This window comes from Camelus ferus, chromosome 36 (genome assembly GCF_009834535.1).
Source record: "Camelus ferus isolate YT-003-E chromosome 36, BCGSAC_Cfer_1.0, whole genome shotgun sequence".
NCBI lineage: Eukaryota > Metazoa > Chordata > Mammalia > Artiodactyla > Camelidae > Camelus > Camelus ferus.
In genome coordinates, this window is record NC_045731.1 from 13246491 (window position 1) to 13307438 (window position 60948).

Below are 60948 nucleotides of genomic sequence, written 5' to 3' on the forward strand. Positions count from 1 at the left end.
CTCATGAATATTATTTTATTTAACCTTCGCAATTACCCTGTCATGGAACTGAGCCTCAAAGCTCTAAATTATGTAAATTGTCCAAAGTAGAACACACGCGCGGTGGAGAAGGAAGAATCTGAGCCCAGAGTTTTACACTTCTGAGGTCTTTCCATGACATCAAGTTAGCGCTCCCTATTGAAAAACAAATGAAACCCCCATCCAGACAGCCTGCAAATAGGACAAACATTTACATCATCATCGACATTGTGAAATGTAGAAATCTATCTTTTTAATCTTTTTAATGTCTGTATGGATGCTTGCATTTCTAAAAACTTGAATATCCAGGTGAAAGAAAGGGACCAAGATGGCAGTGTCTGCGGATTCCGGCACGGGGGGAGCAGAGGGAGTGTTTCTAATTCCTCTAGGTCGTCACCACGCCATTCCCTGAGTGCAGTTAGGGCTCAAGGTCTCTGATTTGCGGCTCAGCCGGCTAACATGCAACTTCTTTTCTTCTCCCTATTTTAACAATTCCACAGTGACACCTGCTGGGAGGAGAGCACTGCTCAGCCCCGTCCACGCAGGTGACCTCCCGAGAGGCCAGCCGGGCGTCCCCCCCGACCTCGTCCTGGCAGCTGCTCCTGCGGCAGGGAGCGGGGAGCTCTCCAGGACAACTCTCATCCAGATTCCGGTGCCCCCGGACATCCCAGAGCAGCAAGACCCCAGGGACTGGCAAGTGAAGAGGGGGACACGCTGCCATTTCCGTGCCGCTGTGCGACTGCCCAGCTCGCTCTCCTGCTCTGCCAGGAGCCACCGGTTCCCTCCAACACAGCCCTCCCACGACACCTCCCGCTCGTGTCTCCAGGGGTCTCTGTGATACTGTACTTAATAAAAAGTAAAACTGGAAAAAATGTCCCCAGCATAACTGAGAAGATGACTTTTGCGGAAAGAGCCAAAATGTTTTAGAAACAAATGGCGGACAACAGAATTGTTGCACTTTTCACTGGGCAGGACAGTAATTTATGTAACGTATTTTTAACTGGGAGAAGTGATGGAGGAGACCACTTAAATATAATGCGGACTGAAGGTTGTCAGTTATGCAGTTCATGCAGCGGCAGACCTGGAAAACGTCATGAGAAGTGAGGGATGACCAGCAGAGAGCGCGCACAGTCAGAGCCCTCGTTTGGGTTCTGACTCCCCCTGGCGCCGCAAGTTTCCTCCTTTCTGGGAATATTTTGCTTTCTGTGAAAGAAATCGGAATTTTACATTGTCCGTCAAATGTTATTTTTTTTAATCACCTTTCTTCGCTTTTGTTTTTCTCCCTCAGGCCTCTGTTTTGGCCTTTCCACGATGTTGAGAAGCCCCCTTCTCTCTGTGCCTGAATGGCACTCTCCCGACCCAGAAATACACTCACATCCATCGTGGTTCCTGCCCCATTTCAGGTAGACAGGCCCCCTGGAGCACAGTGGAGCATTCGCCAAATCCGGCTCCCCTCCACAGAAGAGTTTTGCTAGAATAAACAGTCTTTAATTTCTCCCTGGAATGTGAGCTGGGTACACTGAGGCCACGACAATCAGGAAAATGCAGCGCCTCAAGTTGCCACCACACTTCATACCTAGACACACACCTCCCCCAGCAGTTGTCCGAGGATAGAGCTCTCTATCCCATGCCGTCCTTTTCCTTGGCCCCATCCCCACCCCTACCCCCAATACCCTTAGAGATGCACCTTTTGGAAAGTTCCGAGGTTCTGACCGAAGGATTTCTTTATAGATGAAGCGAGCCCTCTGGTGGCGATTTTGCAAGTTACAGCCTCTATTTAAGAGTTTGAGGATGTGGATTCAGTTCCTTCTTCCTCCTGAAGATGCACCGAGGGCTAGTTCCCACAGGGAATTGATGTAATTCCACTCCCTGTTACTTCGTTTCCCCCAACAATTCCACATTCCCTTCCCCAGTTTGCAGCATCTCTAAGAATCTTTTCTTTGTCCATTGTCATCTGTGCAACTCATCCTCACGGGGCAGCTGGGACACTCTGTCCCCGGGATCTTCTCTGTGGCAGAGCTGCTGGCCTCCTGACATCACGAGTCACGTGCTGAGAATAATAACACCACACCGGTGAGCTGTCAGCCGGATTAGCAAACACTTGTCTCCGAGCAGCCTGGCCAGGACCTACAGCAGCAGCGCATTTGAGTTTCAAGGTGTTTCAACATCTACCCCCAGAAGTCACACCGACTGCCATGTCGGTCATATCCAGCACCTACACTTCTGCTTTTATGGTGCTCCAAACAAACCGAAAGGACACACTCTGACCATTTAGGACAGGATGCCAGGTATGATGGGAAGTCGCTAAAAGTGAAGAAATCAGAAAACCCTGCTAGGCCGGCTGTTGCAAATTGTTCTGTCTCCTTCTATTCCAAGCATTTAAGTCAACAGAGCAAATCCACGCAGCCTCCTAAACAGCTCTGACGTTCTCTTTGGCATCGTAGTCTGTCAGAAAATGGCATGTATTTAGCACCACTGTTTACGCCATATGAAACAAACATAATTACAAAGGCAAAAGGAAAACTGGTGACCAAAGTGCTCATGGTCCAACGAAGAAGAGAGCAAAACAGGAGAAAACCAGCTGAGAAGCTGCTGATCAGAAACATTAGACACAAGCACAATCGCTGCTCGGTGCTCGGAGATGCATGGAGTTCCCAGCAAGGAGGACTGTGGTCCCCTCAGGCGGAATCCAGGACTGGGTTCGCGCACCTCGAAGGGGACAAGCCATCCTTGACATCTCTCTCCCCATCACTTCTCACGTCTTCGATGCATCTAAACCCACCCCTCAGTGCCCTTCCTGTGCCCTTGGCCTGGCTGAGCTCCCAAGGGCTCTCTGCCTGAACAGCTGTGAGACTCCGTGGGCTCAAGTTCTCTGAGTCAGTTCACTCCAGGCCCTGGCATCATCCATTCTCCACGAAGCCTCATTTCTATAACACACCCCAGACTGCATCCCTGCTGCAAACGTCATCGGTGACCCCCTTGGCCTTTGCAACAGTTTCCAAAGTGTGCTCAGGATTTTGATGCTTTGGGATGCTACCGCTGACAAGTGAGAAGGGGCCTCCATTCAGGAAACCACAAGAGACCTGGTGAATTACCAGTGGGGGTGCTGGGAGAGAAAAGGACAGAACCTGGACTCCTTTGGAAAGCCTTCCCCGACCACCTGCACCTGAATGAAGCCCTCCGTCCCCTGCACATCCTAACACGTCATACACACGTACCGCGTAGCCTTGTGCTTTGCAGCCGGTGAACAGAGGCGCCCTTGAGAGGAGGACCGTGTCCAGGGTGTGTGTGGCGCACTCTACCACGTGCAGGTGTGGGATGAAGAGGAAAGCAACACCTTTCTGAATCCACAAAGTTAGGCTCTCAGTTCAAACTCCAGCTTTCTGTCAAAAGTGACAACCGAGAGTCATGGTTTTCTGTTTTGAAATGTAAGCCTCGTGAATCTCACTCAAACGAGGGTAACAGGCACACGGCACCATTTATGGAGGTGGAATTGGCTAATTAGCTTTATCAGATAAGAGGGAATAAGACTTCATAAACTGGTACATGCTCATCTGAAAATACTATTACTTCTTGTCAAGACCGCCTGCACCGCGAAGGTGCTTGTAGCCTGTGAGTAGAAAGCACGGGAGAGCGGCTGGAGCCAGGTCCTGCCCGGTTGAGTGCGGCTCGCTCCGCGGCCCCACACAGCTCATCGCTGCCCCCCTGCTCCCTCCAGGCTCCATTTCTGCCCTGTGAACCCCGTTTCACAAGCGGGTCTGGTGGCGCCGCCAAGGCAGCACCACACGGCTCCAGAGCCTGACACAACCTGCCGCCAGCACCGCTGCACAAACAGACCCCCAAAGCCTGCGCTGGGCTCTTTCGCTCTAAGTCTGCCGTTTAGCGAGTTCTCATGTTTTCAAGAACAGACCCTCCGGCCTACCAACAGCAGCAAACCTTTCTGCAGGAAAGCGGTAGGAGTTAGTCAAGGCTTGACAGTTTGTGCCTTCCTGTGCTCCAATTCAAGTTAAAAACAAATGATTTTTCTTATCTGAATGAGCAACTTTATAATTCTTGACATTTTTGGAATTACAGCCCCCTAAATTGGAAAAAAAAAAAAAAAAGGAAATCCACCAATGTCACCTTCTTATGTCTACCATTTGTTTTTAAAATTGAATTGGGTTGGAACTAATGTCCTAAGAATTCTCTATCATGTATGAAAAAATTAGAAACACTGCGGGGTGTCACAGAGCTGGGAATGGAAACTACCTAAGAAAGCAGTCAGCGTCGGAGGGAGGCCCCGCAGGAACGCACGGCTCTCCCCGCGCCTGGGGTCTGCGCACGGGGCACGGAGCATATTTCAAGCAGATCGCAAGACGTTGTGAAGTTTATGTGTTGCCCTTAAGAGAGGTCTTCCATCTCTGATCTGAGCATTAAATTAAATGAAATACATTCAAAATAAGCACTGGGTTTGAAAGGCTTGAAACAGCCGAGATGCATCAGGATGTCTCAGTATGAAGCACGTGTTGTACTGGAGGCAGGTCAGGACAGGACTGATGGCAGAGAAGCTGGGAGTGGCCCAGAGGGCAGGGCAGACAAGGACCGAGCCTCATCGGGTCTCACTCTAAACAGCAGGGACTTCCAGGGAGCCCGTTAGAGACCTGGGGTCGCCATCCTCGTGAGGGGCGGCCAGGGGGGCTGAGGAGGAGCAGACCACTGGCACTGTCTCTAGATGGGGTACCCCCAGGGCACACCCCAAACACGTGGCTTTGTGCTCGCTGGTTATGGATCCTGGGCAAGTCATGCGGCCTCTCTAAGCGTCCTTTTACATCTCTGTAAGGTGGAAAGACAAAATCATAGCCCTTACTTCACAGGAGTTTTGTAAGAACTAAATGAGATCCTTATTTCCAGGGCTTGGTCCAGTGTCTGGGACACAGCAAGGCCTCAAAGCTTAAACACCGGTGCACACCTGTTAGTGTGGCCAGAAGCCCAGAGCACTGACAGTAACAAATTCCGGAGAGGATCAGGGCCACGGGAATTCTCCTTCGTGGCTGGTGGGTATGCAAAGTGCAACGGCCACTGTGGAGGACCCTTCGGCTGTTTCTACAAAACTAAACCGTGCGATCCAGCCATCACACTCCTTGGCACTGACCCAAAGGAGTTGAAAACTGACGTCCACAAAAACCTGCACATTTATAGCAGTTTTATTCGTAATTGCCAAAACCTGGAGGTAACCAAGGTGTCCTTCGGTAGGTAAATAGATAAAAAAAAAAAAAAGAAGAAGAAAACAAAAAACACTGTGGTACATTCACACAATACAATATTCAGTGCTAAAATGAAATGAGCTATCAAGCCACGGAAAGACAGAGAGGAAGCTGAAATGGGTATTACTAAGGGGAAGAAGCCCATCTGAAACGGCTGCACGCTGTCTAACTCCGAGGATACGACCTCCTGGAAGAGGCAAAGCTATGGAGACAGCAGGAAGGGCAGTGGCTGCCAGGAGCTCAGGGGAGAGGGGGAGGGGGAGGATGCTTAGGGAGTGACACTGCCTGTCTGATACGATACTGGGGGACACACGTCATTACCCGTGAGCCCAAACCCAAAGAATGTACAACGCTAGGAGTGAACCCTGGTGTGGATTACTGGGGTGATAACGACATGTCACTGTAGGTCCATCAGTTGCAGCAAGAGTGCCATGCCAGTGGGGGACGCTGACAAGGCTGTTTGGGGGGTGGGGGGAGTACACGGGAAAGTTCCGTACCTCCTGCTTAATATTGCTGGGGGCCTAAACCGTCCTGAAAAAAATAAAGTCTATTAAAAATGTTGGCCGTGGTTATTGTTATCTAAACTCCCTTCTGGCTTTAGACTCTGACATTGCATGTGGCCAAACTACATTTGTTGAACGAAGTTCATGTTTAGCAAGAATGTGTGTTATTCTGGCCCCTGGCGGTGAACGTGCAGAGAGGCCACGACTCCCACTCCTGCCTTCAGCACTCCCACAGCGCCCCCCCATGGTGCTGGTTCTTGAGCTATTGCGAGCGCCGAGCCTCCCCCACCCGACCCCACCCCCCACAAGGACTTTGTGTGCAGCAGATTACTATCATTACCTTTAATTTCCAAAGGAGGAAACACACACAATGGTCCTCATCCAGGCGGTGTTGTTTGAGCATAAATAACACCTCAGGTGAAACAGATGAGGCACAATTTGCATCTTGGCATTAAATTAGAAGTAAACCCCAGGAATATTTTATTCCTGAAATCACAGCCACCATGTGGAAACACCAGAGTGACTGACTAACGTTCTTCGGCTTTCATAACAACTTGGCAGTAAATTCAGAGACTGAGCCACCTGCTTGCAGGCTGGACCGGTCTGGACCCGCGGCCGCCCCAGCCCCTCCGCTGGGGTGTACTGAGCTTCGGGGCAGTTCAGGGGACTAGGTACCAGGGACCCTGGGTCCCCTCACTGACACCGCAACACCACCGCCCGATAACCTTGGCAAGTCCTTGAACTTTTCTCAGCATCAGCGCTTCAGTTTTTGGTTTCTTGGTTTGTTTTTGTTTTTCGATTTGTGGAGTGAAGATAACACTCTGATTTCTCTATCTCACAGGGTTAAGGAGAAAAAAAAGATAAAGATGACACATGCAGATGAAAAGGACAGCTCCGCGGGTGGCAGCTGGATCAGGCTTCTTTCTCCAGGTAGGTTTTTGTGTGATGCTCCTCGGTGGATAATCCCTCAGCCTGATGAGAGTTAAGACCAAGGCAAGGGGGCATCAGGACTGACTCACTGATGGCTGCAAACGGCCACAGTGCTAGCAGAGATGTATTTAGACCGATATACACCATGCTGGTCACAAATCACAGAGCACTGAAATTAAAAATACAAAGTCCAACCAATGACTCAAAACATCTGAATACTCAATGCACATATGTGCAGCTTAAACGGCATGTCTTCTAAACTAATACTTAACACAAGGTTAGCTAATTCCCTTTGCTAACTCAGGCCCCATTCACAGAAATGGAATATATTATACGTCACTGGCTTTAGCAGACCCCACCCCGATAAAGATGACATCACCGGAGTGGGATGTATTCCTATCCTGCACCTCATGAGGTGCATATCATCTCTGTGATATTCTTTTCCCAAATCCATGGCTCCAATTCGTGGAAACCAATCAGACAAAACCAAAATGAGAGACCCCTGACAAGGTGGTTGACTAGTACTCCAGTGCTCTTCAAAAGTGTCAAGGTCATGAACGGCAAGGGAGGACTGAGGGAAGGTCACAGACTGGAGGAGGGTATGAAGACACTGCGACTAAACGCACTGCAGGATCCTGCGTCTGATCCGGGAACAGAGAAGGACATGGGAGGAAAGACCAGTGAGATCCAACAAGGTGTGTGGTCCTTGTTGGTGGTGTTGGGCCACAGGTAATTTTCCGAAAGTTGTAGTTTCCCCATACTATCGTTGCAACTGCCCTGTAAGTTCAAATTTATTTAAAAAACAAAAAGTTCTTAAAACAGCATGGTGTTTGATGTTCCAGTCCCTGTGCACAACAATTACAAGGAGACACCAGAGCTGGGACTGCACATGTTGGGGGGAGGGAACCGTATCTACCCTGCTTAGATTGATGCAAATGGTCAAAATGAACACGGTTGTTATTTCTCCAAAAAGTATCTCCGTAATTCGTTTACGCCAGCCTGTGAACAAATGACCTAGAATTAGTTTGGTCAGCTCCCACCAGCCACCCTCTTATTCCCCGACCTGCCACTCCTCCTCCGACCCCGCACCTGCCTGAGAAAGGCAAGCTCCTCCGTGAAATCATCGCCTGTTCCGGTTTTGGTGTTAACAGTCGCAAAGGCACCGGCCCTTTCTCCTTACATTGTCCTCGTGAAAGATGACGTTGGGGGCTCAGAATACTCAAGACCACTGTCATAATTAAGCTCTGGGATGTATTTCAAAGATTCAAGGAAGACCCAGAGAGTCATCCAAGACGGTCTCCCTGCCAGGGCACAATGTCTGTGTGCAATTTGGCAGGGCTCTCATCAGTCTGTGAAAATTCTAAACCATTCAAAAAATTACCACATTGTATAAATTATGATAGAAAGCTTACCTTATTCCTGGGCGATTCTTGGTGGGGGGGGGATATAAGTCATGAATAGTTTCCTAAGAACAATTAATGTCACGTTTAGAATACGTTTTCCCAGGTGAAAATGTGGTGTTTTCCCTTCAGCATGATAGCCTGTGCTTAACTGCTACACAAGAGCTGCCTCCCTGCATCTGATAAAGTAACATTTAGCACTGACCCCGGCTGTCCCTCAAAGGAGATTATATGTGTGGTTTCCCATAGTTCCAACTTCTTCTGGCTTATATTTAAGTGCTGGACTTGAACGCAGTTGTGTACGAGTCTGCCCGTGGCTCAGACATCCCAGCCCCGACGTCAACGCTCCCCAACAGCAAATGCTAGAACGAAACCCTGTGAAGGCTCTCAAAGAATGATACTCAAGTGACTGCACCGCATCAAGTCGGGGGGTGGGGGGGGCCTTCGCAACCAGAACTGGGAGATGACTCTGATGTGCACGTGGTCATACAAATCCAGCAGATGAGGGCAACCACCACTGTGATCGGAAGGAAAGCAGGAAGTACTTTCAGTGGGTAGGTGCTGCAGAGGGATCAAGGAGAACCACTGACACGGAGGGGTGAATTCAGAGACACATCCTTGGAATACGTTTCGATTACGTACAGAGCGGACCTGGCAAAATAAAGGATGCAGGCGGATGAAGTCCAGTGAAAACCGTGACTGCTGTGTCCTCACAACCAGATGTCCATCTGCCACTAGTCCACACTGGGCAAAGGGAAATGGGCATGGAAATGTGAATTATGTCAGTATTTTCCATTTTTCTTGAGTTTTCCCTGCTTGGCACACGCTTCCCACCTTTACACATAGAATACGTAAGAAAATGTAGGTCTGAGTACGATGGGGGAAGGGCGCACTACAGCAGAAACTGTGCCCAGCCTTTCTTTACAGGCGCCCTGGGAGCTGGGCTCGCCTCGTCTGCGGTAAGGCATGGTGGGAATTCACATAAGCAGCACATCCCAAGAGCAGAAGCTCTGAGTTTGGAAAATCTTTTAAGACGACTGCGTGGAAAGTGCATGCAGACAGGCCCCTATTTATAAGCAGTTAGTTGGTTGAAACTAAGACTGCACTTTCCCAAAGCTCCAGTGTTGTAGACAAGAGCTCACTCCCCAAGGCAGCTCACAAAAGCCTTCTTATCAGAGCTGGTATCACGGCCTTGACCGCATCTACACACAGAAGGCTTAGCAGCTAGGTGCTTACAGACCCACTGGGTCACACACCCTCCCCCAGGGCTTCCGGCCGGCAACCCAGCACTTCTGAATTCGGAATCTTGAGTCTTTAGGATAAGAACAGTCATTTGTGTGAAATGGTTGTCCAAAACTGACTGTTCGTTACGTCTGAGCATCATGGTATTAAAAATACTAGGTAAAGTTTCAGACATACAAAGTTAGCAGCAGTAGTAGACATCTACATGACGACGACAGTGAATCGGGGACAGATCAGAAACCGAATATTCTTCGGGAGACACAAACCTCCAGATGGAACTGGCTGAACAATCAATTCGCAATGATACCGTTCTCTTGACTCCCTCGGTGGTCCCTGAGCAAGATGAACAGCTTCCTGCTGCTCTCCAACTGTTACTCTTACGGGGAGAAGGGCACTGCCCTAACGAGGGGACGGCCTCCTAACTTCCTTCCCGGTTTTGGTTTGGCTCTTTGAGTTGCCAAGACCGTGGACGCCCTGAGTCTAGTGTAAATAGGGAAGGGGAGCGTTTGAACAAAACACATGGTGCAGAAAGGGAAAGCCTCACGACAAAGCCAAGAACAGGACACAAAGAAGGCCTGGGCTGCCTGCGTCCTCGAGCTGGAGGCCTGGAGGCCCCAGTGGCCACGGCCGCAAAAGCCTCTGGGGCTCATGACAGCCACCTGGTATTAACGGGACCCTCTACACTCTCCATGTGGGCGGCTTCCTGACCTGCTGGCAAAAATCTCCACGTGCTTTCTAATGTCTCCATCCCCCTAAGCCTTCTGACTGTTCCCATGACAACAGTGGCTTCTGTTGGTACTTCCTCCTCACACCTCTACATGCATCCCCAGTATAAGCTACAGGGAGAGCTGCAGCTGGGGGCACGAGAGAAAGAGGAAGCGGAGACAGGGACGACTCCAACTGCCCAACTTTTGTCCTGGGCTATGGTCATAAGTCATGCCTGGTTGGATAGACTATGGATTGGCGGTCCTGGGGCCGGCTGCCCCATCTTAACAACATCAGCAGTACTGGTTCTGCAGCATCAGCTGGGGACCTGGTCCCTAGAAGGTATAGCAGGAGGCAGTTCTGTGACATTAGAACCTTTTCTTACGAAGTATGCTTCAGCAAAGTGCTCCAAATAAACCAGAAACTCTTCATCCAGCAGTGCTCGGTGTAGGTGGAGGAACCAGCTCTACCTGGTGAGAAACACCCGCTACCCCAGGACCACAGCCCTGCACTACAAGTCTCTTGCTAATTAGCACACATTAAAAGAAAAAGACAGAATCCACAATATTTGCTAACTGCTGCTCCATTCCAACCCTTTAAAGAAAGACTTTTATTTCCCTAAGTGACCATAAAAAGAAGCCACTGAATATCTGTCTAATATAAATGTTCACAGGCTGTTTCTGTTTCTTCTGAGCCATCAGTAAATGTGACCTTGCTCTGGGCTCACGGTAGCTTGCTCCCTCTTCTTCACTCACTCGCTCAGTCATTCATTCATTCACTCAAGTGTTTACTGAGCACCTACTGTGGACACTCGACCGAGGTGGTATCAGCAACACCCCCGAGCTTGGCCATCACTGGGGAGAGCTGAGTACTGTGACCAACAGGTCATCTTGCACCAGAACCAGAAGAGATGTCAAAATCATTACCAGTTTCCCTGATGGCTTTTCTGCAGAGATAACATGTGACAACCTGGGGTATGAGCTGCCTACCCTGTCTGTCAAGTTCTTTCAATAACTCCTTCCATTTCGCAAAAAAAAAAAAAAAAGAAGGTAATGTCTTTCCTGAGCTCACGACCCACATCAGTCGTGAGGAGAAGCAGCGTCCTCAGCCCTCTTCCCATAAACACGAGCATTTCTGTTAGTCTGTTCCACCAGGGATCGCCTTCTATTCCAGGAGACCTGAGACACGTTGCACACCCTCTGGTCACTCACAGGGTAGGGATCAGATTTCTCCTCCCCGGTGAACAGCTGCACAGAGCCGTACCTCCCCACCGAGTCACATTCCCAAAACATTTGTATTTCCCTAATCCTAAAACCACAGGTCACTGTTACCCAGCGAATGTGGCAGCCATATCTTTTGGGGAGTTGCTTGTTTGTCTTTCTTGAACATTCTGTGAAATATAAATACTGTATGGTAATGAGGGTGAGGCTTAAACCTCTCCTCTGAGGCTCAACACTCAACTGCACTTCCAAACCTCGTCCGGGACTTCTCAGGCAGCAGCAAAGTGGTTTCCTTCAGGAAACCGTCTTCCAGTATCAGTGATGCACAAAGAACTTCAATTCGAAAAGAGCAGAAGAGAGGAAAGCCAAGTGGAGAGCAGCTCATACCGGAGGGCCTGGAAGCTGGGGTTGGGGGGGGGGGGTAGAAATCATTCACAGGTCATTGCAGCCCATTTAGCACTTATCCTTTGCGTTTAGAAGCTCTTAAGCAGATGAAGAAAGGAGGAAAGCTGACGTATCTGATAACACAGTCTATCAGACTGACAACCCAGCTGAAGTTTCTCTCCGGTGAGGGTAACACTCTGTTCCAAAAAGAAATAATGCAAAAGAAAGAAAAGAGAGGATCCTGGAGCTGATGCCTTCACATTTCGTCTCCGAGAAGAGGGCCTGAAGCTGGTTTCTGCTGGGATGGTTGTGCGCCAGCTGGACACGGCGCCTCGCCCTGCCGGGCAGCTGTGTGAGCTGTGCCTTAAGCAGCCGCCCCGACGGCACCGGTGGCTGGCAGCGGGCTGCCGCCGCAGTGAGCACTCTGGTTCAAAGTGGAGCCACGCCAACAGGGGGGCCAGGAGGCCCATGTGTGGGAGAGCCGTTTCTCATTAACCTTCTATGTCTTCCTTTTTATACATATTTAAACGGATTCCCCATTTTAAAAGGGCACTAATTCAATTTGGACTTTTCTCTTTTTTTTCGTTGGCCAAGCATACATGGGAACCCACTTCCGTAACCTCTGAGATACCATCTCCTCTTTGGAGGCTGTTTCCTCCAATGGGGACATACCATGACTGCTGTCCCCGCCCTTTTCCCAAGCTGTGTCTGGCTCTCAAGCTGTCCTGGGCAATCTCACGCAAGCGGAGGCGATGCGATGTAAGATGCTCCTAAGGTGAGTGTAGACATCAGGAAAAAAGAAACGGTTTTCAAAAAATTATATCCATGATCTTTGAAAAGGTAAGATGTCTTAGGTCAGAAATTACAGAGACATGGTAATTCAAAACTAGACTAATAAAATAATAATAGAATAATACACAGCATTTATTAAGCAGTTACTCTGTGGCTGGCATTGTTCTAAACACGAACATTTTTATTGTCCTTGCTTCGTGGATAAGGAGACTGAGGCAGAGGGAAGTTATGTAATTGCTTAAATCACACTGCTAGTAGTGGAACTCAGATTCCAAGCCTGGCGGACTCTCTCTCTCTCTCTCTCTCCTGAGCCTGCTCTCCCAGCTGGAAGGCCTCCACCCCTGCTACCCTAATGGGCGTTGAGGGGGAAATCCATTAAAGGCCAGTCGCAGACTGTAGACTGCAGACTGGACACTGCTGCGGGGCTTTGCCCAGTTAGAGAGTTTGGAAAAGAGCGAAGGCTCAGTGACTGGCCCGAGGCTACCCAGATAGGTTTTCGACCACAGAGCAGGAAGTCCCCTCCAACACAGAGCAACAGCTGCCCGCACTAAAGGCAAGGGAGCCACTTCTGCAAGGCGGTATTCGCTTCCTAAATAGCACGTTTTCAATTTTGCACTCAGGGCGGCATAAGCCATTCATGTGGCTTCAGGCTCCTACACCTCACACAGGATTTTAGGTCACTGATGTCACTGAACGCATCCCAGGGGCCTTGACAACTGCACCATCCCATGTAAGCTTGAAGCCCAAAGACTGCAGCAGAGGAGGTCAGTGGAGGATTTAAAGGTAGCCACTCCCCCCGCCTCTCAGTGCCGGTGCCCACAGTTCCGGGTGGGAAGGACACCGCCAGACAATGTATGGACGGCCAGCGGCCCACGGGAAGCGCCCGGCCCCGGACACAGCCCGCTGTTCATCTCGTCTGGACTTGGATGCAGCGGGAGTCTGGAGAGCACACGTTATTTCTCCAATATGATTTGCAATCATCCACAATTATTTAATTCACAATAACCTGGGGTGGATGGTCCCTGTTACTCTTCCATTTTAAAATATATCCACGTGGAGAACAGCAACGTGGCTCATAAAACAGCGGGCTCCCCAGCCAGACTCCAGCACAGACCAGGCTGATGTGGGTCTGAGCTGTGCCGACTTGGCTGTTATTGAAAAAGCGTAGATAATCTTTGAACTATCTAATGACACAAAAATGCTAAAGCTGTGGTACTAAGTAAAAGTCTAAGTTTACAAAGCATTGCTCTGTAGGACCCTTTTAGTTACCTGTTAGAATTGTTTATGCCGCTTGACTTTAGTGGTAAAATTGTAAGTGAAATTTGTTTCTTTCTGCTCATTTTTATTTTCTGGATTGTCTAATGAATATGTATTACTTTTATAAAGAAAAACAGTTTGGAGAATTAAATGACTTTTTAATGTCTTTTTTTTTCTGTCCTCTTGTGTCTGTGAATAGGAAGTAACAGACCTTGGACACTGTGTTTTCCTGAACGCTTGGTGGGTAGTGAAATTGCAGGCTCTGGAGTTCACTGCTTTATGACTGAAACAACTGTATAAGCAACCACATTAATTAGAAACATCGGGCTGTTATGTGGACAGGCAAAGTGTTAGAAATCGTCAACCGTATTGATAATGTTATCGATCAGTCAAAAGCTACTCTCTTCCAGCCTAAGACGTAGCCCCTACTCCCAGCTGTCCTGGGACGGTTCGCTGATGGTGCTTCTAGAAGTCAGTCAGACCAAATATATAAAGAATAGTAAAACAAAACAAAAAAGCAACTCTTCTGTATTCCCTTTCAAAAATAAAGTCTACTTTTATTACCGATGAACTAAGAAATACAAGAATTTCTTTGAATCCTGAGCCAATTTTTAAAACCCTCTTATTTTATTACCACCCCCCTCATACAGTGCATTTTTCCTTTTACCTTAGGGTACTTTCCCAGATCAAAAATACAGAATCCAGACGCAGGGCTCTCCTGCAGTGTCTGGTATGTCTTTTGGTTGTCCTTCATCAGGAACTCAGTATTCCCATCACCCAGTGAATGGCTTTCTGACAGTCACCCAGGATTCTTCTGGATAGAAATAAAACTGATTCCATCAGATATAAGCCAGAAGTCTCCTTCTCAAACAGCCAGCGGCACTTCACGCATTCACTAGCAAGCTGGACTCCTCCAGACAGGCAGCGAGGCCCTGACGGACTGAGACCCTGCGTCTCCTCTCACCTCCGCTGGCTCCCTGGGGTCGTGTGGATGTGCCTGGCTGAGAAGCAGTGGCGAGCATTACACCTGATCTCTAGAAGGGAGTTTGCCAAACTCCCTGTAACCCCAGCACCTCATGTTGGAACTAGTACACGGTAAACGTTGAGCTGGATATTTGTTTTTGTCTCTGTCAAATTTACTTTAATAAGCGCTTTCTACATTCTGGGTGTTTTCAGATATGGGGCCTCCTTGGAGATCCACAGGTAGCTCAGCCCCACCGCACGTTCTGGCACACTCCGGGACTCCACTCCAGCCAGCGCCCCTTCCCACAGCGTCAACTTCTCCTCTGGACATCATGATTTTCAAAACACACAAACTTGCTCTCACTCTCCCAAGTCCTCAGGATGCTTTCTGGTCCTCACATCCTCCTCCACCCAGACCCATGACTCTGCTCTCTTTCAGTGACAGTCCTCTTTTAGAAGCTGCCCAGCAGCTTCCTCCACCTTCTCACCTCTCATTAACTGCTCATACCGGTTGAGTCCGGATTCTGCTCCTGCCATCATGCCAAGACCTCTGTTGTCATTGTCACAATCAACCTCCAAGCTTCCACAGCTAAAGGTCACCTTTCTTTTCTTGTCTCAGCTATCTTCTCAGCAGTCCCTCCGCAAAACATTTTCCCTCTGGGCTTCCTTGGTACCCCATCTCCCGCCAATCCCTCTTGGTCTCTTTCTGGCCTCTCTTCAGGCTCAGGCTTCTGCTCATCCTCTGACTGGTGGGCTCCCAGGGATAGAGAGTCACTCTGTCTAGTCACCTCCTTAGTGGTCTCATCTTTCCCACGGCTTTAAATGTGGTGACTCTCAAATGTGAGTTCTCCAGCCCAGATCGTCTCTCTGAGCTCCTGACCACCATATCCAACTGTCCACCACTGTTTCAACCTGTATCTTTCACAGGCATCCCCAAAATTACATCACCAAAATGAGTGACAAATTCCCTTCTCCCCAAAGCCTGTTCCCTCTGGTCTCCCTGATCCCAGGCTTCTCCATCTCTTCGTTCTGAAAGTGATTCTCAGTTTCCCCCTCTCATCCCATATCCAATCCACCAGCAAGTCTTTCCATTTTGCCCTTCAAAATACACTATAACAGCTCAAGGGTTCTGATTGATTGGGCCTTTCTTCTTAACTTCATTACAAACCCCTAACCTTCAATGTCCAACCACACAAGCCACCTTGCTGTTTCTAGAACATGCCAAGTTCTCTTCCACTTTCAGACCTTTTCTCCCACTAGTCCCCTCCCTGAAATCTTTTTATTGCCTCTTTTCACCCAGAGGGCCCCTTCAAATCTTTTATGTATCAGTTTTCTCTCTTAGATTTAGAATTTCCTCCTTAGAAAGAACTTCCCTAGAGACCCAACAATCATGGTTTTAGCTATCATTATGTCTTGCATATTATTCTTTAGAGGATTTCTCACAATTTATAAATTCATAGTTGCTTTTTGCTCATTTGTCTGTTGTATTTCTGTCTTGATTCCGAGTTTGAAAAATGAAAATATCATGTCTGTTTTGTTTAGTAACACACACCCAATGCCTCGCACCATTTGTGATGTACAGCATGCACACAGTTACTATTCGTTGAGTAAACTAGCAAATATTTTAAATGAAGAATTCACCAAAGTGAGATGGAATAACTTGCCAAATCAAAAGTTTAAAATCCAAAAATTGAGATGAAGGTTTCTGGACACAGATTTACCACCTATTCCACCACACTAGAAGATCCTCCCTGTAGGGGAACCAAATAAAGAATTCATGGGTTCCCTTTTCTCCACAGCCTCTCCAGCATTTGTCATTTATAGACTTTTGAATGATGGCCATTCTGACTGGTGTGAGGTGACAACTCATTGTAGTTTTGATTTGCACTTCTCTGATAATTAGTGATATTGAGCATTTTTTCATGTGCCTATTGATCATTTCTATTTCTTCCTTGGAGAATTGCTTGTTTAGGTCAATGCAGTTTGGTGCAGCCACTGTGGAAAACAGTGTGGAGAGTCCTCAAAAGACTAGTAATAGACTTACCATACAACCCAGGAATCCTGCTCCTGGGCATTTATCCAGAAGGAACCTTACTTCAAAATGACACCTGCACCCCAATGTTCATAGCAGCACTATTTACAATAGCCAAGACATGGAAACAGCCTAAATGTCCATCAACAGATGACTGGATAAAGAAGATGTGGTATATTTATACAATGGAATACTATTCAGCCATAAAAATCGACAACATAACACCATTTGCAGCAACATGGATGTCCCTGGAGAATGTCATTCTAAGTGAAGTAAGCCAGAAATAGAAAGAAAAATACCATACCACTCATATGTGGAATCTAGAAAAAAACAAAACATAAATACAAAACAGAAACAGACTCATAGACATAGAATACAAACTTGTGGTTGCCAAGGGGGCAGAGGGTGGGAAAGGACAGACTGGAATTTCAAAATGTAGAATAGACAAACAAGATTATACTATATAGCACAGGGAAATATATACAAGATCTTGTGGTAGCCCCCAGCGGAAAAAAAATGTGACAATGAATATATATATGTTCACGTATAACTGAAAAATTGTGCTCTACACTGGAATTTGACACAACATTGTGAAATGACTATAACTCAATAAAAAAAAGTTAAAAAATAAATTAATTAATTTAAAAGAAAAGAATTCATGGGGACTCCATTTGGCTTAATCATCTGCGGGGAGACTGAATGAATGTGTAAACCAAGGCATGCTGCTTTAGAAAGGAATTATTTTATTCAACAAAGCTTATTAAATATTCACCAACAACTATTGATTGCTAGGTATTAATTGCTAGATGTCCAAGACAGGGTGATTGTCTTTGGGCCTCCATAGGATAAGACGTGACCAGTCCACTGCAGGTGTACCACCACATATTCTCTGAATCCAAGGGAGAAAGGCCATGGCACCACTCACTGAGTCTCCCCTGCACCCCTCACTCTCTATGGGGTCAGGCAAGCAACAGAATGAGGATGGACTGTGCCCCCCTGTTGAGGAAAACTTAAGAGCTTGGGCACGGCTGAGACAGACAGATATTTAGATATGTTCATATGCACATATGATATAAATACAGGCATTTTCTTACATAAATACATATCTACATTATAGATGTAAAAATATTTTCATAAGTACACATATACTACGTGTACATGTACATGTGTATTCAGATGTATATCTATTGATAAATATATATCACTTTATGCAAATACATATGCATACATACCATTAGGTACATAAACATATGTAGCTATGTGGGTATATGTGTACACACACAGATTAATCAAACTTTCTGTTTGACATCTCTCTGGGTATTTACACATACCCATAAAAATCCTGAGAAGAAAATGCTCCTTGTGTCTTTTGGGAGGTGAAGATGATACTCCGCTCGTTCTTTCAGCGTGCTTGTATACGCCAGACCAAAGTGCGCGGCAACAGCATTACTCCTCACAGATCACTCTTCTTTAGGCTGTATTGTTTAAATATCTGTTTGTTTAGATAGTTTGCAATGCCAATGCTCTCTGCAGGCTTCACTGAGTTTTTTTTAACAGTGACCATCTCTTCTTAGAATTAACAGAAAAAGAAATGCTAAGAAAAGAAAAAAAGGAGTTACGATATAAAGAAAGAACCGTGAACTTCTAGATACCCAAAAGAATGGAACAGTAAACGTCTTTATTTTTTCCAGTGAGCCCTGTCCCCTCTAAGCTATCCACACAATACTCAGGAGTAATGAAGGATGCCAATACTTCTGCCATACTTATTTCATAAAGCCAATTTAGATGACTGTTGTCATTTGTGAGAACCAGAAAAATCATCACTTGAAGAATTAAAAATCACTCTAATTTACTGACTTACAGATACCTTATGGATACTTACAGATACCTTATAATTGGCCCCCCATATCTGCCAGCTCCACACCCACAGATTCAACCAAGGATTTAAAATATTCAAAAAAATATATTTCAGAAAGTTCCAAAAAGCAAAACTTGAATTTGCCATGCTGACAACTGTTTACACAGCATCTACATTGTATTAGGTATTAAAAGTAATCTTGAGATGATTTAACATAGTAAACAATCTTATGGTTATGGGGGGAAGGGGGTGGGAAGGGATAAATTTGGGAGTTTGAGGTTTGTAAATGTTAACCACTATATATAAAAATAGATAAAAAACAAATTTCTTCTGTACAGCACAGTGAAGTATATTCAATATCTTGTAATAACCTTTAATGAAAAAGAATATGAAAATAAATGCATGTATACATAAAAAATTTTAAAAGAACATTGAAAAATTAAAAAAAATAAAGTACACAGGAGGATATATGTAGGTTATATGCAAATACTACACTATTTTATATGAGGGACTGAACACCCTCGGATTTTGGTACCTGTAAGAATCCTGCAACAAATCCCCTGCAGACACGGATGGACTGAGAGACAACTCACCCTCTTTCTCTCTCTACACACACGCTCTCTCTTCTACACACACACACACACACACACACACACACGCACACAACAGAATTATTAGATATATCATATGATTCTTTACATCCAAAGGTGGATCATTTTACAAAGTTCAACTGTCCAATAGCCCCTTTAATTTTCAAAGTCATAGCTGCACACAAGGGGAAAAAAATGACCCTTCGAAAGCCAGAAGAGGCCTTCGTATCTTCACTGTCATTTCAGACTTGGTCTCTCCAACACTTCCCACCCCCACGGACTGGCCCAGGCTGAGCTGAATGGTCCCAAAGGGAGAGCCCTGCTTCAGTTAGCCGGTTCAGAAACTCCAAGCTCTAAATGGGTTTTTTCTTTCCTCTTTCCCTGCTAATCAGAGTAAATGCTCCTTGGTTTAGTTTATGTTTATGACAATATGTATGATGTGAACTATTTCCCCAGCCTCCTTGGGTTTTAACTCATCTAATACATTCTAGTCTGAGGTTTTTGTTGGAATTTCTCTGCCTACACTTGATCATCACTAAGAAATGTTTCCCAAGTTTAACTCCCCAGACAATCAACACAAATTTAGTGTCTACTTCATTTCTTTTGTATGAGCCCCCAGTCCTGGTAGAGCCCACCCATGAAACACAACTATGCCACTATCCCTGAGAAACTAAATTCCTAAAAAATTTGCTTCTCAAATATTTTGATTTCCATTATTCAGTTTATCTCTTTCTACCCAAACTTATGAACACCACACACACACATATGACAGACAGATAGATAATTACCAATACTGACACCTCTTCTATCATATATACACACATACACTGAGTGGACTTAATCTTTAAATTGAATATATTTCATAGATTAGTCATAAAAGTGGCCAGTGACCAGTAAGAGCACAGCTAACAGTGTTATTTCAAGTCCTACACTCAACCCCAAGTGGAGCACCTTCATTCAGCACCTCTGCAGGGTTTTTCCAGGCAGTTTCAATGTGTGTGCTCCCTGCCGCGCACCTGAACTAACCCTACTGGGCGAACACGAAGTGGAGAGATCACAGCCTCCGCTGAAGTCCAAGGGCACAGCTCACGGTCCTCTCACCCCACTCTTCCTAGAGCGTCACCAAAAAGGTATCTTATTTGTTGAACTGAAACCTTACGATGAAAAATCGACCCTCTTAAAGATTTTAACACTTTGTTTGGAAGCTTTTGAAAAAAATTCACCAGCACACCAAATAGAGAAATAAAAGGAAACATACTATCTCAAATCAGATAGAAGGCTGTTAACAGAATGTATGTCTGCTGTTTTTAAGTGTATTTTACCCAGTGACATAGTAAACACAACTTACCTTTCTTTCTCCCGTAGATCGCTGGTAAGATAGATCAGAAAATGCGTTTGCATGAATGTGACCAATGCCTTACAACTATGAAATACTTCCAAAGTGCGGATCTGTGTAAAGTTGTCACATACATCAAATATTCAGCCAATTGCCTTATGATAAATATACGGTAGGCGCATAAGTATTAGAAAGTAAGATTAACCATCTGAAAACTACAAATATTCAAATCTTTACTAAAAGCAGGTTGCATGTGAAATTTAAATGACATATAATACACTAGAAAAAGGCTCCATTCCGAAGTTCTACAAAAAGGAATGGTATTTACAGATGGTATGAACTAATCACATACATCTAGCGTCATCTGGAAAACTTACTAGCATGCCATGGCTTAGTCAATATGCGTAACAACCCATAATTATTTTTCTAATAATCAAGGCAAAAGCAAAGAAACAAATGAAGCAATATAACAATGAGATAGAAAAAGACAAAGGAAAGGACCATCAAAACGTTTGACAGAATCGAAACAGCTTGAGAAACCAGTCAAACCCCTGAAGCTCTTTGTTTTTAAACAGGCAAGTCCTGTCACTAACCCCATAAACGCCCTTGTGATCTGTAGACACCTCAGATCTTCACCCTTGCTCCAAAGCGCCCCCCACTGAAACAAGGTTTAATGGAAACTGCGAGATGTGCAGAGAAGAGACAGGCAATCTCCCCATCAGGGGATGAAAACCACAGCGCCTCTGGCCCCCAGCGTCTTCTAGGGGGTCACCCTGCAATGTGCCTCCGAGACAGGCCTCCGGTGTTCACAACAGCTGTGGAGCTGCGTGCTGCACCTGGAACACAGTCCGCACACCACGCAGGTCCTCCGTCCCTCCACTAACGTGCAACTCCTCCATCAGGAGGCTTCCAAAATGCAAAATACAACCTCAGCTTCTCAGATGGATTTGATTTCAATCAAAATCAGTGCCAAACAAACATCTTTGATATGCAAACTGTCTACTCTAGTAAATAATGAAGAGTCATTCCCACCCCACACACCCACCTACAAACCCATAAGATCTTGAGAAAAGTTAGTATTTCATAGTCTTTAATAAAGCAAGGCTATTATTATCCTCATCTGGAAGTATTCTGAAAGTTTATAACCAGTGCATATTAAAAGCACATCTCATCAATAAATTTTCACATGCTGAACATATTAGCAATCTAATTTTTAAGTGGAAATTTTAAAATATCACATAGAATTATGTACATAGCAAAGGCACTTGGTTTTGATATATCTTCGACCATATTACATCTTCAATTAACCCACTTTAAGTTCATAAAAATTCAATCTGCATTATATGTGATTTGGTGTACAGATTTGCTATTTTTAAATATTGTTTAAGAATTACACAAGCATGCACAATTAAGTGAATACACTCAGGTAACCGAACTTAACTTTGGTAAGAAAGTGGAGTAACACGTTAGTGTCGAAGTGGCCCATTTTCCCTGATGGATTTACACGGCTCCTGCACAAGAGCGAGCGCTGTCTGGTTTTAAACAACGAATGACCTGCTCACAGGAGTCAGCACACGCGCACGTGGATAGCCACACGTGTGGAGAAGAAATGGAGTCAACTCTCTGACAACATTTGTTTTCTGTTCTTAGTTGTTCTCCAAAGAATTTTTTTTGTCTAATAGCAGCAGAAGTGAATGCCAAGAAGGAGGCTTAAATCAAACCATGATCTGCCCCAGGTGATGTGGTTACGCTGCTATCAGACCTTTGTTACCCACATGGACTCTACCATGTGCAGCAAAAGGGGGGCCCATGTTACCTGCTCCCTAAAGAACTAGGTTCTTGAAAGCACTTAAATAAGATGGAAGCACACTGGCGTCCGGATAGATTCTGGGACCCTCTTATTAGAGAAAAATCACAAGTAAAAAGTTAACTCAAACAGCAACCAAAAACTTAGGTCAACTCATTCCGTGCTGGGATCATGGAAACAAAATTTTTAAAAATGCTGTGTTTTTAAATCTCTCAGGAAAATATTGGTGGCAACAGTTTGATTAGTGATGTATCTGAATATGCCGTCCAACAACTAGAAACAGCAATCCAGCTAGCAGAGAAAAGAATATCCCCGCGGGGGCCAGAAAAAATGACCAGCCATACAGCACAGAAGGGGTGAAATCTGAGCAGTCCTTCATTTTCATGTTTTTGTAGCTTTCCATGTCGGCCACTGCCTGGACCCAGATGACATACAGCATCACCACCAGGGAGAACAGGATGCCTGCGGAGGACAGAACACAAGAACTTTAGCCTTTCTGAAGACGTGTGGCCAAGAATGCTAGATCAGACCAACCGCATGGTTGAGGATACGGCTCTCAAAGCACAGTCCTAGCTAAATCACCTGCTGTGTGTGAGTCCTTTTATCACGTCACTATTCTGTAATTTCCAGAGCACTGAGATGAGGACGATAGCTGCAGAAGGACAGTGGTGGCAGCTGACAGGCATTTATCGGGCACTCACTGTGTGCCAGGCATGGTACTAGGTGCTTGTGAACATTACAAAGATCCCTACCTCGCAGAATTTATTTTCTAACATTTACCCATCTTTATGCCTAGTGTGTGACAAGCACTGTAAGAATTATTTCTTTCAATGTGTACAATACACTCATGAAGTTGGGACTACTGACCCCCAGTATTAAAGACGTACAACCACAGCGGATATTCAGCTCCAGTCTTTCTATTGTCATATTATTTTAACACAACTAACTAGTTCTGCAGTTAAATATGGCAATGAAAATAGCAGCCAAGTCAGTACCAGACAGAGATGAAAGCACTGAACTGATGTAAAAGAATATACGTGATTCTTTAAAATAGATTCTGTGGAATAGAAAACCTCAGGTTTGAGATCAAGAGCCTTATTAAACAAAAGAAAGGAAGGAAAAAGACAGGGAGGGAGGCCAGAGGGGAAATGCTTAATGACTAATTAGAAGACAACACCGAAATTTATCCACAAGTTCAGTGTAACTGCAACCCCCTATTCAAAAATACCATTGGAATTGTAACAGTAGACCAAGAATCAGGGTGTTGGACCCTTAACAAGCAATAAGACAGAAGAGCTTTATGAATGCAGAAATGTGAGAACACTACCAAGCACACTCTTTTCCACGCGACTGTCACTGTAATAACAGAAGGAGGTACGGCTGCGCGGAGCCAGGGACCCCGAGGAGTCCGCTAAGCTGATTCCCCGGTGAGTGAGTGACAGGTCCCCACTCACAAATTTGTCCCGAAGCAAAAAATACTTGAGGTCATTTGCTATTTGTCCAATTCAAACTCGCCAAAGATCTATTTCACTCTTTAAATCAACAACCTGAACCATCAGGTAAAAAATCTCCACATCCTAACTGCCAGCCTCTCTGGAAGGTCACATGGCCCTGTGAGCAGGAGCGGAGGCTGAGGGACGTGGGCAGGAGAGAGCTGCTTTCACAAGCCTGGCCATCAGTCACCCTTCTGGAGTGAACTGTGCTCCGACGGCATTTAGGATGTCCCCTCGCTCGGGTCATCAGTTTCGTAAAGAATCCTGAGAAGTAAACACGGGAGAAGGGCTCATACACGTGTCGAGGTGGGTCACCATCGGAGCTGAAACTCGCTCCTCCTCCTGATACAAGCCACAGAGCTGCGGAGAGCCAGCAGCAACGCTTCACTCACACGAGGCACCCTTCACTCTGTGGTCTGTAATGTAAATGCAAATGCCGGGGCACAGAAGGGAGCAATTTCACTGCAAAATAACAGCCACATCCCAGAGACACAGTAAAGACGTAGCCGGCGAGCAAAGCCCTCAGCCGTACCTCAGACTCTGACAACAATATGCCGAGGCCATGTGTTGTCTAGCAACTCTGTGCATTTCTGTACATTTTTCCAGAAAATACACAGACAGCGTGCTCTGCTAATGGAAAGGTTTGGCTTAGTTATTTGCATACCATTTGCCTTATGCAAACATATTGCAAACCTTTCTTATTATTTGTGGATATGTTTTTTCATCTCCCTTGCATTATGTAAATCTTGTGCTTTCAGGTATTTTTGTTTAAAAAATATTTCTTTTGTGAAAAACCAGTAGTCATATACACATTTTTTCAAAAATTACAAAATTCATTACTGAATTTAGAGTATTTTTAAAAAATGTTGCAGGTCGTCATGTAGGTGATCCTTAGCAAGAAAGAATTCACTTCTATTTAAATATTGCTGCTATCTGAAGAGCAGTTACAGCCTGAAAGCAAGGAAGAACAGTTGTTTCTATCACCACCATCTTCAGCTTGCTCACTAACTGGAGATGTGGTCCATTTAATTCCTATCAGATCAGCTCATGATCATACTCCTAGGGTAAAACAGCGTTTTTCTAGTTTCTCTACCCAGTAAATCGCCAGTGTTTTACACATACATGTGTATGTCTGTGTGTGTGTATGTGTGTGTGCAGACAGACAGACAGAAGGAAAGTGAACTAACAAACATGGGGAAAGTATTTACATCAAAGGCCAATGGTTTAGCTGCCATGGCAGCAAGAATTTATGATGGGGGCCTACATGAAGTAAGTGGCCAAAATAAGAGTCAGGAGACTCTTACTTACAGCTAGACGGATCAAGTAAGTACACATATTGAGATTAACTGGAGTCAGGTCCTCCACCACCTGAAAAGGGAATTACAGATTTGAGGAGGGGGAAAGCTGGAATGAACTCTATGATGTTTGCTTAGAACTGAATGCATCTGTGTGAAGCTATGGCTTTAGGTAGATAAATGAGTGAATATAGAAGTAAAAGCATGCATGTTTTAAAAGACACTTCGGTGTGTGTATACAACTAGACATATTTCTGGCTCTCTGCCTGAGACACTCTGAGAGCAACAAAACCATCATAGCCAGCAGCAAGCACACCAAGCATCCAGACCTTGGCTTCTAAACAGCAGGAACTGTCTCTGTGAGACAGCTGAATCCAGGCCGGGACAGAAACCACAAGATGAGCCTGGAACATCACGTTACACAAAAAAGTGCAGACGCACTCAAAGAATAATGTGGGCATTTCACAAGCCAGCTTGATGGGGCTCCCCCTCGTTAATTCTGACAACATTTGACTGTCTGACAAATAATGACAGAGGTCCATTATATCTCACTAAATAAACAGGAATCCATGAGACCACAGAGAATAACAAGCCAGTGAACAAGTAAGTGGGAGAAGGGAACGCATTTCATTAGAGAATGCTAGCTTACAGTGCGGACGGAATAGCTGCACAAGGAATCACCGCTTGGCAATCACTTGAGTAACCATTAATTCAGGCAAGAAACAAAAATGGATGCTAAAACTAGTGGATGAAATTTAGATGAGAAATAAATATTTACACAGGCTCAAAGTCTCTTCCCACGAAACACTTCTTAGTTGTAAAGAAAAAACTAGTAACTTCATACTAAAGAAACCTGACAAACTGATCTCACTTACCGCTTCATGAGATGCAGTGCAAAGAACACAGCATCTCTGCTACGACACCGCAGCAAAAAGTGAACAAAGCCCAAATCCAATCATGAGGAAGCATCAGACAAACCAATTCAGGAACATTCTAGAAAATCACAGGCCCGTAATCTTCAACAGGGCTAAGCTCATGAAAGTCAAAGAAGGATTTTTTCTGGTTTGATGGATACTCCAATGACACATCTAAATGCAAAGCATTATTCTGGGACTGGATTTTTTTGCTATTAAAGACATTATTGGGAAAATTAGCAAAACTTGAATGGAACCTCTGGGTGAAGGGACTTGCAATTTCTATGTAAGTTTGCAAACATTTCAAAACAGGAAACAAAATGAATGACTCAAAAGAAGTGTGGTGGAAGTCTGTGCTACGTGTGTTGAAAAGTGCACATGTTGGAGGGTGAGGGTGGGAGGAGATCTGTGTGTTCATAGGCCCAGAAAGACACATCTTCTGGTGGGCTATTGTGACCAGTAGTGAACAGCAGGATTACTGATTTGGTCCGCCTACCAAGTGAAGAGCCTCCTTTGGGGCAATAACAATACTACAGAAAAATCTTAATTACTACCCCTTGATACCTTAGGATCCTCATTCATAAATACATAAGCAGTAACTGTCTTGAGTAATGAGTTGTATTTCAAACCCACCTGCCACAGGGATTTTAGTGGGAATAGAAAATATTACTAATATTCAGGTAATAATTTGTTTAAAACAAAGTTATATTTAAATTAGTTGTACATTTTGAAAGCATAATCAATTTCCAGTTGAATTTTATCATTCGTATTTTTGAAGTCCAACAAAAATTCATAAAATAGCTCACTGGAAGCATAATCAAAATATGACCACAAAGTCCAAGATTTGTGATCATGGTAAAGCCACAGATAAGTCATTAAGTCACATTGAGAACATGCTGGGTCTCCTTTACTGGCAGAGGGGGAGGAGCCATTCGAGCTTGGTGTTTTGCATATTTTCTCTTACAAATGTCATGGTTTTGAGGTGGCAAGCCCCATAAAAGGACCGGCAGAACCCCCAAGCAGGGCAACTACTCTCCTGCCGGCACCATCTCGTTCCCTGGCCCAGAGGCTCTATCTCACTTTTTGCCTCTGAAATGGCTTACTTACCCCTAAAATTCTATTGGTTCCCTGAGCTCACTTCTGAATGGTTATTTCCTTCACTCCTGATTGGTTATTACTCTTACTTCTGATTGGTCCACTTCCCTAACTTCTGATTGGTCCATTTGTAGTACTTCATTTGCATGGAGGTCACTCCTGATTGGTCTATTTCTACAAAGCTTGTTCCTGGTTGGTCAACTTCTGTTATACTTTATTTGCATATGATGTTGCAAAGTGTAAAACTGGCAGCCTATAAAGGCCTGTGTAAACCTACAGATGGGGTCCAGAACTTGGAGTGTTAACTCTTCTGGGCCTGCTGGCATAATAAACCTGAGTTCTCCAACTCTCCAAGTGCTGCTTGGTCTCTTGCCCGGATCCTGGTTGCTGTCACAACTGAGCTGTAACACATTTTTCTGCAACATTTTCAAGTTGGAAAGCATTTTTTGAAACAAAGGTCACATAAAAATTAGTTACAAATGGCCCCTCATGATACAGATGACACTGGGGTTCATTAGGATTATTTGATTTGAGCTCAATATTTATACAAGACTTCGGATAATATCTGCAAATTAAGTTATGTGTAGGGTTGTTGCTTTGATACATATATTTTAAAAGCATGGAACACTGATGTATCAAATGGAAACACTTAAAAAAATCCATAATACATGCAAACCAGTTTTGACATGTATTAACGCTTAATATGCTAGGAATCTTAAAAATTACAAGGTTTGAGGCCTTTCTCAACTCCCAAGAAGCCCTACGCGTCATGCCAAAGGAGGAGGCATGGGCATTCGTGCAGGCTGAATCTAACCTCACAGGACCATCCGGAGTCAAAGTGTATACATATTTTTTTCTAAACATTAAATAATGGGGAAAGGAAAATATGCCAATTCTACATTTTCTAAAGAGTAATACTTGTCACTATTTTGTCATATACTTTCAAATTAGTATATATTACTTGTATATATTACATATTTCGTTCATTAAAAATTAATTTTTCTGAGAAAATAAACTAGAAGTTCTTAAAAATAATTTAACTTGTATTTTTGTAATAGTTCATTCTTCTTTAAATTCACATGCATTGCTTTCTCTTATAATTAAGCTATGCTCACTTTTACATATCACAGTTCAGAAGTTGTAGAACTACTAACGCATAATAGCCCATCATAAACCCTCTTGGATGATCTCCATCCTTCATTTTCTCGGACCCACTTCCCACTGACTTTCCTCCAGTTCTCTGAGACAGCCTGAATAACTTACACAGTGATAGTCTCATGAATATGTACTGTCATCACGTTTACCTGATTTCCAGACTTTCATTGCTGCCCTCACCTCATCACACTCACTCCCAAATACATGAACTGCCTCTTCCCTTTCATTTCCTGGCCTCATGTTTTTAATCTAGTCAGCCAATCTATAAATGTCTGTCATCTACTGGATCTTTCAAATATTTATTATTTCTTAGATTGGCATTATAATTTTAGGCATTAAACATCCTGTATATTCAATACTCTGCACTCCCATGAGAAACAATTATTAATAGAGGATGACCATGGGGGTTGCCCACCTCTACAAGTAATTAGGGGTTTAATCTGAAAAGCAGAGTTTCATATAACACCAAGAAAGCGTCTACTCACAGCAACTGAGTTTCAGGAAGTACTCAGTGGTTGAAAGGCACCAGCCTGGAATCTGTCTGCCCTGTTTCTAGGTTTACTGTCTAGAAAGCTCTGCACTTTCTTAGCTGAGGAACCTTGAGTGAGTCTCTTACGTCTCTGTCTCCGTTCCTTCATTTATAAAACAGAGACAGCACAAGTGCCCATCACAGACAGCAGAACTAACGGAGGTAAAGTGCTTAGCATGCTGCCTGGAACAGGGCAAGCACATAACAACCACTGGCTACTTAAATTATTAAGCTTTGGTAGCAGCTCTTGCTTGTGGATGGCAAATATTATTCTCTGAAGTCTTCTAAACTGTCAGAGCTTCTCAGGTAACTGGGCTGTTTCAGGACTGGCCCAGAGGCAAGAGAATACACTTGTCACAGGGACTCGCAGCTCTGAGATTCCGGGAGAGAAGTGAGGGCCAATGCCTCACATGTGTCTGCCCGTGTCCCGCTGGGATTCTCCACCAGGTGGCACCCGTCCCGTCACAGTCCATCTGGGACGTTGTGGAAAGGACATCAGGCGACTTCAGACCGGGGCTTACGGTCCGGTCAAGCAAGCCTCCTGCCCTCCCCAACAGCCCTCAGTTATGGGAAGTAAAAGTTCTTTCTATGTTGATCTGATCACTGAGGTGAATCTATACCCAACGTGCCTGTCTCTCCTACACAAGCAAGTATAAAGGGGAAAAACGGCCTCAGAAAATGCATAACATAATTTAGTAAAGAGACCGATGTGCCTTACCCTACTCACTAATAGCTGTTTTTCAGCGAAACGGCTGTTTAGGGGAAGAGAGGGGAATAAAAAAAAATATTTGCAAAGAAATTAAACCCCTTCCAGCACTGAGCAAACAGTAGATGTTAATGATACACCTACTCTGGAAAAGAAGCAAGCAGATGGAAACACACTCTGCCCTTCCGCGTGGCAAAATGAATGCCAGACCAGAGATCCTACTCACAGGCCAGAAAGAGTCGTGTCACCCAACACAGCTGAAGACTCCCCTGCGGGGTCGAGATGCATCATCCCCACAATAATATGTCGTGTGAGTGGAGGCATTCGTTTGCCAGGCCCATTGCTCTAGTTCTAAGAAAAACGGCTCAGATACAATTTTCAAGGGGGTGGCGGGAGCATTTATTCAAGTTTTAAGTTTGAGTTTTTTCAGAAAAGTCCCACCAAAGCGATGACTGAGTAGGCCTCTCACCTCCAAGATCTGTCTGGGTGGGAGCAGAGCCCAGACGATCCACATGGTATCCAGCCAGGACGCGCGGGGAGCCCAGGCTGGGCTGGAGGCTGGGACATGACGGCCCCCGCAGAGAATCGCCCTGTCTCCTCCCTCCTCCTCCACTGCCCTCCCTCCCGTGCCCTCATCTGCCCCAGATGCCAGAGACGCACCACACTGGGTGTGACGTGCCCCACCGGGAATTCTCCTCTGGGGACCTGTCTCCTCACTGTGGTGCCATCTCCGGCAGGCCTCACTGCACTGCACTTGGCTTCACTGCACATCTCAGATATCATGATTTTCAGTGAATCAAAAGTTTGTGGCTGCCCTGCTTCGAGCAAGTCTGCTGGCACCATTTTTCCAACAGCATTTGCTCACTTTGTGTCTCTGTGTCACACACTTTGTTAATTCTCACAATATTTCAACCTTTTCCATTATTATTGTATTTGTTATGGTGATCTGCAATCAATCATCTTTAATGTTACTATTATAAAAAGATTACACCTTGCTGAAGGCTCCAAAGATGATTAGCACTTTTTAGCAATAAAGTATTTTTAAATTAAGGTAAGGACAGTTTTTGGACACAACACTATTGTACGTTAATAGGTTCCCGTGTAGCAAGTGGGTCTGGAAGGGAACCTGCAATCTCTCTGAGGTGTGCCTGTGTTTACCAGATCGGTGCTCCATTCAAAACCAAGTTAGGACAAACCTGATCCTAACAGCCTGTTACACGCATTTCAACTGATAAGCAATACGGGGAAAATAATATACAAATAAACAAAATACTTTCAAAGAAGTATCTCAGAAAGAAAAGTCATAAGACTTTAAAATACTTTTGTAAATAAAAGCTCTTCTCAGCTCCTTCTTGCTTAATATTAACCAAGGCTGACTTACTCTAGCACTTAAAAAAATGTCAGATCCAGGACATTAAAATTCCACATTGTAATAGTAGCAGCATCCAACACAGTAATTTTCCTAGATAAATTCCCAAATATGACAACTGAAGGTGCCAATCAAGTGTGCAAAGTAGGCAGTTTCAAAAATATAAGCGTGACCAGTTCTTCCGTTCCTGCTTAGAAGGCAGGTCTGTGTACCTAAGCCTTTGCATTGAGCAAAAACGAAATGCAAGCAGCCGTTCTGCATTTCATGAAAATAAGAGACACTAGTTCTGCTGCAGAAGTACATCTGGCGGATACATCAGTAGCGCATAGTTTCAGTTAATCCTTTTTTCTTTCAACCGCCCACCTCCAACAAACCAGAGCTCTGAATATAAAGTTGAAGTCCCAGCCCTGGGTGAAATATCCGGTTCCATGCTGGGCGGTTATGCTTTTGACCCGAAAGCCCACTTCTCGCACGCTAAGGCAGACACAGACACTCTGGGAAGGCCGCCCACCCAGGCACGCACTCGCTGGACCTCCAGGCCCGTTGTCCTCACACCGAAGCCCCCTTTGCCTCTCCCGGGTCAGTGGCTGTTTACAGCGTATGGGCGTGGGGACAGCAGGTGCAAGCGGGGAGATGTGTGGGCCTGCAAGTCTAGCACGCCTGCCTCCAGGCCATCAGCAGTCCCGCCCAATCCCGTCCTGCTCTCCGTCTTCTGGTTCCTCCACGTGCTCTTCTGCTCCGACTGCTGCCGTGCTTGGCTTTACCTGGAGGAAGACGCAAGGAGCCAGGCACAACCCGCAACGCCTCCTGTGTGTTTGGTCTCAGACAAAGGAAACAATGTCTGAAATATGTCCCTCGGCTTCTCTGAGCTATTTTTCCAGGATTAAGACTAAAAACTCTCTTGTATTAGGCATCCATCACAGTTATCTTATCTCGTGTGGAAATGAGTGTGGCTTATGATGAGCTGCCACAAAATCTACTGGTCTTCTGAAAGGAGGAAGGAAAACCAACCACAAATCCAACTTCCTTCTCAGTCAGTACAACCCTCTAGATACAAGAATGTTACATTCCTTCATCTTCACTTACTTCCCTTCCTTCCGTTTTTAAGAGGGGTCCCTGCCCCTGTATTCTTAGAAAGCACTGTCCCTAGTCCAGAAGGACCAGCGCTGAGCCACAGAATGATGTGCTCAGGCCGTCTGCCCCACTTGGTAGAGGGTTTACACAGTTCACCCCAGTTCACTCCGCTCTGTCCCTAGTGACCAACAGCAGCTTGTGAAATAGCTGTCTGGGCAAAGAACACCCTGTGGTCACAGACTGGGGCAGGAGTCAGGCCCCAGCACTGCCTCCATCACGTTCCAAAGGACGACTCACATTGCAAAGGTGTCCTTCCCTTTGGCCAGCACATCCTGTGCCTGGAGTGTGGGCTGCTCGGTTCCTCTGTTGTGCAAGATGTCTGTGTGGTCTCACAACGTGAGACTCTAACAAGGCATTAAGCCAAGAAGCTGTCCAGGCCCCTCTACCCAGGTGAGACTCTGTCCAGCTCTACATTCAGCAGAAAAATGTAATCTCAGTTTGTCATTCTGAAAAGGTGATTTCAACTATGGAAGGACAATCTTTCTACCCCGGGATGCTGGTAAACTACTAACTCCCAGCTTTTGTGGCTTATCAGCCAATGTCAGTGTCTCAGCGCATCCAGACCCCATCACTAGTCTCGTGCTCCCGAGTCCCATTCAGGCTTGGCGCCTGTCCTGACGTCGCTTCGCCTGGGCATTAGGAATATTCAGCTGTACAATTATTTCCTCCACGTAATTCAAACATTCTGCAACGTCACGCCTTCCCGCGTCTCTCCCGTCACACCTGACACCGCAGGGTTCGGAGAAGACACGACTGTCCTTTGTCTCTGAGTTCTCCTAGAGTCCACACTAACAAGTTCACTGAAACCTTAGCAACTGTTCAGGCAGCGGAGGGGTGTGGCGTGAGACTCGCTGAAACAGACTCGGGCGTCATACGTCCTGACGATGGCCATACACTTGGCCCAGAACTGAACTTCCCTGGGGAACACACGGCCGGCCGGCCTGGGGAGGCGTCTGCCCAAGTGCAGGGAGTGGCAGCATATGGCCTCCAAGCCTGGCTCTGAGCTGTCGACACAACGAGAGGAAAGCCGTGCCCCACCCCTTGCTCACACGGACAGCTGTGGCACCAGCGTGCCGGGGCCCTGCGTGGAGTGCCCCGAAATAGTCTCCCTGCTGATGCCAAGAGAGCCTTTTTGCATGTACACGCCCAGCGACGGCCACTTGGAATTTGGTTCTGCCCTGTCTTAAGGCCATCTGCCCAAATAAAGAAAGAGCATCCAATCTTGTTTGTGGCATTGATGCGGTTACCACAGCGACTGTGGGCCCGGGCCACACCTGCTCCCACGCACAGAGCGCCAGCACAGGGAGAGAGCGGGGCAGGGAACGGCGGGGCCAGCCCCCGGAAGAAAGAGATCTGGCGGGTACTAGGCCCTGGAATGAGAGCTCCTCACCTTGAAAATGTAACATCTAACCAAAGAAAGCATTATGAAGTCAATCCAGTTGAACCCAGTAATGACTACACACATAGTTCCATATTAAATGCAGCACAGAACAGTCTTGGCTGCCCAGAAACCTGGTGTTCGGCACCTATTTCCCTAGTGTTCGTATAGAACAGTATGTACATTTCCGTCTCCAACTTTGAAAGAATTAGTTGCCTGTCAACGTTATCTGGGGGATTTAATAATAGAAAATTGAAAGATTTAAAAAGGTCTTCTGTCAGTATTGCCCAGGTTTAAGGATGATTTATTTGCCCCATAACTGCTTTAGAAGATTGTGGAAATTGCTACTAGACAGTAAATTTTAGTTATTCCTGAGGGCATTACTTTTCCTGCCCAAACTGATAAAAAAAAGTAAACAGTAACTTTTTTTTTTTTTTTTACCTCATCCAACAGAATATGTCTCTATGTTCCTGGGAGATAAACGGTCCTGCAATAAAGAATTGGGCCATGAAGGAAATGAAGAGCCAGATTTGAGAAGCAGTATCCTCATAAGCACCTGGCTTAGTGGCTCTCAGGATGGGCTCCCAGAACTCCGTGGACACTTCTAACCCAGCTGGCTTTCTCATAAGGACCTGAACCAAGAGGGCCTCAGCCCCACCCTCTGCAGAAGAAGACTGAGCAAAAAAGGAAAATCTGTTGGTCACAGGCATATGGGTACGAATCAGATGCTTCCTCTTCCTACAAAGCCCTCAGCCAAACACAATTCTTTAGATAAACTACCTTTTCTCAAACAAATTATAAACTGGAAAAATGACCAACCAATTTTTTTTTTCAAAAACAACACACACACACACACACACACACACACACACACAAACACAGTTACCTAATAAGACCAAGCCAGGATCACAGCATGTCTGAGTGGTGCCCACAGTGGTGGCGCTAAACTGCTGCCAGCACAGGGTCCCTTTACTGACAGATTTTAGAAGATTAAAAACCAAAGAAGAAGAAGAAGAAACAAATATTCACACATTTGAGCAGAGAACTGTTATTTCTGGGAAGACCATGGGAAAATGCACACCTTAACTAGACCATTGAATGAAGCAAGGGAAGGATGTAGTTTAGGGGAGAAAAAAAAATATTTGGTAAAGAGGATGCTCAGCTCTAAGGCATATAAGAGACTTGACTCGGTCGTATGGAATCACGAAGTGAAGAAGAGAGATGATCGGTTATGAGATCTATGTGAAAGAAGCCAGGCTTAAAAGGCCGCATGTTGTGTGATTCCATACGTATCAAATGTCCAGAAGAGCAAACCCACAGAGACAGAAACTAGATCTGTGTTTCTCAGGGACGGAGTGAGGGGAGGAGAGGAGAGAATGAGGTTTCTTTGTGATGTGATAAAAATATTCTGGAGTCAGATAGTGGTGATCTTTGCTCAACTCTGGAAATGTACCTAAAACACACTGCATTATACATTTTTAAATGGTAAATTTTGTGGTATGTGAATTATATCTTAATTATTTTAAATTATTTTTAAAATTATGAGCTCAAGTGGGTAAATCCAGGCCTTTGATAAAGGCCCTGAAAACTCAGTGAAGAAGAGTTGAAACAAAGGACAAAAGAAAGAAAGAATGGGTCAAACAGGGCCCTTGTTCTTGGTAGTTGTTCTCAAGTGTTGGTTTTGCTTTTTGTTGTTGTTGTTTTGTAGGGGGAGGGTCTGGAAGTTCTTTGAGCAGAGGATCTAAATCTGATTATTCTTTTTATTCTCTATGCAAAGTTAAGCACCATATTGCACACAAATGGTGCCTAAGAGAACTGCGTGTTAGCTGACTGCTGACTGAATGACGCTGGGCAGCAGCGTGCGCTGTGTCTGCAGGGATTATAAAGACAGGAGAGCCGTCCGCTCGTCCCTGCCCTGCACGGTCACCACACTCTCACGTGAGACCTACCTACCTGGTGTCACAATACAAAATACTCAGGGACAGTTTGGTCTTAGTCATGCTGAAGTTTGTCTAAATTCCCAGAATTACTATGTTTACAAAACACCTTGTGCTTGTGTTTTCAGGTTAGTGCTCTGGCTTTTACTTCCTAATTAAGTGAAAAAGTCTCAAAATTCACAAGACTCATCTATTCAATTATTTTCCTATTTGTACTACAACCATTTTAGCAGGAATTCGAAAGACTACCCAGAAAGCTGACTAAAATAAATGCAGGTTTTACAAAGAAGAGGTGTTTAGATAATGCACATGAACCTCAATTAAGAAAATGGAATGACAGTGTTATAGAAAAAGATGCTTTTTCCCAATAATAACTAAATCATGAGGGTCTGTAATATCGTAAGGGGGCTACCTTTTTAAGAGTATGCAAAAAGCTTCACCTATGTCCAGATATTCCAGAGGGACATGTTATAACCCCCATTTTACAGGTGGAAAATTAATAGGATAAGAGAGATTAAAAGACTCTCAGAGCAGAGCTTTCCAGTCCAGTGCCTTCGTTCATCTAACAGGGATACAAGGAGCAAGTGGGAGACAGAAGGTCCCTGGAAACGTGTGGCATAGTTAGCATGGAGGAAACACTGTATGTGAATATTAACGTCTTGCTGCACTAGAAGCCTCACCGCTGCAACTAGACGCGGAAAATCAGAAGACAAGGAGGAAATCTATGGCTGGAAATCACATGCTTCACACCAGACGTACCTGCAGCAATATAGGAGCCTCCCCCGGCTTTATAGAGGAAGTGGCTGGCGAAGGGGGCTGCACAGATGATCAGAAAGCTTGCAGTCACCACGGCAACTACCCCCAGAAGCATCAGGACCGCCCAGAAGCCACGGTAAACTGCAGACCCGGGAGAAAAGGAGAAAAGAAAGACACGCTTAGACTGTGAACACAGCAGACGGTCGCAGTTTCTCTCTCGTCGCTCCCCTGATCTCAGCCCCAGCACTGCTGAGCAGGGGCCCAGGCTGCGGTCCTGAGTTGTCTCTAAAAGGAAGCCTCAGCAGACAACCTTGGACTCAGTGGTGCTTCTGTCTACATGTGCTCTGTGCTGACACCACGCACAGGCTTAATGTGCTCTGGGTGCTCATTTTTCTAACCAGATTACCCATTTTAGAAGTGGGAACACCTAAAGTTCTAGAAAGACTCCTCTTGAGCAAGTTCCCAGAAGGGTCACACACACAGGTGTTCACACCAAACGGACAAGGACATAAAAAGGCATTCATAGTCACAAACACTGCCTCTTACTTCCTGCCAAGATGTTGACACCACAGTGATCCCTTAGAAGCTGTTAATAATCACCCCACTCTCCTAACAAAAAATCACATTTCTATTTAGATTGTGACTCTATTAGATAACAGTCTTAAGGTAATAAAGATGTCAAGCAAAGCCAAAAAAAAAAAGTTTTATCAGACTGCGATTTTAAAATCAGATATATTTAAGGCATACCACTTTCTATTAGTACTTGTTCTTAGGAAGTTTTAAAATAAGAAGTTATAGTGGTCTCTTAGTCAAGGGCCAGCAAGTCTGAATTAATGGATGCAGCTGATAAATAAATTGTGGATTTGGTGATTTATAGTAATCAAATAGGAATTCTAATGATCTTTTTTGAGTGGAATAATTACTGATCTATTAAATTCATCATTTCCCAAAGGCTAACACACTAAAATAAATTTCTTCATGCATAAATGAGGGAAGGCTCGGTGAAACATACTCATCAAATTGCAGTTTTTCATGAAAGTACAGAAACTATAAAAAGCAAAGAATGAATTTTCTCAGTAAGCCCACATGGTAAATAAAAAATACATACATCAATCAACCGGAATCTTTAAGAGAAAAGAGGACGAGAAGATGGAAAATTGAGGCGAGCAATCCCTGCAGTTAAATGGGAAAGGCTTACACTGTCGTGTGAATAACCCAGTTTGAAGGCAGGAGCAGAAAGCAGGCTTCCCCTCCCATGGCAAGGCCGCTCGCGGGCAGAGGCCGCCGGCCTGCCGGCTCGGAGGGTCCCTGCGGCTGCGCTGAGGCTCCGCTCCGGCACAGGGGCAGAGAGTGAAAGGCTCTGGGCCAAGTGCCTGCTCTCCTGCCTCACAGCGGTCACCGTTTTACATCTCCCTCCACTTCACCGACTTCAGCGCCTGTCCCGGCGGCTCTGCAGCGAATGCGGGGGGATGAGCACTAGCAAGGGCTGGTCTGGGAAAGGAGCCTGTTCCCCTGCCTTCTGACCACCCTCTGGTCATGACCGACGCTGGACAAAATGGCAAACAACCGCCTTGAGGAGCCTGAAAGCGAACAATAGCCAGTGGACTAAGGAGGAAAGTCAAATCCTAACGAAAGGTCAACTCAGCTACAAGGGGTTTTTCTGGGTTTTTTTCTTTTTTTTTTTCTCATCCAGGATTTGGCCTGTAGACAAGACAAATTGGGAGCTGTGTAAATGGGTCAAACAGCACACCATCCCTAGTCAAGGCCATCATTCTGGCTAAAGAAGCAAGACAGGGACCCTGCAAGCCGGAGTGTGTGGAGACCCCCACGTTTCCATCTTCCTGGTCCTGCTTCATGGCCAGCTGTAAACCTAGGTCTGCACTGCCACCCCTGAGGAGGCGTGGGCATTTAACATCCCAAAGATGACCCAACCCTTCGGACAGAAGAATCAGAAGAGACCCAGCCATGCAAAGAGCATGGGGATCACCGCTGATGCCTCCCTCGTCCCCTGCTGCTCTGTACGGATGCCACCGCATGGACCTCTGCACAGCACAGGGGGACAGAACTTTGGAGGAAGCCAGTCTTTCCACTCAAAGAAACTGGAGAGAGGGGCCCTAGAAGCTGAGGGTGTGGGAGAAATCTAGAGAGGTTTAGAGAAGAGAAGCCCTGTTGCCTTTTCAAACAACAAATTAATATTCTCCAGTAAAAGGCAGGAGCAACGGATTTGTATTTGAGGGAAGGGGGAACCTGGCTGCCTGGAGTTGTGACCACACAGAAAATAGCTCCCAAGCGAAATTCCTCATTGCAGTCACCGCATGCTTTATTTTCTGCTTGTGCTTCAACATGCAAAACTGCACAACTTTAAACCTATCTTAAAATTCCTTGGAACTTCCTGTTTCTTAGCTAACTATGTTACCTAGTTTGCATATGCGGCACACTTTGGTTCCAGAATTGAAATGTTCAGTTGTAATGAAAAAACGTCTCTTGGAATTAGCTAGTTCTTTCACTGTCTGAAGCAAAACTGAGGCCATCAGAGAATTTTCAACATAAAGTGAATGAAGTGCATGTGTTTTTGGAAAGTCAAATGTGATATGGGGGCCCTCCACTAACTAACTGTGTGACTCTGACAGACCACAGTTTTCTGATTCGGAAAACACTATCCTTCTTGTGAGTCTATAGTAAGGACTGAGAAAATACATGAAAAGTAGTTGCATGCGGTAAGAACTCAGTGCCTTTACTATTACGATTATTATTACACACTTTGTAGTAAAACGTTCTTGTCAACAATGCAGTTGACACAAAGCGGAGACCTATTAATCTCACGGGTCTAGGGTGGGGACCAGCTTTCAGTTCTAATATACACACTCCAAGTTTTAAAAGATGTTAGTGGTTTATATTGTTTAAAACTCCTCGATCTGGAATGTATCTCTGAGAATCCTTAATTTGTTTCCTTGTTCTTAATATGAGCCCACAAAAACTGCAAAGCTTTGTCTCTGAATGCTTCGGACAGGTCTAAGTGAGAACAGCTCTAAAAATCCATGCCTACCATTAAATACAATTCAAAGCTCAACTTAAACAATATTGAATTTCCATTAATTCCTTAGAACAGGAAGCAAGGCTTACAATGTAAATAGATTTACATGTAATCTGTATCACCACCATTTGGATTAGTTAAAGGAAAGTTTCATCTGAATCTGTGAAAGGCCAGAATTAACTGCTGTTTTCAGTGAAGCTCTGTTAATTCCAAACAAATTGGTGAATTGACCTAGCAAAGCGGTCCTTGGTCGGGTGTTGTAATGAGGAGGAGGATGAGTAATTAGTCTAATAACGGACATTATAGCAATGGTTCTCCTGAACTATTGTTTATTTTCCTAAATTGATTAAACTTTTACCCTTACCGTATTAATCTCACTGCCAATCTGCTTAGTAACTTCATTCTAGTAGAGTTTGATTGAAAATCATTAGCCCACAGTATACTGAACTGTCATATCAATATATTCTGTGGGAGTATAACATTTTGTATTTTTATAGTTTTCTATATACAGTATTTTCGGGTTTTCATTTGAGGACTATCTTGGTTTTTTAATGGACAAAAGAGACATCAAGTGATTAGCAAGTCTGGTTTGTTAAATAAGAGTATGGAATGCAAACTGCATTCATGACATCTCAGAGCATTCATAAAGCGCGCATAACGCGAAGCGTCTCAACTGCACTGCAAGTTCAGATTTCAGATTCAAACAAGGTGTCAAAGGATCTCATGTCTCAGTGTGTCTCAGGATGTACCCAGAAGGCCAGATTCCAAGCGACACACACAGGAAGTGGAGGGAGACATCTGCGAAGAATCCGTCACGGGGGTGGGGGAGGGATAAATGGGAGTCTGGGATTAGCAGATACAAACTTCCATACCTAAAATAAACAACAAGGTTCTACTGGTAAAAAAAAAATACATACATACATAAAAATAAATACACAGGGAGAAAGAAGAATCCTTCAGATAGGAAATGCACAAATCACCCAAATGACAGGACAGAAATGGCCATGAAATAAAGTGGACTATTAATTGTGCACATCAGCATGTGCACGAGTGTGCCTGTGCACGTGTGTCTGTGCGCATGTGTGTGTGTGTGTGTGTGTGCGCGCACATTACACAGACAGGAGGCTAACGGCAGAACTGGCATCTGTTCCAGATTCCATGTAAAGGGCTAGAAAAATAAAACCCTACAGTGTTTTTTCCCACTAAGAAGGCAATAAAAATGCACAGAAACCTCATTAGTTCAGATGATGGGTAAAAGCAGCCTGAAGTTTTAACTGTGGATTATTTCAGAATAGTCCCATTCCAAGTCACTCATATCCATCCAATAACTCAAACAGTGTCTCCCGAGGGACCTCGACGCAGGGCCCTAGCAAGCCCGCCTGGTGAACAGGCAAGTTGCTGGCAAACAGAAGCCACTTAATTAAGCAAATATATTTCAATGGCTCTCCAGGTCCAGGCACCAAAAACTGCTAGACTAAGACAGAACCCCCCCCTCCTAAGTCCAGTCCAGTGAGGGAAAAGCAAGTAATTTTACACTGTGTGCTAAGCGCCCTAGCGGAGGGGTGCACAGAGTGTCAGGGAGCCAGACGGCTGCCACACAGAGAGGCCCCTGTGTCAGGGCTGACAGCCATGAGAGAAGGCCGCCTGTACCGGGTATGGTTGAGCTGGGCCTTTACGTGTGCCCAGGGTTTCCGGAGGCAGGAGGCAGGAGGAAGGTCAGTCCAACAGTGGGAACCTAGGAAGGCAGCCCTGGCCTTACATGCCACTCAAACTACTACATATAAAATAGATAAACAACGAGTTTATACTGTAGAGCACAGAGGACTATATTCAATAACTTGTAGTAACCTATAATGAAAAAGAATATGAAAAGGAATATTACGTATGTACATGTGTGACTGAAACGTGATGCTGTGCACCAGGAATGGACACCACATTGTAAACTGACTAGACTTCAATCATAAATAAATAAATCAAATAAATAAATACGTAAGAGCCACTGCTTTATCACACTGGCCCTCCAGAGCCCCCGTGGGTCAGTAATCAGATGGTGTAGCCACATTTGTACCAGAATATCTCTCCTGAAACTAGATCGAGGTGAACAGGCAGGAAAAGAGAACAGAACAAGGATAACCCATCAGGTAGTTGTTACAGCAATTACAGTTCCCCGCCAAGTCGGGGCTGATGCCGGGCAGCTGGGATGGAGGTGAAATAAGCTGCCGTGATTCTGTTGTTCCAGGTGGTCAGAAACCAGCGAGAGTAAAGGCTGTCTTCATGGCTCTTCCTTTGTATGCCAAAACAGTTTGTTCCGTTAAGATATTAGCAAATTTCGTCTTGATTTTGTTAATGTTTTGGTTTACACAACAAACCCTCCTTCATACAGAGTACAGAAGGGGAAGTCGATCCAAAGGATCACAATTCCAAATTCGTGGTGTTTTGATAAATTATTTTGTTGTGTCTATAAAAATGTAAATATTGCATCTGCAGTTGAAAGATAAATTTAAGTGTTATTCATTTTTCAAAACTTGCTATCCTGCCTCAGACACCTCACAGAGCTAGTTCAGAAAGCTCACCCTCTGTTTCGACACCTCCTCAAGCACACACACTGCGAAGTGTTAGGAATCCTTCTAAACGAAGCCAAAACAAGACCCGCCACCCCCACCATCCTGGCAGCAAACGCCAGCCTCCAGCACATGCTGCCACAGCTCCAGGCAAGACGCCGGTGCCACGCCGGCCAGCAGGCCAGCCCTGCGTCCCCACGCACTTCTCCTCTTGGCAGGTCGGGCAGGTCTAAAAATACAGGACTGCCTTCTCCACAGCAGAAGGACAGGCTGTACTGCACGCCCGAGCATGAGCCCCGCAGCCGGGGACGTGCCAAGTTACGTGCTCTACTCGGCCCATTGATTCTTCAGGACAAAAAGAACATTGAGAGACCCAACAGAGTTTATTTACTTACCTCTTGTAAACCTGGCAGTGAAGGAACAGCCGAGGGGGAGAAGTGCCTTGGGGAGGAGGAATAGAGCCCTCACCTTCCTTCCTTCCTCCCCTGCTGGCTGTGACCTTGGGGAAGCCCCTGAAGCAGGTGGGTGTGTTCACATCGGGGAGGGCATCCATGGTCATTGTCCAGTTTGCGCCTCCTAATGGTCTTGGCAGGGTAGGCGGCTAGGAAGCGGGGCACGCGGGGTACTGGGCAGAATGGCTTTGAGGAAAGGAGGTAGGGGTGGCGGCGGCATCCCCAAGGTCACAGTAGTGAGGAAACCAAGGCTCTCAGAGGTAAGATTTAGGGGTCAGAAGAGGCCACCCCCAAATATGCCTGTTTGTGATAAGGATTATTTTGGAAGCAAATGAGAATGAATGCAGGCAGAGAGGAATCCTTCCAGGACTTTCCCTTGTCTGACTGAAGGGAGAATCTTCTGAGAAATGAGGAATTCCAGAGGGTTTTCATGGCCACGAAGAAGACAGCAAGTTAGCACCAAGACGGGTCTGCAGACGCACCCACTAAACTAACCCAGCTCCCATTAGTCTCTCTCACGTATATTTCCTAGTCACTTTCCCACAATTTACCACCCAAACCCAAACCTCTTCTTCCTTTGTCTTGTCGCATCCCCAGGTCCATCATTCTTTGTTAAAAGGCGTGTAAGTTCCCAGGCCTCTCTGCTTCTTTGGGTCTTCGCTTTTCTATAAAGGCCTCCATATGCATCCATAACCATAAACCCTTCCTATGTCAATCTGTCTTCTTACAATCTAATTTGCAGGGCCCAGCTACCAAACCTAAGGGGATAGTGGGAAAAGCTTTGTCCTTCCCTACAGAGGGACTGTGTACAAAGCCACTCAGATCCTCCTACAGGGGACCAGGTGAGCATCCAGATTCACCTCCAGCTCCAAGGACCTCTGCTGACCCCTGCTGCCTAAGAAGGCCTGGACTGTGGCTCTCATCCCTGCCTGAGCTTCAGAGCCACCTGCAGGGATTCAACATCACACCCAAGCCAGGATTCCAAACCAGACCAACCAGAGTTTCTGAGGGTGGGCACAAGCAACCCCTAGAAGATAGAATGCATTGCCAGGATGAGAACCACTGGACTCCTGGGTCCCTCTGGAGCCGCCTTTACAGGTGTTCTCTCCTCGGTCCTCATGACCATCCTATTTCATCTTTTGCAGATGAAGCTCTGGGAGATTAAGTACAGTTCCAAAAATTAAATAGCCAGCAAATGACAGGGTCAAGATGTGAACTCAGGGCTGTCTGACCTCAGTCTCAGATACCATTTGTTTCCATGTTTGTGCTTTTTTTTTTTTTTTCAAATAAATTGTCACTGCTCCATCTAAAGCTTCTAGGCTCAAATCTTCCCACTCTGGCTCCTCCCACTTTGTCCTCTGGAAATGCTGAAATTGTACTGACGGTTCCTGTGGGAAATGCTGCTGCCATGCCCCAAGGCTTTCATAATACTGTTTCTGCTAGCTAGAACACACAGCTTTCCTACTTGTCCTTTGAGAGACAATCAAGCATCCTTCCCTTCCTGAAGCGACACCGTGGAGTTATTTCCTCATCTCCACCAAAAGACAGGAGAGCGCACAGTCAGTAATGTATGTATTACTCAAGCGGTGGAATGTCTCGTACCAGCGGTGTGACCTTGGGCAAGTTACTTAGCTCTCCATGCCTCGCTTTCCTTCCCTCAACTGTAATGCTACAATACCTATCCTGTAGTGCCCTTAAGAGGACTGAAAGGGCTCACATGGGGTCTGGCCTCTGCTCTCCATCAGTGTTCCTGACACACACCCTGCCTGTCTTTCTAGCCCCAGGGGAAGTGTTATGCCTGGCATGAAACAGATGCTCAATAAAATATGAATACGTGAATCACCAGTTACACATCACCCAATCCCCACTGAAACCTCACTATACATAGCCAAGGTTGGTGAGATACTTAACGGCCACAGGACAGAATGACGCTAACTCACTCAAAGCGGAAATGAACCGATGGTTTTGGCCTCTCATCGCAATGGCTGAGGGCCTCTTTACCACTTAAATCCCTCCTAGGGAGAAGCAGGCAGTTGGAAAAGAAGGGTTGAGGAATCAAGTGATGAGATTTAACATTCGGATACTAAACAGAGCCCTGAGGACTATGGAACCATCCTTTCCACCCTCCTGCATACCCAGCGCATAGAAATGAGCCAAGAACATTGGGAATTTCTGAGAATGTTCCTGCCCAACTCCAAACGTTCCAGGGGAGACAAATTTCCTCATTAACAGATTCCGTCCTAAACAATCTGATCTATTCCTGAGAAGCCTTGCTGCCCTTTGCAGTGAGCCATGGATAGGACATTTTTAGGGTCACTTTATTCATAACTTTTCTTTAACATTAAATGTGAACCTGCTGACCCAAAGCTTTCGGCAGACAATTGAAAATAATTCTAGCAAAGCTTTGCTTACTTGATTGTAGGTATTCTATTGTAAGTCACTGAGGACCTCACAGTCTTCATTTTCATGTCTTTCAGATGATTCGCCTCCACAAATCTCTAACAACTAAGAAATCCCATTTCCCTGAAAAGTTTCAAGGTCTTTCATTGCAACTATACATTCAGGAATCTTTCTCAAAGGGATGTGACTAAAAGTAGTTTCTATATTTCTTTATCAGAAAAGTTAGTTTAAGAATTGCATAACACTAAAAGCATTATGACATTTCCCCTCTATTTTGATCATAAAACAACAACAAAAGAAGTGATTAACAACTGAATTGAATTCTCCTCTTTCATTCACCCATGCTCAAACACTGACTGAAAAATCTGCCCTGTATCAGGCCTGTGCTAGACAAGCACATACCAGTGACATGACATGAAGGAAAGTGCAACGTGTGTCAGACGCAGTCAGGCTGAAGCAGACTGGGGGGGACACCCCACCATCTGACGACCGTCAGCTGTGCTGAGTACAAGGGGAGACGCTGGGGGATATCAGACCGGAAGAGAGGAAGGGTCTTGGCATTAGCTCGGGGTGAAGGCACAGGGTGGAAAAACTTTGGTGTTAGGGGCCACGGACAAGACAGAGTCGGAGACAGATCATAGGGTCCTTGGAGACTATGCTCTTTTCCCAGTGGAACGTTTTGGCCCATGTCATGGGAAAGTTTTCCTTACAAACAATATGGAAAAATCACCGATTAACTTCAATTAAAACGGGATTTCTGTGCGCACGGAGCTTCAACCTAGCAATAATCAAACTATGGCAAAAGGTCTGTAGTTTGGTTTTGTGAAGAGGGGATGTTTTCAGTGAGAAAGCGGAAGGGAAGGCAGTAAAACACATACTCCCTTTTCTTTATTATAGAAATTTACATTTTCTTGATTTTTTTTTCTTAAGAGGCAACATACTATGAGATAAAGGCACCCCAAAAACATGACAATACTTCATGGAAACTAGCCTGTCTTGTATTCAAAATGAAATGGGCAAGAGACCTTATCAAGAAATTATAATTAAAAAAAAAAAAGAAAGAAAGGAAGGAAGGAATCTAAAAAGTTTCTAGGAAAAGGAAAGTACAGAGATGAGCACGGGCACTGGCCGCTGGGGTGAGAGGGCTGTGCCGGCAGCAGCGGCCTGCACCCGCCAGCAAACACCATGGAAAAATACTCGGCCCGCTCGGAATCCGCACCTGCATCGTGTGGGATGTAAACCACACCCGCAGGCAGTGCTAGCACCGCCAGTGTGAGATGCCGGTCTCTCGGGGACAGACAAGGGAGCTGGGACACGGCTGACACCCCTGGCAGGGCACACACGCCTCGTTTACTCCAGAACAAACACGCGCAGTTTTTTTGCTCATGAACAGACTGGGAGTCACATTGTCTCCACTGAGCAGGAAGCAAGATCTCTGGTGTTCGCAGGTGGGATTCACCAAGGACCTAAACCCCCCTGGGGCATCACCACCGCCTCGGCCTCTCCGAGGGCTCAGTCTTAAGGAATGAGGGAGGAATGCCTATTGGCAGTCTCGTGTCTTCACTGACCTGCCTGCTATTTGCTGCGTGTTCTTGAGAAGCGAGACACTTATCTAGCCTCCCTAGTTTTCAGTTTGTTTCTTGATAAAAAGGTAGAACCGGCAGCCTCAGAAGTCACTTCCAACTCTTCTGCTAGAGTCCCAACAAGTGGATAGTCAATATTTCCCTTTGATAATGAACCGCATAGATTGAACTTGCAAGTCTCTGCTGGAAGAGACCAGCCTTCTAAAACAGCCCATTTTTAGCAGAAAATCATTGAAAAGATCAAACACTGCGTTCCCATAGCTACTCTGTACATGGCCTAGCGAGGGATTTGATTTTATTTATTTATTTGCAGGGATAAAATACATCATTGGAAGACTTCCCTCTCTAGCTATTCAACATAGCAAGCTGTTAGAGCAAATACCCCTCATATTGTATGACAACAGCTGTTGCTCTAGAAACAGATTAACACTTTGCTTTCCATAAAACGTGGCACTTCCCTTAACAATGCTAAATCCATACTCTGTTGATGTGAACAATTGCCATGGCCATGCACAGACATGAAGCAATGACCCTGAGTACTGGGAAAAGCACTTTTAAAAAAATCAATCATATTTTTAAATAACTATATTGTAAAATCACTTTATCCCTATACCCCCAAACTTGTTTGTAAAGAGTAATAAACAGTAAAATAAAACCTCATATTGACTCATCATACCAAAACTAAAAAGAAACATAACAGAACTCACCAGTTCTCCTCTATTGAATAAATAGATTTTGTTTGAAAATATATATTGCTTGTTAGAAAACGAAACAATTTCCCCTTACAATGTTATCAAGAAGGTGATTATGGAAATGGAGGCAGCTCACTGAAGAGCATGAACTTTGAGTTGAGGAACCTAAACGCTCTCGGCTTCCGTGGCTCTGAAGTGGCAGCAGTGACTTCTGCCTCACAGCGCTGTTGTCAGGATCCGAGGAGCCAACATTTGTAAAGCAAAGCAGGTGGACTAGCACAACAGCTGCACGTGATAGGAGCACGTGGTGAGAGATGACATAAGCCATTCTGTTGTGGTATTGATGATTTTATAAAATAAATAACACTTTGTCTTTTATATATTTGTCAGTGGATTAGTAGCTTTCAATATGCAGAAACAAGAAATAAGGATATAAATGAACAGCTTTGAAGAAATTATGATGGTGCCTCTGAGCAATTTATGGCTCCAATTACTGATAAATTCACTGGACCTAATCCCTCATGCCTGCACTGAAATTTATCAAGCAGTACTAATGTTTATCAGCCATATATTATCATTTAAAGATGGAAGAAAGATTACACAAAATGTGACCTGTTAAAGGGGAAACAGTGTTAGTGAGCCTAAGAGGAAAGAAATCCAGGTGGCAAAGCATGAGGTCAACTTGCTGCGGACAGCCTGCCAAACTCAGGGCTCAGACCTCAGTCCGCGCCTAACTCTACTTTGGGGCAACATTTGGCCCATCTTGCCACTCCCTTCTCTGAGAACTTTCCCTTTCTGGTTTCCAGAACGCCGTACTCTCCTGGTTTTCTTCCTGCTTCCCTAGCTGCCCATCCTCAGTCTTGCTCGGGAGTGGCTCCTCTTCTTCCCAACCTCTGGACAACAGAGCATCCCAGGGCCCTGTCCTCGGACCGACCGCCCTTCCCTCTAGACTCATGCCCCAAACGGTCTTCTCTCGCCCCACGGTTTTAAGTGTACCTTCCTGCACGCACTGACTCCCAAAGGCACAGTTCCTGCCCAAAACTCCACCGTTAACGCCAGACTCCGTGATCCCAAAGCATGCGTAACACCTCCACTGGGTGTGTCCTCAACGTCACACGCCCAAAACTCCCAAAGCTTCCTCTTAAAAATCAGCTCCATCTCAGCCTTTCTCATCTCTAATAATAGCGACTTCGTCCCTCCAGTTGCTAAGGACAAAAAGTGTCATCATTAACGCTGCCCTTGCCCTCACACCTCACACCACACCATCAGCAAATCCTGTCAGCTGTTTCTTCGGAACATAACTAGATAAAGTGAAGCCCTGCTTCCAGGAGGAGGAAGCAAACACACTCTTCCCTACCGCTTCTTTTAATCACAACCCAATCCCTGGAGATTATCCAGGAAGCAAACAGAAGAATATTCAGAAAAGTGGGAGAGAAGAGGAAGACCAACTAGGAAACCGGGAGCCCAAGGACCGATGTGGTGGTGAGCTCCCTGGGTCTTCTTTTCGCCTCATTCATCCTATATTTGGAGCCACAGGAGCCAATCACCAAGAAACAGCACCGAGCACAGACAGCTGCCAGACCAACCTCCTATCAGAGAGGCGGTGTCAGGGAAGCAAGGGAGGTGGGCTTTTACCACCACTGGGCGGTAATGTGCAGCCCCCATTCTGTGGCATCAGTGGGGATGGAAAAGCCAGCAACCCAGAAATGCCAACAGTCAAGCCAAAAAATAGTCCCAACAAAAACTGGCCAAAGGACCAGGTACTAGCGATGACAAGGTTACTATATAGAAGTCAACTGATTTCCTCTGTACCACCAATGAGCAAGTAGAACTTGAAATTAAAAACAAATACCATTTACATTAGTGCCCCCCAGCCCCAGAAAAAAAATATTCAAGTATAAACCTAACAAAAATGTACAAGATTTATAAAAGGAAAACTACATATCTGATGAACAAAATCAATGAACTAAATAAATGGAGAGATGTTCCACGTCCCTGGGGAGTAAGACTCAATACTGTCAAGCTATCAGTTCTTCCGAACTTGATCTATAGGCTCAGTGCAATCCCAAGCAAAATCCCACTGAGTTGTTTTGTAGATATCAACAAATTGATTCCAAAGTTTATATGGAGAAACAAAAGACCCAGAATAACTAACACAGTATTGAAGAAGAAAACCACAGCCAGAGAACTGACATGCCCTGACTGCAAGACTTACTCTAAGGCTACAACAATCCTGACAGTGTGGTACTGGCAAAAGAACCGACATGTATAAACCAATGGTACAGAAAAGAGAGCCCAGAAGTAGACCCACAAAAATATGGTCAACTGATATTTGACAAAGGAGCAAAAATAATAAAATGGAGTAAAGAAAATGTTGTTGGAACAAGTGGACATCTGCATGCAAAACAAATAAACAAATAAATCTAGATACAGACTTTACACCCTTCACAAAAATTAACTCAAAATGGATCATAGACCTAAAAGTAAAATGTAAGACTATAAAATTCTTGGAAGATAATACAGGGAAAACCTTGAGTATGGTGATGATTTTTTATGTACAACACAAGAGGAACCATCCATGAAAGAAATAATTGATAAGCTGGACTTCATAAGAATCAAAAAACTTCACTCTGCAAAGACAATGTCAAGAAAATGAAAAGACAAGTTACAGCCCAGAAGAAAATATTTGCAAAAGACACACTTGATAAAATACTGTGATCCAAATGAACTCTTAAAACTCAACCATAAGAAAACAAACAATCCATTAAGGAAAAAAAAAGTGGCACAAAGACTTTACTTAACTGACACCTCACCAAGGAAGATATAAAGAAGGCAAATAGGCATGGGAAAAGATGCTCCACTTTAATGTCAACAGGGAAATGCAAATAAAGCAATGAGATACCACTATACGCATATTAAAATGGCCCAAATCCAGAGCACTGACAACACTCCATGTTAGAGAGGATTAGAACGCAGGAACTCACATTCATTGCTGATAGGAATGCAAACTGTTCAGATGCTGCGGAAGACAGGTTAACAGTTTTTTATAAAACTAAAGATATCCTTATCATCCAGTCCTGCAGCCACTTTTCTTGGTATTGACCCAAAGAAGCTGAAAACTTATCCACACAAAACCCTGCACCCAGATGTTTACAGCAGCTTTATTCATAATTGCCAAAACTTGGAAGCAATCAAGGTGCCTTCCAGTAGGTGAAAGAATAAATAAATTGTGGTATATGCAGACAGTCAAATATTAATCAGTGCTAAAAAGAAATGAGCTATCAAGCCATGAGAAGGCAAGGAAGAAACTTAAATGTGTATTACTAAGTAAAAGAAACCAATCTGAAAAGGTGAGAAACTGCATGATTCCCACAAAATAGCATTTTGGAAAAGGTAAAACTATGGAGACCATAAAAAGATCAGTGGTTGCCAGGCACTGGGGAGGAGAGGAGAGGAGGTATGAACAGGCAGAGCACAAGGGATTTTTAGGGCAGGGAAACTACTCTGTATGGAACTACTCTGTATGCCATTACACATTTGTCTAAACCCAAGAATGTGCAATGCCAAGGAACCCTAAGATTAACTATGGGTGTTGACAATGGAGGAGGCCTGCATGTCTGCGGGTAGGAGGTATATACGAAATCTCTGTACCTTCCTCTCAATTTTTCTATGAACCTAAAACTGCGCTAAAAAATTAAGTCTTAATTTAAAAAAAAAGAAAAAGAGAGAGAAAGACAGACAGCTTTATAGACTTAATTTTAAAAATTATCCAACTATCTGCTGTCTGTAAGATATTTATTTCAAATATAAGGATATAGATGTGTTGAAAGTAAGAATGAAAAAAAATATATCTCATTAAGTATTCATTCAAATCAGGAGTGGCTGTACTAATATCAAATAAAGTATATTTTAGAATAAAGAAAGCACTGGCAGTGCTACATAATAATGAAAGTATCACTCAGTGAAGAAGGCATAGCAGTGCTAAGTGTGCACGCACCTCACAACAGAGTTGCAAAATACGTGATATAAAGCTGACAGAGCTGCAAAGAGAAACAGATCAATCTATAACTTTAGTTGGAGACTTCTGTACCCACCCTCAACAATTAAAAGAACAACTAGACAGAAAAGCAACCAGGATATAGAAGAACTCAACAATGCCATCAACCAAGAGCTTCTAATGGACATTCACAGAACATTCCACCCAGCAACAGAAGTATATACATTCTTTTCAAGTGTCCTGGAACATATCGCGAAATAGATCATACCATGGGCCATAAAACAAGCCTTATTAAAATTTCAAAGAATTTAAATCATACAAAGTATGATCTCTTATCACAGTGGAATGGAACAAAATACATGCTCCAGAAATAGCCCTACACAAGTATGACCAATTGTATTTTGACACAGATGCAAAAGCAATTCAGTGAAGGAAAGACAGCCTTTTTAACAAATGGTGCTAGAGCCATACAACACACGTTTGCAAAATAATAAATCTTACCACTTACAAAAAAGTAACTCAAAATAGATCATAGATTTAAATGTAAAACATGAAACCACAAAATAGGAAGAAAACAGGAGAAAATCTTCAGGCCCTGGGGCTTGGTAAACTGTTCTCAGACATGACATCAAAAGTATGCTCCATAAAAGAAAAACTCCATAAACCGAGCTTCAGCAAAATTCACGACTTTTACTCTGTGAAAGATCTGGTTAAGGTGACCGAAGGACAAGCTGCAGGCTGGGAGAAGGTATCTGGGAAACACATATCAAACAAAGGACTCATATCTAGAGTATATAGAGAATTCTCAAAACTCACAGTAATAATAACAACTCAGAAAATGTGTTGGTAATCATTAAAGAGTATATGGGGTTTATTGTACTCTTTTCTCCATTTCTATAAATATCTAAACATTTCTATAATAAACTAATTCTTTAAAAATAAAAAAGGGAAAAAATGAAATTCAGAGCTGATGTTTGAAGGTACATAGCAGCCTAGATATGATTTTTTTGTTCTGGTTTGTTTACAGGTGTTGTCCATTTGATAGATTTCCTTCCTGGTTGTTAAATAATTTTAAGAGGACTCTGCCAGAATCAGACAACCTTCCACCTTCTAATATCCTGATCTTAGCCATCTGGAATATAGCAACCCTCCCAACCAGGCTCCCTAATTCCACCCTTGCCTTTCTACAGTCTGTTAACAACACGACAACTGAAGAGATTCTTTTACAGTGTAAGTCAGACCCCCTCAATGAGCCCCCTTGCCCATCTCAGAGTATGAGCCCAGGTCCTCACACCACGCAGCCTCCCCTGCACCCTCTGTCTCTCTGCCCACCCCTCCTGCCCACCCCTCTCTCCCTCCTCACCCACTGTGCCAGCTTCTCTTCTGTTCTTCGCACATATCGGGCATGTCTCTGCTTCTGGGCCTTTGCATCTGACGTTTCCTCTACCTGGAACACTTTTCCTCTGGGTATCACAAGGCTCACGCCATCACTTCTGACAAGTGTCCACCCAAGGTCACTTTTTCAGACGCACGCTCTCCTCTGATCGCACTGTACAGCTCACATCCCCCACCTCTGCCACCCCAGGCTCCTTAGGCTCCAGCTGCTTTGCATGATTTATGTTTCTCTGGACATTTGTCACCATGCTTAATACTGAGGGTCCCTCCACACATACTCCTTCCCTGTTATTTCTCGCCAAGTACATAACTGATTTACTTTATTTTCTGCCTCCCCACCATACTGAAAGCTCCGTGAAGGCAAGAATTTAGGGCTGACTCTAAAGCACCCAGGACAGTGTCCAATAATTTTTTTCATAGTAGACACTCAATAATTTTTTTCATCGAATCTAGTTAATAATCTCTTTTAAGAAAAAAAAAATCTGAAGTTTGGGGTGGAAGCGATGATACTGAAAGATAAGAGAGGCCAAGATGGGCCCCTTGCTCCTTTTTGGTTTAAATGTTTGGCGTAAATTTCTTCATTTTCCTAGATTCCTCCAGATTTCTTTTGTTCAACTACCAAGTTTTACACATTAACTCTTTAAATATCATTTATATCCACTACTGTCTTTCCATCTTTGCTCTCCCCCCTCGTCAAGCCCTGACAACTTCCAGGCAGGACTGCGATGCTTCTCCCCTGAGGAGGGGCCTCTGGGTCGGCCCGTTCAATGCTCCCAGGCCTTCGCCCTTCTCCTCCTCCAGCACAGTGGCTAGAAAGCCAACAACTCCACGTCCCAGCCCGACAAGGCCATGTGACCCAGTTCTGATAAAGAAAGCACTGACAGAAACCTACCAGAGAATTCTAGGGACACTTCTGCTGTTTGGAAGATGGAAGAACATGACAGTGACTGTCCACCTGCCGGGGATGGTAGGAGAAAAGGTTGAAAGGGCCTGGGAACCTGACAGCATCCTTAAGGCAGCTGCTCCTGAACTTCTTATTGTGGGAGAAAGATAGCCCTTATTTTTTAGCTACTGTTTGTCTTCTGCCACGTACAGCCCAGCGTGCTACTAATACCGCGCCTTGCAGCCTTCCTGCTTCTAGTCTTACACCATTCACATCACTCGACACTTTTTTATAATAGTGAAAGTTAAAAAGACTACGAAAAAATCCCAAATAAATATTACTAACACTAAAAGCAAAGGACAGTTGACACGTGAAAACAATGTTGAAGATCTAAAAAATTACAAGTATGGAAGAAGATTTTAAGAGCAATCAGGGTCCGTTTCATAAAGGCTTGAAAAATTCCTACACACGTGAGTTGTTACTCGGGGCACCAGTTATCAGCACCACAGAACAGGTTAGTTAATGGAGACTCTCAAGAACTATTTATTATACAAACCTATGCAGTCTACAGTGGATACAGTGGTAAGTCAAAACATAAAAGACATCACAGCCGAGGAGTTTAGAGTCGAATTGGGAAGAACTATATGAACAAAATAATTATGCAAGTAAGTAATTAAACTCTGTGCTATGAATTACCAAATTAAAGCACAGGTTTTTATAAAGGAGAACCTGGTCTAGTTCAAGTATTAGTGGGGTAGGGGGCCAGCAAGGAAGACTTCCCTAGAAAACTGAAGTTTAAACTAGCTCGGTGGATAAACCTGTTCTGTTAGAAAAATGAAGTGAGGAGGGGTTGGGAAGAGGGAAACAGCATTTGGGGGGGGGGGGGGACATACACAGCCCCTACAGCAAGAGGACAAATACTGATTCATGGTGACTGGCCTGTGTCCGCGGGTTTGTTTCAGTTTATCAGGAAAAGATAAAATTATATGCAATATATTCTGCTTCAGAAGAAACCGAAGTATGAAATTTAGCTTTGAAAATTTTCCACTTGGGAAAAATAAAGTTAAATTAGTTTACTGCTGAAAACACAAACTGTAGCTTTTGCACTGTCACTCAATATTTAAGCATCTCCTAAATGCCAGGCACTACACTAAGTTCTGGTGATATAAATATGATTAGGTCACATTCTAGGCTTTTGGGGAGTTGCAATAAATAATGAAGAAACTGAGTAGACAAACAATTACAGTCATATACAAGGAAAACTCTGTTGGGTGTGGTCAAAGACTATAAGGACACCAGAAAGAAACGACTGTTTCACTTAAGGGTTGAGCTACCTTGAAAATGAACCCATGTTCAGTACATCATCACCAAATGCTACCAAATTAATCCACTGTGACTGAATTTAAGTATGAAACAAACTGGAAAATCTAAATTCTGACGGATGTCAAAAGGTAATGGAATTGTTTAATGGACTTCAAAGTACACAATCCTACCTCAAAAAACAGTTTTGAAAATTAGATCACCCCCTCTAGGGTCGGGCAACCATCCAAATAATTAGATTTGCATATAACTGGATGTTAGAATATGTATTTGAGATTAAAACAAAAATAAAGGAAACGCTGAATTAGACCAGACTGTACACATAGGCCAGGATCAGGTAGAAAGGGAGAAGAAGCCGACATAAGTTTAATTTGTTCTTTTGTTGAGATACTACTAAAAGATTTACACTAAAAAAGATTTAATAGTAAGGATGAAAATTAGCCTTTCCATTCACTGTCATTTATAAGACTATCAATAAGCAAAACCCAGAGACTTGGACCTTTGCGTCAGCTCTGCCTGTGAACAGCCGTGTGAAGACAGAACCACGTGCTTTCTCTAGGTCTCAGTCTCCTCATCGTGAAACAGAGCAATTTCGTCAGGAACGTCCAATAATTCTACAACAGTCCCACCAGAAAAATCATCCACCACTATGTATTTCAATATTTTCTGACTGTAATTGCAAAAAGGAGAATACAAAGTCATTTATCAATAATATGCCAGGCCAGGAGACACCAGATTTTACAAACAATACTTTGAATTTACCCAAGGTATGCTGACAAATGTTTAACGCCTGATACTTACGAAGCTACATGAAGCCAGAGAGTAGTTCTGGAGTCTAGTGAAGCCTGTGTGGCCTCCTTAACCAGGAAACACACACTTTCAATCAGGTGGAGTCTTTTTGATGAAATGTATGCCCTTCTCTTGGATAAAGGAAACGATAAAAAAATCACCCAAATGAATGTCAGACACCATTGTACATCATTATGAAGATAAATGAAATCTGCATAGATTATTTCTGTTGTAGGACATAACTTCTTCCCATTTCAGTCATTTTTACTTAAAGTGTTTGATAAAGTTGCTTAAAGTGAATGAGTTACAATTTGTGTGCCAAAGAGGAGTCTGACAATTAAAAAAAAAAGGAATGTGGTTTTGTCACTAGATCTAAAACATGACACAGTAATTATATGTAATGCCACATAATAATTCTAAATGTAATTGCAGTATAATTTTTCTGACATGCATTTACTATCCGTCTTTCTCATAATTATTATGCACAGATTATCTTACCTTGTTTTTCAAGTTCTCCACTATCTCCTTGAGGTGCAAACTTTTCAAACACACAGATTCATTTGTTAATCTATGGTGCCCACAATACCTATCTGATCACAGGACCTTAACGTATGAATATCGAGAACAGCGATACTAATATTTATGCAAATACCTAACGTTCCACAAAGAGTGACAAGGGAGGGGTACCATTTTCATGACCTTTTGTAATATAACATCTTTGTAACTTTGTGTAATATAGAAAGGTTTCTCCTGCTCCATCCTGTGCCACCTCCTATCAGTGAGAGGGCCCACCTCCAAAGTGATGTGAGAGGGTTTGACAGGTGTGAATGAGATGCCTCACGCGGGTGGGTCTTCACAGGAGACAGTATCTACACTGCACGTGTTTTCAAAGCCAACAGCCACAGGCCTTCTGAGCAAAGCAAGCCCGGCGGACAAGTAAGGCTGGTGTCAGCTCACCTCTTCCCCGATCCACACTCCACAAAATGTAATGTTAATGTTAACGATGTGATATAAACATATGCTATGTCCTTGGACAAACTCAAAACAAAATTATAGTGTATGGAAATACATATTCTATCAAAAGATGAAAAAAAATGGGTGACTGATGTAAAAATTCATTAAGTTCCGTGATGGTTAATGTTATGTGTCAACTTGATTAGACTCTGGCTCCCAGTTGCTTGATCAAACCCTAGTCAAAATGGTGCTGTAAAGGTATTTTTAAGATGCAATTAGCGTTTACAATCAGCAGACTACAAGTAAAGCAGGTTAACCTCCATAATGAGGAAGTGGGCCTCATCCAATCAGTTGAAGGGCCTGAGACCAAAGACCAAGGTTGCCTGAAGAAGGAGGAACTCCCCTTCAGACTGCACCACAGAAATTCTACCCAGCTTTACAGCCTGTGGAGTCCAGACCACAACATCCACTCTTACTTGGTTCTGCAGCCACAGGCCTGACCCACAGATTTCAGACGTGCCAGCCTCCACAGTAGCATGAGCCAATTCCTTAAAAATCTTTCCCTCAATCAATCTCAACTTACCACTCTGTGTACACACACACATACACACACGTTTATAATCTCCTACTGATTCTCTGGAGAATGCTCACTGATACAAATTTATTCAGAATATTAAATGTATTAGGTATCCTCTTCAAAAAAACAGATATTATGTGGCTCTGTTTATGACACTGGTAATTTCTGTACCAACCTTTAGTCTTAAAGTTAAGTTAAACACCCTGTATTTAAAATTTTATGTAACCAGCTGAGAATAAAGTTGACATGTTGAGCTTATGCACCTTCTATAAAACTAACTTTCTATACTACATATTCTGTGCTTTCTATAGAAACTAATATATGTCCTTTCTATAGAAGAAAACAGTACAAAACGTGAAAGAAGCCAGGTAATCATGGCTCCCAGTTAATGACGCCTGGCTCTTCTTCTATGGGATGTCACACACAACAAGTTTCTGTCACTATGTAGAACACAGTAGCATAATTACATTCTTACATATAACACTTGCAAAAAACGTTTTAAATTCAGGATGTATATTACAATATTTTCCATTATAAGACTAGTTTTATGTCGGTTAAACTCTTAAGGAGCAGTTCTTCCTGATGAACAGTGCTATTTTCATATCAGAAAACACACTTTTAAAAAATTAGCTTTATAAGTAGCAAGCAAATTGCAATGGCTTTACTTTTAGACCAAGTTGTATTTTGTTAGGATTATAAATGGTGTTTTAAAAATGACACCTTACTATTTTATATATAACATATTGAGTTGAAATTATAAATGACAAATCACTTCTTAATTGCCTCCAGGAGTGTTGGAGGGCACCTGTAAGAGAGACAGGCACCCTCAGAGGTGCTCTGAGCACAGAGGTACTTACTGACTGCGGAGTCATAGGAGGTGGAGTTGTGCTGGCCTCTCATGAAGGGATACGGCGACAGGTAAGCGTGGGTGCAGTTCTTCGACGGTGGCTGATTGGCTAGAGGGGAGAGCAGAACAAAGGTATGTGTTGTGAGAAGCCGAGTGAAGACTTGTTCCTAATAGACGAGAAATGCAGGATCTGGGGATGCATGAGCAAAATAAAATGCAGGTCAGATCAACAAATTCAGAGAATTATTGAATGAGGTGGGGAGACGTCCTTAAAAACCTCACATGGAATGCACCAGGGACCTGGAAACTGAATTCATCAAAAACATCGAGCTCATAACCTAATCCAGTGTAGAGAATGCCCTTAATACCACCTTAAAATTGAAAGCATAAGATTTCATTTATTTTCACAACTACATTCTCCAGTTCCTAATACAATGCCTAGATATTCAAAAAATAATTGTTTAAAAAATGTAATAAACTTAGATTTAACCTTGATTGATTCCAATTAATATAAAATTTCTTCTATATTCTATTTTTAGGGTAATGAGGCAAATGATAGACTGTGCAAGTTGATAATTCAAATACATTTTCAGCATTTGAAGAAATCACAAGGAAGAACGTTAATGTTGTTTGAAAACCTGAAGATTTCATTGTATCTCCTCTAAGGAATAAAATAGTCCTTCCTTGTCTAAGTCTTGGCAAAAATCTTCCTCCTGCAGAGTCTGATTTACTCCAGCGCAAAGGCTAAATAATGTCCATTGGCAGGTCACATGCTTATCCTCTTCCCCCAGTGACAATCAGACAGTCTATGAAATGTTTCTCAAAACGCCATTTTGTCATGGCTTTGTTCCTGTTACATATGCCAGTTCACTGCTGGTTTGTGTTCTGTGATTTCATATTTTTATGATCTATTCCATAACCTTGACTACTGTGTAAATACCATACTTTGATTTATCATGGGAGCATTTTGATAAGAATTTCAAACCACAATAAGCTTGACAGTAATAAACAGTTCTTACATTGTTGGAGGCAATAAGATAAAGACTAGCTATTTTCAGTGAGTCGGTTTTCAAAGATTAGCACAATACAGGAAATGCAGTTGAAGGAAGGCATCATATTTTTAAGAAGCTATTCTGCTTCAAAAAAGAACTTTAAACTTTCTATAAGAGAGTGGAAACATCAAAAGGGAAGCATGCCTTGACGCTGCACACAAACTTGGTTTAAGCCCAAACTGAGCAAGCTTTCATCTGCCACTGCTCATAACTGTTCATTATAAAAAGAATTTTTGACTTTGAAGCTATTATTATAAAATAATACATCTCTAATTCTGGATTTTTAATTTGGGGTTTCAAGGGTTTACAGCCAAAAAAAAATTAAAACATTATTTGCAACATAGCAATAATAGACATAATAATAAAAAATACTATAGATAATATTTGTTTTGCTTGTTAAGGTTGGTGTATTTTAAACATGAACAAGGAAAGAGTGGATTCTTTAATTTTGTCATAAAAATTCAGACTCCTATTTTATGTTAGAAAAATAAAATAATTATTCCTGTAGCCACTTCTACTTACTGAAAAGGGATCATTTTATGAACCTTTGTAAGATATCCTATTGAGATTCCACGACTAAGAACCCAATCCTATTTTGTAAGTGGTAAGCACCAAATAGGAAACAGTTTATTTTTATTTTAAAGCCAAGGGAGAAAATAGATCTGAATTGTACTTACTGTACCAGAACTGCCAGATATTGGAATCATTCTCTTCCACAGCCCCATTAAACCAACATCTCCAGAAGAATCCTTCATGGTGGAAAGTGACGTTTTCTGTCTGTACGGAACACAAATGAAGCAACTTGCCATCAACAAAAGGAACATAATCTAAATGATGACATCCAGGACATTTTTAAAGCGATGTATTTTTTTCCCAAATAATAATGATCAGTAACTGTCTACATATCTCTTCTACGAAGAAACAGACATTCCACTTATCCTTTGAATTTTAAGAAGATACACAAGGCTGTCCTCATTACTACCAAGTACAATAGTTTGAAAGAAACGCACATTCTGTTCACCTGAACACTTCCCCACTTCAGTCGCAAGAAGCCAATAATCTGATCCAAAAGCCACCAAAAAGAGTAAAACCCCCAAAGCACCAAAGAGAGCCCCAAAGAAGATGGCGATATTTAGTCTCATTTTCAATTCACTTGTTTCTCTTTAAATAAAATTAAAAAAAAAATAAAAATAGCAGACACGCAACTCCTCAACAAAAAGAATGAAGATTTGGGGGTCGGCAGAATCTTCTCGAGAAGCCGCTCCTAGCGCACGTCTCGGTGGCTTCTCACTCCCTCCCAGCCGGTGGAATTGTATTGCCCCTGCTCTCCCCTGGAGGGACTCCAGCCCAGCAGCTGGGAATGGCTGGCTATTTTAGGATACTGATTGAGGAGCTGTCTCCCCGCCATGGGGATCAAAAAATAGCTGACCTTCCCCTGACTGTGGACGGGAGGGTCAGGGGCTGGCCAGAATCACCATTATTGCTGTTGGGTAATCCATAGAAGTGGAAAGAAGAGGGAATGGTATGAAGTCATTGCCAGTACTGGCCCAAAGCCTTAAGTGTCTGAACAAGCTCCTCTTAATCCAGAATGCCCATTACAACCCCAAAGACACTTAAGACTCTCTTTGAAGATATACAAATCACAGCTGTAAAGAACCACAAATAGCTCTCTTGAATACAAGTGAAGTTGTAATTAATTTCTTAATTCCTTTTGGGTATTTTTAGTATATAAAATAATTAGTAGGTCAAATTATCTAACGTAACGCAGTGAGTACAGTTCAGCTTTATAACCTAGACATCCGTAAGTGTATTGAAAAGATCAAAACTATGGTAACATAAACTATTTAAAGCATAAAAAGTACCTTTATGTAGCAAACACTTTTGACATAAAAGCAGAACTTTACATAGCGACTCCCAGATCTTGTACAAGTTATTCCAAATAGTCATCCCAAAAATGGACTAATGAAAAAAAAAAAAACTCTCAAAAATATATTATTTTCTGGATTAGGATTAAAGAATATGGTCTACTTTTTCTTTTGTTTTCTTCATTTTAAATATTCAACTTCCTCAAAATATGAGTCCTACTTGATACCCATACAAGTCACCTAAGAGCAATGAATCTGCACTTTCTTCACACCTTGCCTCTATAGCTCATTTCTCTGTTTTCTTTCCGTGCCTAAACATGCCAGAGAGCATTCTTTAAGAATCTGTGAAATATTTTAAAACTTGCACTATCCCTGTGGCTGTTGTTTTTAATATCTCAGTAGTAACATGGGTCACTGCATCTTCCGAAGAGGCATCTGAACTCAACAGCCTCCTTCACCGCCTCTTTTGTTTGACAAGGGATGGCTCCTTAGATACGAAATTAGTG

At 43.8% G+C, this 60948-nt stretch overlaps 1 protein-coding gene across 3 annotated transcripts; it reads right to left on the bottom strand.

Annotated features, from left to right (window-relative positions):
• Positions 1-18951: 18951 nt before the first annotated feature.
• Positions 18952-59928, bottom strand: TMEM182 (transmembrane protein 182). Of its 3 annotated transcripts, XM_014561215.2 has the most exons (5): positions 59588-59928; positions 59255-59354; positions 57536-57634; positions 36045-36182; positions 22151-22742 (listed from the first exon to the last, which is right to left on the bottom strand). In XM_014561215.2, the coding sequence occupies exons 1-5, from the start codon at positions 59717-59719 to the stop codon at positions 22522-22524; spliced, it is 690 nt and encodes a 229-aa protein (XP_014416701.1). In that variant the 5' UTR covers positions 59720-59928; the 3' UTR covers positions 22151-22521. The 3 variants fall into 3 exon arrangements, with proteins under 3 accessions (XP_032330099.1, XP_032330098.1, XP_014416701.1); XM_032474207.1 differs by lacking the exon at positions 36045-36182 and having other exon boundaries at positions 18953-22742; positions 59588-59894; XM_032474208.1 differs by lacking the exons at positions 57536-57634; positions 59255-59354; positions 59588-59928 and adding an exon at positions 46779-46908 and having other exon boundaries at positions 18952-22742.
• Positions 59929-60948: the final 1020 nt, after the last annotated feature.

Excerpts from the sequence above, each read along its gene's own strand:
- TMEM182 (XM_014561215.2), bottom strand. The coding sequence starts at position 59,719 with ATGAGACTAAATATCGCCATCTTCTTTGGGGCTCTCTTTGGTGCTTTG. Across the intron at positions 36,183-57,535 it reads CTCCTATGACTCCGCAGTCA|TTTACCGTGGCTTCTGGGCG; the intron begins GTAAGTACCTCT and ends CCGGGTCTGCAG. Across the intron at positions 22,743-36,044 it reads AGGCTCCTATATTGCTGCAG|GCATCCTGTTCTCCCTGGTG; the intron begins GTACGTCTGGTG and ends TGTCCTCCGCAG.